Here is a 67,588-nt window from a genome sequence, read left to right as displayed (position 1 = left end):
AAGAAGATTTAACAATATAAGCACAAGAAAGTTGTTAATATTAGGCTTGAACATGCCCTCATAAATGGTCTTTCCCAATAGAGATTTCACCCTTGCATAGAATAAATTTATCTGCCTCAAATACTAATTTGAAGCCAAAGTTATTAAGAAGATTACCAGACATAAGAGTTTTCCTAAATTTTGGTACATAATATACATCATTAAGAGCAAGTATTTTTTTTTCAAAAGCCAATTTAAGTTCTATGGTTTCTTTTCTATTGACTTGTGTAATGGACTAGTTTTCCATATAAAGAATAGTTTCATCTTCTAGTGGTTCATACTTTTTGAATAGATTTTTGTCCTTGCGTGTGTTTGGTTGCACCAGAGTGAGTCTACCAAGCTCCATCATCTTTAAGATCATCAATGTCTTTTATTATTGCAACAGAGTTTTTTTTGGCTACTGGGGCACCCGTCTTTCTGTTAAGATGACATTCTACCTTGTGATGTCCAGGTTTTCTACAATGAAAGCATGCACTTTTCTTCTCCATTTTGTTATTGTAAGTAGCGGCAGATTGATAGGCTCTCTTATTTGTGGATTTGAGAGGCTTTCTTTTTGTTCTTTTTTGCTTATTGTCATGAAAGAATTAGTATGGTCAAAGGCGAAGTTTGCAATCAAAGAAATGAAGCACATCAGCAGATTATGGTACATTATAATATTCTTTTCTATGAAATGTGAAACTTTAGATTGGTTTTATGGTGCATGAGCACATGGTAGCAACTATAATCTTCATCTCATCTTGGATCTGCTTCCTAAAACTATAAGAACCATCAAAGTGTCGTTATAAAACAAAGAAGGTCAATTATAGCAAGTCAATTGGAGGCCAACATCAACTAAATGGATGATGCATAAGAACCATCAAAATTACAATCTTTTGTTTTTTGTTTTTGGACTTTTAGAGGTTTTATTTCGAAAAATTAACTAACACACAGTCTAACTTCCTCGACAAAAGTGAAAACGAATTAAATGATATAATGATTTTGGATTCTTAGAAATATAATCACATTAAGGTTTAAGGCCTCTAAAAGGAAAAAAAGAAAAATTGTAAATTGAATCTAAAGCATACTAATGATTAACGAGGAGGGGCACATGAGAGGGAGGGAGGGCAAGATACCTAAAACGGGCGGAAGTGGAGCTGGATTGGGAGATTGGGATCGGTCGGCGTCGAAGAGGAGAGAGAAGGAGATAGATACCTCGAGCGGAGGCGGAGCTCGATTGGGAGTTGCGGTCGGTCGGTCGGTACTGAAGAGGAGGGAGACGGAGAAAGATACTTCGGGCGAAGGTGGAGGTCGATCGGGGGTTGGGGTTGGTCGGTCGATGCCGGAGAGGAAGGAGAAGGAGAAAGATACTTCGGGCGGAGGAAAAGAGGGCTAGGGCTGATGGGAAATGAGGGATGGTCGGTTGGACGCTGGAGTTTTATTTTAGGGGGTGTTGGTCTCCGACGATGCTTATGAGCGTCGTCTTAGTTCTAGGCTTCCGACGACGTTTATAAGCATTGTCTTAGTTCTAGGCCTCTGACGACGCTTGTAAGCATCATCTTAGGAGACTCCGACGACGCTTGTAAGCGTCGTTCTAGGTTCTGGCTTTTGCGACCTCCGACGATGCTAGTAAGCGTCGTGTTTTTTATGATGCTAGTTAGCATCATCGTATTTTCATGCCTATCAACACTATTTAAAAGCGTCGGAGCCAAAATTACCGACACTTCTATCTAGCGCTGGTATGTATATATTGGCATTGTGTACTTTTTCTGTAGGGCGTGTACGATGGATTTGGTGCGGGCGTATGCATGGTTTAGTAGTAAAGGCACGGCGACGGAGGAGGAGTTGGCTTGCGCGGTGGCTTGGTCCGAACCGTTTCTTGCTTCCGTCCTGGAGCTGCCGGGTGGAATATCCATAATAAGCCCAAAAAATAATACTAAAATGTCTTGTTTGTGGGGTTTCCAACTCTCTCTAATGCACGTAGCGAAGCGGTATTTAGTAATAAATGGGCGGCAAGGACGGATGTTGGAGGAAGTCGAAGGAGATAGTGATACACTGGAGACGGTGCATGTAATCCGTCTTGTGAAGCTGTTATAAAGGAGTGGGAAAGGATCGCACCCGTTGCGGCTATGTTTTACATGAATCATATGACTAGATTCTGATGCGTTCTATGCGATTCAATAGGCATTTCACCATCTAACTGCACTTTGATGACTCGAAAGTTCCTCCAAAATTCAAGGACTTGAATTTATTTTTTTTTATAGCAACTATTGTGGTTCAAATCTGGCTCGAGGGTGACCATGCTGGAGGGAAGTCGAGGGAGCTGCCGGAGTGTGGAGAAAGAGAAAATGAGCCACCTCCTGAGGACGGCAATGTACCTGCACAAAGCCTCACCGGTATTCCGGTGAGGGCCCTCCGACGATCAAGTTAGAGTGGAATTTTGTTTGGTGTAGCTAAAAGTCCCTTAGGCGTTACCCGTTGGGGTTCTTTATAGTTCTGATATGAGCACTTAGGTGACGGTGATATGGCATGTTCCTATCATGAGTAGGAGTGGCGCGCAGCCAGAACTTGATTGTGGCCCGTGGTGAAGTCCGTTCTTGAAAACGGTAAGGCGTTGACAGCCGTGGCAGGGTATGGCCTATTTCCATCATGAGTGGGAGTGGCGCGCAGCCAGGGCATGTTTGTGGCGCGCGGTGGAGTTCGTCTTTGGGAATAGTAAGGCGTTGACAATCGTGGCAGGGTATGGCTGGAGTAGCATGGTGTGATGGCATCGCAATGTACGATCATGTAGGAGGGTGTAGGCATGCACAAGGGTGCGACGCCATTGGCGAGGCCGAGCTCGTCAAAAGATCGCATCAGGCATTTGGCCAGGTCGGCTAGACGGGTGCTGAGGCCAGCCTAGCATTTTGGGTTCCGAGGTGTGCTCAGTGGAGCGCCCCGAGCTCAAGGGTCGGCGCTATTACTAGAGAGGGCGCTCCGAGCTCGATCGGTGCTAGTCGGTAAATACAGAAGGTGCCCTGAACTTGGTCGGACGAGTCGGCGAATATCTGAGGTTGAAGGAGTTTTCGGTGGAGTCCAAGGTCGAGCTGATTTTGGACCGGACCGAGAATATGTCTGGTCGATGTTGGTGTCTATTGGGCCGAAATTGGGTGGCCCTTTTGTTGTGGGCTGGACGATCCATTGTGCCCCCCATCAGCAACAATTATATGAACACCGGAAGTTCCATGGCCTAACATCGTGGACTTACGTTTTAATATATCAAAGTACAATAGGTTTAATATAATTCATTAGTAAAATATTATGATAATTATTATTTAGTACATATTATGATATTATAACATGCATACAATAATTAACAATATAATAAATCATTTAGTATATATTATATTATTTTCTGTCATGTATCAATTATTTTTAGATACTTAGTAAATCTTGGTATTATGCAATGTAAGTATAACAAGTATAAAAATTGTTGCACTAGAGGTAATAGGATACATATTTATATTGATGGGATATGGTAAACATTATAGCCATATTATGTTATCCAATCATTACCCTGGGGACGCGTCGAGCTTAGGCCGACATTCACCAGAGCCTCCTCGCTCAGGAGGTCGCTCAGAAGAATATCTCCCTCGAGGCTGCGGAGAGCGTCGAAAATCTTCTGCTCACTCACCGAAAGCTTGGGGGGCTTGTTGATGGCCTTGAACCGGGGCTGCCCCCACCTCGGGTCAAATTCCCACGTGCACTCAGAGGAGAGGAAGAAAAATTTCTCCTTTCACCCATGAATGGAGGAAGGAGCACCTCGGAAGAACGGCCCTACCGCCTCGAAGGGCGAGGTAGAGCCATTCCCCGTCCGCCGGGTTGGACTTCAACATGAAGCACCCACGAAAGACGTTCACCGAGGCCGGTATCCCGTGTGCGAGGCAAAGGGATAAAAAACCAATGATGGTCCTCCACGAGTTCGGAGCGAGCTGTACTGGGACGAGCTGATACGCCGCCAGGAGCTCGTTCACGAACCCGTGTAGGAAAAATCGCAGGCCGGCCCAAAGTGTCTCTATGTACACCCCGATCCGACCTGGAGGAGGTCTCGTCACCCGGTCTTCCGGCCTCGCGGGCTCAAGGCAAAACCCGCGCTGAGGGAAAAACCGGGCGCGGATCAACTCCAACTCCTCGGTCAAGCTGGACCCAACTCCGTCTGGGCCATGATCCGTCTCCGACGCGACCTCCCTCCTGCAAGATAGGTCCCTACCGGAGGACGAGGCACCGCTTGGCATTGCTGTGCTCACCAAATAGAGGAAGACAAAGAAGGAGGAAGGAAAGAAAGAAACAGAAAGACCAAAAGCCTCCGAGTAAACGAGGGTGAGAGACCTACTGTGGGTTTCACTGGAAATGCCGCCGACCAAAGGTGAGGGATCAAGACAATCATCAGAAAACGCCTTGGGGCACCGCCGGAAAAAAACTGAGCAACGACTGGAAGAAAAAGGGAAAGAAAATGGAAGAAGAAGAAGGCAACGGCTGCAGCGGCCAAATGAGAACTTTTAGGGTCAGGCCGGGGTTTATATAGACCCCCTTACGGCCCAGATCAACAGAGCCAGATCCCGCCTTCCGTCTAGATCGTGCCACATGTCGGCCCCGAAAACCTAAGCGGCGTATTAACTTGGATCGACGCTTTAAAAGCAGAATCGAAACGGCGTCTTGTCGGATCCCGGAGCCTTATCATGAGCCCGCGGCTCGAAACTGCCTCGAAAGGCAAAAGGGCGTCGCCTCTCATTAAAAATGCCTCGAAGCGCGCGGAACGGCCCCACCAGCATGATAAAGACGATTACTTCCTTCGCCCGAGCTCGTAAGCGGCTCGAACTCGGAAGTCGGGGGTAGTGTTGGGGGGAAAATGGATTGCCCAAAACACGTGGATACACCAGCACGTGACGACGAGCGCAACGACAGCAACCCTCAAGACGCCCGACCTCAGGGGGCCCAACCTGAAGGCGCCCGACCTCAGCATGCCCGACCTCAGAGCTCGCGGCCTTGATCTCGGCCAAGCCGAACCCGATCGACCTCAAGTCCAAAGAAGATCCGGTCAAAGGACGAAGCAGACTTCTCCACTCCACCGGAAATCAAGCCCCTCTCCTCCTCATCCGGGATCCAATCCCGCAATCTCCGCTTGAGCGACTGTCAACAATTAAATGTGCACAATCTCCACGGACCTCCAGCCAGCCCGAAATCTCAAGCCATCCACGGCAACTCATTGACTGACTCAATCACGTTCAATCATCCACAACAACTCATTAATTCACACGATCACGCCCAATTATGACGGTAACTTATTAATTCGCATAGTTACATCACAGGTAATCACGAACCCCTCCTATAAAAAGGAGACTCCCTATTCTTAGAGGGAGGGACTTTTGATTTTTGATTTCTACATACAATCTCTCTCTTTCTCCACAAAAGCCCCTCTGACTTAAGCATCGCGGTTCCGGCCCCTTCTTTGCTCGCGGGAGAAGGGGTGAAAGAGAGGAGAAGAGAGGAGGAGAGAGGGGAAGAAAGGAGAGGAAGAGAGTTCGGGAAGGAGGAAGAAGAAGGGAAAGAAAAAAAAAGGAAAGAAAAAAAGGGCGTCCGCGCGCGGGGCAGCTTGCCCACGCGCGGCCTCCGCACGATTCCACACGCAAGGAACCGCGCGGGGCAGCGAGCCCACGCAGCACCGCGCACGAGCGCGAGCCGCATGGGCATTTAATGTTACAGAAATGCCACTCTGTGGCTAAAACGTGTCCGTGCGCGTGTCGCGGATTGTTTTTTTTTTTTTGGTTGGCCGGTTCGGTACTTGTTCCAACCGGTACCAGTCCCCACCGATACATCGGTTCGGTCGGTTCTGCGTATCTTGATTATTTTGCATAATTTATGTCTAGGCTATTAAAAATCATTGCGAGGAAAGCATCTAGCATGCCTGGCACAGTTATTTTGGGGTTTAAGTTGTTTCTGAAACTTTAGAAATTATTTTGAGATTTATGGGTTTTCCCTCCTATGATACTTAACTGATGTTGAAATAATTATGTCAGAGGTAGCTATGGGACTTAAGGATTGATGATACAAAATGTTGCTCTGATGATTACACAAATTGCTACACTGTGACTCGTTATGATAGTAGAATTTGCTAACTCTCGCTTTAAGTCACCTATATATGCTAGTTCTGTAGCTAAAACTCTCTAACTGCTAGGATGTCTTCCATAATTAAAAATGCCAAATGATACTGCATTAGCAGATAAGTTTGCCAGCTTTTGAATAGATAAGAATGACTCTAGAACTCCAGAGTTTGCCGCCCCACCCCCCCCCCCCCCCCCCCCCCCCCCCCCCCCCCCCCCCACACACACACACCTCTCTTCCGATCATCTCCTTTATTTGAAGGTAGCGATATTGTTCTTTTTTAGCTTTCTTAATGCAGTTTGCAAAGGAGAATCCACTTGAAATAAACCTCCCCAACATCAAGCTAGAAGACCATGAAGATGTTACAGAAGAAGTTGTATTGACCTCTTTAAGAAGGGCTATTAGCTGTTATTCTACTCTCCAAGCACATGATGGACACTGGCCTGGGGACTATGCATGGCGGCCCAATGTTCCTTATGCCTGGCTTGGTATTTCCTCCCATCTGGAACATATTGAATCGTAATACTGTACAGTTGGTGTATGTTGACAGACAGCATTGATACTTAATACTGCAGAATGAAGATTTTTAGATCATTTCTGTCTCTAACTTGAACATGCTGTTTCTGCATTATTCCTGAGTTACAGGCTGATGCCCTTCTGTCAACTTGTCTTAGGAAAAAGAAATATGAGAATATGCATTTCATTCATCTTGCTGAATTAGTTGGTGGGACGTAAAGGCATCATATTCCTACTTTTTTGTTGTATGATAACAATTGTTTTATGTGCTTGATTTATGGGGTTGCAGATTATAGTTTTATCTGTTACTGGGGCATTAAATGCTGTATTATCACCAGAGCACCAGCGGGAGATTCGCCGTTACCTCTACAATCATCAGGCATCCGCAATTAAAAACCTCCTCAGTTTCGTATAGCAGTCCTTTGTTACATAGAGGTTCTGAAGCTTCAATATATTGAAGACTTAATGAATTATATTGCAGAACAAAGAACTTTGCCAAACAATGCAATAATAGGTGCTTGCTACTATTGAAGTTGCATGCATTATGTTTCTTCCAAATTGCACAACGTACAATTGAGTCCCATTTCCAAAGAAGTGATCTCCCTTCAGAAGGTTGTATGTAAATAACCTACAGGATGAGGTGACATTTGAAAATTGTGTCCATGTAGGTCAGACTTGACATATCGTACCAACACTCAATATGAAATAGCATGCTATGTTACATGGCTCAAAGTTTGATTTGCATGCAAGCTGTTTTTAGTTATTTTTAATGAGAAATTGACAAGTTAAGAGCACTCAATTTGTTTTTAATATCTCAACCCCCAGTAACTTTGCATCCTAAATTAATCTAAAGGTGTGAGTTGTTGCTTATAAAAGTTCTTCAATATTTCCATATCACTACCGAATGAAATCTAGCTCACAAGCTACTATGAATTAACATGACTTCGGATCAAAGAAAAAACAAGAAAGAAAAAGCTTATTAGTGCAAAACTTCAAGAAACCATGTTGTTACTTAAGGATATTAAAATGCAATATGTGAGAATAATCCACATGGATGAATGATATAGTGAGGGATTTGAATTAACCTCGTCTACAAGTTTTAGACTCCTAGTTCATATGCCCTACTTTTTCTGTCCTTTGGTATGAGTAGCTCAGGTACAAAATTTCTAATGCCATCTATGATGAATGTCTTGGCTGGGGACCTGGAGTTGCATGTTTGCCATGATGTTCTCATTCAGATTTAATGTTTGAAACTAATAGTGTGCCTTGAGTCAATGGTAGACTATGGTAGATCTGCACAACCCCAACACCAACACAAAAACCAACCAATAGAAGATGCATTACAAGGAGCACCTCAGGCATATCAAAGATAGAAAATTCGGCATTTCTTGACTGTACGTGTGGTATGAGGAGCCGGTGTACCAAAAGAAAGAAATTAAGAAAGAAAAAAAGAAAGAAAGAAAGAAAGAAAGAAAGAAAACGCAGCATGAGAAATCCAAGTTGCAAGCACCAGCATGAGAAAATGCGCTGACGGAAAATGTAATGTAGGAGATGCAAATCTGTGAAGCAAAACTCACATAGTTGAGGGAAGCATTTGTGGTTTCCTCGACTACTAATTTGTGGTTTCCTGCCAGCTTGGTATATGGTTTCCTGAATTATTAGTTCATGAAAGAATTTGTTGTTATAGAAAGTCCATCCGAAGCAATAACAAAGCAAAAATCCACTTCAACAGGTGCACAAGGAAATAAAGGCCGGGTAACTTTCTGACCAAAATGTAACCCTTTCAATTCAATTTATATAGATGCCAGCAGAATGTATTCCATTTGTTGGATATGTTGAATAGCCCGAGTGATCTCGCAACATCTCCACATAACCAATCCTAACACTCACTTTTATTAAAGTGGAGTCATTGAGGAACAAAACTTTAATGCTCCAGGATATGATAATTTCTTAAGTTAAAACTTTTACAAAAAGTTATCTGCATCAAGTTTCAAAATAATATCATTACTCAAAAAAAAAAAAAATTCTTGCATATCATCACAATTAAGTTCAGTAGTTGCATGCCCATGAACTTGGACTGGAAATTTGCTATTCAATCCATTTAATTCAAAGGTAATGGGCAATTCATGTAAATAATCAATCCTTGTTTATTTAGCAACCATCTTCAATCTTCAGCCAACAACTGCTGCCAATACCCAAGGATAATTACTCAACAAACTTATGTCCTATTTCAATCTATATCTAACTTCAATTTCGCATTTAGTTCTCGTATCCAAGCATAAAATTAATTAAAAGAAATTGTGCTTGTGCTATCCTGAGTATTTAATAGGTCGTTGGTGCCCATTAACTGGGTAAGACGTAGTAGATACGATTTTTTTATTTAATAGGTCGTTGGTGCCCATTAACTAGGCCATTCTATATATTTATAATTATTCATCGTCGATCAAACCTTAACATAGAATTATTTTTTATGTAATAGAAAGTTGAAATTATTGAAAACTGGCTAAAGTATATATTTATATATTACAGTTCTTAAACCACAAAATGAATTTTAACATGGCAAAACTAGCAATGATTATCTAGACAATGGTGAGGGACCGCAAAGCCTTTCAGGTCAAGTATGTTTTCCATGAAGCCAATGGAGCTGTGGATTGGGTGACTGCTTATGCAGCCAATCACTCCGGTAGCGCCTTGTGAGCTGGTGATGGGAAGCTGCTCCTGGCACTCCGAGGTATTCTATTTTTTAATTTTATTAGGTGCATCTGTACTCGTCAAGTACAATCCACCCACCTTAGTAAGAAAAAAAAAATCATGCACCAAATCAAAAAATAAAATAATGCAGTACCTACCTATAAATAACGATGCATCAATGGAAAGAATAAATAGATCAAAAAGGTGCATAATTTGGATGATATTTTGTAAATTTAAAAACAGAGTATCGCATGAATTAGATAGCATATATCAATAAAGCAGCATTCTACTTTAGTCTACGCTAATGAGAAAAAAAATAAATAAAAAAACTAAAAATAAGAATAATTTATATACACATATTTTGAAATTAAATTTTTTAAATTTAATTAGAAAAATAGAGACGAGATACATTCGTTTAGGAGAAGATTTGTCCGATTAATATAAGGTACAATTAAATAGGTAGCAAGTGCTCGCGCTGCAAAATTAATTAAAAGAAGTTGTGCTTGTGCAATCCTGAGTATTTAATAGATCGTTGGTGCCCATGCATGACATAGTACATACGACGTGTCAGCTTTAAACGATGTAATAAGTACGATTTTCTTAATAAAAAAAGTACGATTTTTAATGCGCCTAACAATTTAGTTGATAAAGTACGATTTGGGCATCTTAGCTTTTTACTGGATGTAATGTCACGTCTATCAATTTATTAGATACTGGATGTAATGTCACGTCTATCAATTTATTAGATACACTTCATTTATTTTCGCTCAGATGACCGGGTAAGTCCCTCAAACCGCTCGATTTCAGTTGGACCGCCCGGATGCGAGATAAAAAAATCGTGGGCACAGACCGATGTTTCCTCCCACCCGACTTCGCTCTCCCCTCGGGCCTTGGATGATGACTCCGCTCCTCTCAGTCCTTCCCCACACCCTCGCTCTTCCTTGCTCCGTCTGCCACCGCAAACGCCGCCCTGCGATCACGTCCGCTGCCCGGGTCCGGATGCCACCCTTCTTTTTTTTTTCCCTTCCCTCCTGCGGGCGGTCGAGCCGACCCCATCGGTTTGGAGCTCCCACGGCGCCCAGCCCAGGGGTTGAACACGAGGCGTTGCGTTGGGAGGGGCCACGTACCCCAACGGCAACAGAGATGGGAGCGAGCGAACTAAATGCCCTTCCTTTTTCAGTCAGCCCTTTAGGTTAGAACTAAATGCCCCTCTTACTCTGTGAGCGAAAGACGGGAACAGAGATGGGAGGAGAAAGACTGATGGAAGCTCCTACTACGCCGCCACCTCCGTGGGCCAGAGGGAGCTTCCAAGATAAATTCAAGAACGGAAGACCCCTAATCTGCAATTTTCCAATCTTTCCATCTCATCACCATCAAAGTATCTCGATCTTGAAGGTGGTACTGTGCTCGCGCATATCTTCTCCTTGATTTTCCCCTTGAATTCGAACTGGAAATTTTTACTCGGTCCCCGCTCTCTCTATTTCATGATTTTACTTGTTTCTTGAAAGGATTTTATGCGTTTTATATGCCTGCATGCATTCCTTTTCTTTCTCCTTGCAGTGCGATGGATTTATATATGGTTTTTGCACTAATCTTGAACCTTTTTCCCCCGTTGGATTTTGTTTTGATTGCTTTAAGATGATGGATTCCCGCAGTTCTTCCTCCTGATCCGGCAATGTGGAGGCTTAAGATTGCGCAGGGCGGCAGCCCGTGGCTGAAGACGACAAACAACCATGTAGGGAGGCAGGTGTGGGAATTTGATCCGAATATGGGCACGGCTGAAGAGATTGCTGCAGTCGAGAAGGCCCGTGAGCTGTTTCTGCATTATTCCTAAGTTACAGGCTGATGCCCTTCTGTCAACTTGTCTTAGGAAAAAGAAATATGAGAATACGCATTTCATTCATCTTGCTGAATTAGTTGGTGGGGCGCAAAGGCATCATATTCCTACTTTTTTGTTGGATGATAACAATTGTTTTATGTGTTTGATTTATTGTGGTGCAGATTATACTTTTATCTGTTACTGGGGCATTAAATACTGTTTTATCACCAGAGCACCAGCGGGAGATTCGCCGTTACCTCTACAATCATCAGGCATCCGCAATTAAAAACGTCCTCAGTTTCGTATAGCAGTTCTTTGTTACATAGAGGTTCTGAAGCTTCAATATATTGAAGCCTTAATGAATTATATTGCAGAACAAAGATGGTGGCTGGGGTTTGCATATAGAAGGCCGCAGCACCATGTTTGGTTCAGCCTTGTCATATGTTTCGTTGAGGTTGCTGGGTGAAGGACCCGATGATGGAGACGGGGCAATGCAAAAAGCACGAACTTGGATTCTAGACCATGGTGGTGCGACCGCCGTAACATCATGGGGAAAATTTTCGCTCTCTGCAATAAATTTGATCCTTTCATCCATCTAAATGACAAAGCTTGTGGTTGACACTTGTAAGGAGCAACTTTTGATGTCCTTGTGCTGAAATAATTGCAGGTGCTTGGAGTGTTTGAATGGTCTGGCAACAACCCACTACCCCCACAGATGTGGTTACTCCCATATTTTCTGCCTGTTCATCCAGGTACTCTCTCTCTCTCTCTCTCTAATTTCCCCCCCATCTGTTCTTAGTAGTTTTTTTTTGTCTTTTTCATTTCTCCCGGAAGGGGTTATTGTTGACAGTTTTGGATTAGTATTAGATTAGTATTATATGTATAGGAATGTAAAATAAGTAGAACATCTTGGCTTCGTTTTATCAACAAGAGAAGCCAAATTTCAGAAAAATTTTGTAGGCACAATATCCCTTTTAGTGGCTATGAACTCGTTGATTGTACTTATTTTTGAACTTTGGGTGTTGAAGCCATTGCTCACCCACGTAGTAATATTTTAAGAGTTCTGATGCACTCCCAGAGAGAATGGGCACCTCTTCAAGTGTTCACTGTCTCGGTGAAGTGTAATTAGATTCACAAGTTTATTTCCTTTATGCACAATGAAGGTTGCTATGATACTATGCCATCTTTTACAGCCGACAATCTTAAGATCATGCATTTTGTTTCAATGTTTGTGAGGCAGCTTATTAATTATCAAATTTACAAATATTCCTTCATACAAATCGAGGACCAAAGGTGTTGATATTTACAACATGTTCCTTTGCTCTTTTGTCTACTTATATCTTCTGTTTGTTCTGATAGCTTATAGATCCGAATGAACTTTTTCTTAAGTATGTTCCATAGGTCACTGGCCATAGATCTAACAAAGTGGTTGGTGTGATAGCTGATATCTTGTTCAAAAGATCAAGTAAATTAAAAAGAACTCACTTGAGTAAATATAGAAACCATGAACATTAATTAATTTTGATATATAAAGATATATCACAATTATTCTATAATTTCATGGACCTTCAATGAATTTTCCATTCTTCGTAACTCTTCTTTGATCTAATATATAACATTTAATATCTGTACTTGAAGAAATTGATAGACACATCCTTCTTTTTTTAAACAAAAAGTTAGTAAATTTGTTTTCCTTTTCTTTGCATTCATAGTAAAGAATGCTGACTTGATATCCCTGCATCTTTTAGAAAGTGTGGCCCCAAAAAGAGCCGAATGGAGGATAAAGATTCTTGTAGCCGATCCCAATTAGTTTGGCATTAAGGCTCGGTTGAGTTGAGCTGAGTTTGCATTCATAGTGTTGTCTTCTCTAGTTAATACAAAAAATGAGGTCTGCTACCTTAGATAATGCAGGCAAGAGTATTCATAATGGAAGGCATGCCTCTTGTTATATCTGTCCAAGGATTTTACTGTTATCCATGCATTGGGACCATTCCTTAGTGCAATATTAAATGCTGACGTGTTTAATTTTTGAATGCTTCAAGGTTTGCCATGTTAACTTCTCTTGCTTCACAGGACGAATGTGGTGCCACTGCCGGATGGTTTATTTGCCCATGTCCTATATATATGGAAAGAGGTTTGTGGGTCCAATTACACCTACAGTTTTATCACTCAGGAAGGAGCTATATTCTTGTCCCTATCAGCAAATAGATTGGAATCGGGCTCGAAATGAGTGCAAAGGTTGGTAAGATGTGTTTAATAACATGTTTTCCTTGTGAATTTAGATTTCTTATGTGTAGGTCGTGCCTCGTAGAATTCTGAATATACTCAAGTAATTTAGTTGTATATGTGAAGGTAAAATTTTGAAGAATTTGGCAGTTACATGTTTGTTTGTGGGCATTCCTCTTTTATCTATTTCAATATGTTCTAGTGGAAAATTAAGAAAATTGTGAAACTTTTAGACAGTCTACTTGAAAAAAGATAAGGGGATATAAGGAAATTTTGAAAAAAATCAAGAAGAGCTGTGTTAAGATTTGGAAACATGCATGCTGCAATGATCTTATTTTTCCTTTTCCGTATGGGTATATATTACTCAATTACCTTTGCTTAGCTTATCATAATAGGATGAATGAACCTGTCTCTTTTATATATATTACTCAATAAATGTGATAGATGTCTGGAGATGAGACACAATTTCTTTTACAACATAATTGCCGCGCTCTGAGCCCGAAGCGCGACAGACGCCGCACGCCTGCACAGCGGACCGTATAGAAATGCAAGGCAGCTGACCGTATCAAAATAATTACAAATGCTTAAAATTTGCTTAAACATTAATTTATTCAAAGCAATCTTACAAAGTTTCAAAATAGCATATGTCAACATAAATCAAATGTTCTAGATAATCTAACTAAAATTTTAATAATCGAGCAAAATCTTCTAAATCTAGTGCACTCTCCAATCCCGTGCGATCAAGTCTCTGGTTCTAAAAAACAGACAAAATATGGTCATGAGCTACATTAGCATAGTAAGCAACATAATACTCAAAGTGGGGTCAAAACGAATTAGATATTTAATCAAAACACAAAATAATAACTAAAAATTAAATCACAAATAAGCATATTTTTCTTTTGAAATTTATTAAGTATTTTAATAAAAATTCTGATATCAGAATCCCAACATCAATAGGCTACGACCATGTAACTTAGTGGCATGGGTCGCACAAAGTGCCAAAAACCACAATGACGTCTCGGGCCCGAGCTCGGGCCGCCCTGTAGGATCGACCAAGAGCCGAAGAGGCCCCGTCAACCACAGGTAACATAATGACATCCCGGGCCCGAGCTCGGGGCGCCTTGCAACGTCGACCAAGAGCCGAAGAGACCCGTCGACCGCAGGTAACATAATGACGTCCTGAGCCCAATCTCGGGGCGCCCTACAAGATCAACCAAGAGCTCAAAAGGCCATGTCGACCGCATGTAACATAATGACGTCCCGGGCCCGAGCTCGGGGTGCTTGGCAGGATCGACCAAGAGCGAAGAGGCCCCGTCAACCGCAGGTAACATAATGACGTTCCGAGCCCGAGCTCGGGGAGCCCTGCAACGTCGACCAAGAGCCAAAGAGGCTCCATCGATTGCAGGTAACATAATGACGTCCTGTTTCCGAGCTCGGGGCGCCCTGCAGCGTCGACCAAGAGCCGAAGATGCCCCGTGGACCACAGGCAATGACGCCTCGGCCGAGGCTTGGGGACCGAACAGATCTTGGAGCCGAGAAGGCTAGGCCGACCTCAGAGTCCGCCGAGCTGACCTTACCAAACATGTCGCGACCCCCAAGTCGGCCCGACCTCAGTGCTCACCGAGCTGATTTCGCCAAATATATGCTACGGCTTCAAAGCGAGTCTGACTCGCCAACGGCCGCATCCACGCGCGCACCCACGCACACGCCTACGCCCGCACACGTAGCCATACATTACAACTGTTAATCCTAAAGGATGGATTTTGATGATCACAAAAATAATTGAGTTAAATATATACTTTAATGATGTTGGCTTTAATGTGAAGGGTTAGATCTCTAGACAAAAGGTGCACTTGCAACCTCGCAGAATCAAGAAGAATAAAATCAAAGATTTCTGAAAAATCTGTGAAAAACTTAATGCGTCGACCCATACAAAAACTGAGTCGACCCCTGTATAGTTCAAGAAAAATAGAGAAGAATCACCACCTGAGACCAACTACATGAGCCGACTCTTGTGTTTAAGGAGGCAACTCAATATCTACATGAGCCGACCCCCGACATTAATGAGTCGACCCTTGGGGGAGCGCAGGAAACTTCTGTGCACTAAACAAATGAGCTGACTCTTGTGTTTAAGGAGGCGACTCAATATCTACATGAGCCAACCCCCGATATTGATGAGTCGACCCTTGGGGGAGTGCATGAAACTTATGTGCACTAAAGAAATAAGGCAACTTTTGTGTTTGAAGAGCCGACCCAATATCAACACGAGTCGACTCCCGACATTGACGAGTCAACTTAAGAGGCAAATGCAGAAACTTTGTATGGATTGAAGGAAAGAGCCGACTCCTATGCTTAGTGAGCCGTCTCCCTTAGTGCATGGAACGACCTCCGAACCTGGTGAGTCAACCCCTGGCATCTTGACAACTCCAACGGCTACTTTCAACAGTACTTCTTCTAGGTGACAATGGATAGTTTCTTGGTGTGATGGTTATCTGGTACTTCATGAAAAGCTTACAGTCTATAAATTTAAAGGAACACCAAGGAAAAAAGAAGACAAGGGAGAGGATCAAGTGAGAAAATCATATCTCCCAAAATCCAAGCTTCAAAAGATAAAATCCTCACAAAAGAGCCTTCTAGGAAAAATCATATTGTGAGGAAATCAGTTGAAATATTCAACAGAGGAATTGCTACTGTGCTATCAAGATCTTCGAATGCAGCCAATAACCATCTTCAAAGCTTCTGATCCATATTTATTATTTCGTTTACCTTGAAGTTTTGTTTATATAGTTACAACATTTATTACATATTCCTTAAACTCTGCTGTAGCAGTTTTATCTACTCCAAAATTGATAAGGGTTCTTCCAAACCTTAATTAGAAGTTGTTGAATCAGGGGATTCAACAAGGTTAAGGTTTTGGTTGGTGAGCTTGTGAAAACCGACTGGGTTGTTTGTAAACCTGAAAAACAATCGTGTAAGATTTTGATTGGTGAGCCTGTGAAAACCGACTGGGTTCATTGTGATTCCGGAAAAACAGCGAGTTGGGTTGTGAGCTCGAAAAACAACCACACTGTAATCTGGATGATTATAGTAAAAATTTCAAAAGTCTTGGAGAGTGGATGTAGGTGTGGGTTCACTGAACCACTATAAATTCTCTGTGTCTATGTGTGTGCTTTTCTCTTTACACTATTGCACTTTAATCTCTACTATTATTCATTCATTGCTTAAAGCACATTATATCTTTCATATTAAAATTATTGTTTATCCGCTGCATTCTAGTTAAAGATTTTTTTAAAATCCAATTTATCCTCCTCTTGGGCTGCATATCTGGGCAACAAGTGGTATCAGAGCTCGGTACTCAACTTCTTTTGATCTAGCCATCAAGAGTTAAACATCATGGCAGCTCAATTAAGAACCTCTATTGCCGAAGGACAATCCACAGATAGACCACCACTCTTTAATGGCACCAACTACTGATATTGGAAAGCACACATGCACATATTCATCCAAGCACTCGACTATGATTTATGAAACATCATAGTTAATGGGCCGTACACATCTACAAAAATTATTGATAGCATCTCACTACCCAAACCTGAAGAGAAATGGGATGATCATGATAAGAAAATGGCTCAGCTGAATGCAAAGGCCATGAATGTTTTATATTGTTCATTAGAAGCTAGTGAATTTAATCGCATATCCATCTGCATGTCTGCAAAAGAAATCTGGGATAGGCTGAAAGTTACGCACGAAGGTACTAACCAGATTAAAGAATCTAAAATTAGTGCACAAATATGAACTATTTAAGATGGAACCCAGTGAGTCTATATCTGAAATGTTTACTAGATTCACTGATATTATTAACGGTCTGAAAAGTCTTGGCAGATCTTATACTAATAGTGATCTAGTCCGAAAAGTTCTTAGGTCACTTTCAAGAACTTGGAAAGTAAAAGTCACTGTCATCCAAGAAGCCAAGGATCTCAACACACTCTCACTGGAAGAACTCTTGGGCTCACTGATGACACATGAACTTTCCATGAAACAGAGCCTAAAAGAGGACGATTTAAAAAGCGCAGAACTATTGCTCTAAAGTCAACTCAAACTGAAGATGAGAGCAACAGTTCTGACTCTGAAAACAGTGAGGAGATGGTCTTGATCACAAGGAGGTTTAGGAAATTCTTCAGAAAGAAGAAATCTGGGTTTAGAAAAGCACAGTGATCAAGGGGGAGTCAAGTAAGGAAAAAGAAAAGGAGCAGCAAGTGACCTGTTATGAAGGCAAGAAACCGAGTCACTTCAGAACCGAATGTCCTTTGCTTAAGAAGGCTCTTAGAAGGTATAAGAAGAAGGCCATGATGGCTACTTGGAGTGACAGTAATGAAATAAGCTCTGAAGAAGAAGAGCAACAACAAAAAACTGCACATCTATGCTTTATGGCACATGAAGATGAGGTATGTGCTGAAACTCAAATTGACTTTTCATTTGAAGAACTTCTTGATGCCTTTTTTGATCTTCTTTTAGAATACAAAAAGCTTGTTCTAAGATAAATAATTAAAATAGAAAAATCAATTTCTTACTGAAAGCAATGTTAAACTTCAGAAAAATAATGAGCTTCTTTCAAAAATTAATGAAAAGTTAACCAAAGAAGTTAATACGTTAAAACCTTTTGTTGAAAGATTTATCCTAAGCTTTGAAAAACTGAACTTAATTCTAGATAATCAAAGAGCTATGTTTGACAAGGCTGGATTGGGATCCCATCCTTGGAACAAGCAAAAAACTTTTAGGAACTTGACTATTAAATCCTCTTTTGTTTATTCTGAAACAGTTCACTACAAATCTGATGAGCAGAAATAGAAATATGTTTAAAAAAATCCCTGAAAATCTGTCATCTGCGTATGCTATAGGTTCAACAAGAACACACTACAATATACACCTTGTAATCTGAAAACCTGCAATCTTGTAAGCAACATATCTTTTAAGAAAATCTGGATTCCAAAAGGAGCCATTATTGCTAACTTGCAAGGACCCAAGAGAGCTTTGGTACCTAGGATAAAAATTTGATTGATGTTTTGCAGGTGTGTCTAGTTACTTAAGGATCCAACAGAAAATGGTACTTGGACAGTGGGTGTTCTAGACACATAACAGGTAGGGGTGGCAAAATATGACCCGACCCGCCAATCCGACCCGTGTTCGACCCGCCATAAACAGGTTTGGGTTTGGCCTAAACAAGTTCGGGTCATAAACAGGTTGACCTGTTTAACCCGTTTATTAATTGGGTCAGATACAGGTTTAAGATATCTAACCCGTTTAACCTGTATAACCCGTTTAATAACCTGTTTAATATATGAGTCAGGTTGGATAAGGGCCACAACCCACAGCCCACAAAGACAGGTTAGGCCGTCACTCGTTTAAAACTTTCTCTCCAAGTTCACCTGGGCACCGCTGCCCTTTTTTTTTGGTTTGACCTCTCCGGCTCTCCCTCTAGTCCACCTTCTCCCCCACGGCCGCACCCTCGAGCCCGCCGCCGCCGACCCCTCCAACGGCGCCGACGACCCCTCCTGCCTCCCCGACCTCCTCTTCCGCCCCCGCAAGCCGGCCGCCTCCCTCCTCTCCCGCCGATTCGTTGCCGAGCCGGTTGCCGCCCAGTCCTGCTCCTTCGTCGGCACCCACGAGTATGTCGCCCACGAGGTTGCCGCCGGCCGCTCCCATAGTCCCATGGCAATGCCGCGTCCTCCTCTACGAGCTTCTCTACGGCCGGACCTCCTTCGCCGGGATCCTAACTCTAGATCTCCTCCAAGGATTCGGATCTTTGCGAGGTATGGATCCCTTGGTCCGTGATCTTTGCGAAGCCATAGCGTCTGGGTTCTCGGGGCGCGATCTCCACGGGGGCTTCGGGTTCGAAGCCGGAGCCGTGATCCAGATGCCATCGTTGCCAAACTGATCGAAGCCTGCCGGCGACGAAGGAGGATCCGCGGCGGCCGGAGGTCTACTGAAGCGATGAAGCAGAGGACCCATCTCGCCTCTCCCATCTCCTCCTCCGACGAGCCATCCTCCGAGACTCTGATCTAGATGCCGCCATTGCCGAACCGATCGGAGCCCGGCGGCGGCGAAGGAGGAGCCGTGGCGGCCGAAGGTCTACTGAAGCGGTGAAGCAGAGGACCCATCTCCTCCGATCGGTGAAGCATAGGACCCATCTCGCCTCTCCCATCTCCTCCGACAACGGGCCGTCCTCCGAGACTCCTCTGTTGAAATTTTTCAAGCTGCCGAGGTCCCGAGCACAATTGTTAAACGGGTCGGGTCGGATCGGATTGGTGGGGATGGGTTGGGCAATTTGTTAAACAGGTTAAACGGGTCGGATCGGGTTACTTGTTTAATAAACAGGTCGGGTTCAGATTGTAATTCCTGACCTGTTTAATAAATATGTTGGGTTCAGGTTTATAATTTTCTGACCCGACCTACATCTGACCCGATCCGTTTATGTCTGACCCGACCCGATTGCCACCTCTAATGACAGGGGATAAAACTCAGTTCATCGTCCTTAAAAAGAAAAATGGGGGAATGGTTACTTTTGGTGATAATGGCAAAGGTAAAATAATTGGTATAGATAACATTCGAATCACTCCATCCTCTTACATTGAAAATGTCTTATTATTCGATGGACTAAAACATAATCTGCTAAGCATTAGTCAATTTTGTGATAAAGGCTATAAAGTAACCTTTGAATCTTCTATGTGCTTAATCTCTAAACCCATAATAGTGGCATTGTTTTTACTGGACATAGGCATGGGAATGTGTACATGGTAGATTTAGATCAAATATTCATGAAAGATATACAATGTCTAGTGGCTATGAAAACCAAGGAAACTAGCTGGTTATGGCACCAAAAATTTGCTCATGCTAGTATGGACTTAATTTCAAAGATCATTCGAAAAGACCTTATTATTGAATTACCTAAATTAAGTTTTGAAATGAACAGAGTGTGCAATGCATGTCAGCTAGGAAAATAAACTAGAACCTTTTTTAAATCTAAAAATATTATTTCGATTACTAGGCCTTTGGAAATTCTCCACATGGATTTATTTGAACCTACTAGGACTGCAAGCCTAGGAGGCAAACATTATGCTTTTGTGATTGTGAATGATTTTTCAAGATTTACATGAGTTTTGTTCTTGGCACATAAAAATGAAGCATTTTCTATATTTGCAAAACTTTGTAAAAGAATCTCAAATGAAAAAAGTTTACAAACTATAAAAATCAGAAGTGATCATGGTACAGAATTTGAAAATCAAGACTTTGAAAAGTTTTGCACAGAAAATAGAATTGAACATAATTTTTCTACACCAAGAATACCACAGCAAAATGCTGTTGTAGAAAGAAAAACCAGAACCCTTGAAGAAATGGCAAGGACAATACTTTGTGACAGTAATTTGCCTAAATATTTCTGGGCTGAAGCTATTAACACAGCTTGTTATATTATTAATAAGGTTACTATTAGATCTATATTAAAGAAAACTCCTTATGAACTCATGAAAAACAGAAAACCAAATATTGCATATTTTCATGTTTTCGGTTGACATGCTATGTTCTAAACAATGGAAAAGATAACTTAGAAAAATTTGATGCCAAATCTGATGAAGGTATTTAATACTCATCATCCAGCAAAGCATATAGAGTATTCAATAAAAGAACATTAGTTGTAGAAGAATCAATTCATGTTATTTTTGATGAGACTAATGACCCCAATCAAAAAAGGATGTAGATGCTGATGATGATGCAGAAGAGCTTGATCAAGGAATTAGGGACTTAACCCTGAAGGATGGTTCTACATTAGAAAATAAAAATCAGGGTAATGAAGGATAGAAAAATGATCAAGAAGAAGATCAAATTCAGTAAGGTAAGCATGACCCGCCAAAAGAATGGAGGTATGCAACCCATCACCCTAAAGATTTAATTATTGGTGATCCTACTCAAGGTATTAAAACTAGATCTTCTGTTAGGGATATCATTAATCATATTGTCTTTGTCTCACAAACTGAACCAAAAGATATTAGAGAAGCTGAACAAGACAATAATTGGATAATGGCAATGCAAGATGAACTTAATCAATTTAAAAGAAATAATGTTTAGGATTTAGTTGAAAGACCTGAAAACTCCTCTATAATTGGAACTAAATGTGTTTTTCAGAAACAAACTTAATGAAGAAGGATTAGTGATAAGAAACAAAGCTAGGTTGGTTGCTGAAGGATATAATCAGGAAGAGAGAATAGATTTTGATGAAATCTTTGCACCTGTAGCAAGATTAGAAGCTATAAGATTGCTATTATCATTTGCTTGCTACATGAACTTCAGACTCTTTCAAATAGATGTCAAGAGTGCTTTTCTAAATGGTTATATTGCTAAAAAAATATATGTAGAACAACCACCTAGATTTGAAAGCCATATTTCCAAATCATATTTACAAACTCAACATAGCACTATATGATTTAAAACAAGCACCAAGAGCATGGTATGAAAGACTAAGTAATTTTTTGATAACAAGTAATTTTTAAAGAGAAAATATTGATAAAACTCTCTTTATCAAAAAAGAAATTGATATCTTGATTGTTCAAATATATGTTGATATTATTTCTGGTGCTACTGATGAAGCTTTGAGTGACGATTTTGCTAAGCTTATGCAGGGTGAGTTTGAGATGAGTATGATGGGTGAGCTAACTTTTTTTTTCAGACTCCAAATTAAGCAAACAAGAGAAGGTATCTTCATTAGCCAAAGTAAGTATACAAGAGAAATTTTAAAAAAGTTTGGCATGGAGGATACAGAGTCAATAGGTACACCTATGACCTCATCTTGTTAGATCGACAAAGATAAGCTAAGTAAATCTATTAATTTTAAGCTGTATAGAAGCATGATAGGATCTCTACTTTATCTTACAGCTGGTAGGCCAGATACAATGTTCAGTGTTTGCTTATGTGCAAGATATCAATCAAATTCTAAAGAATCACACTTAATTGTTGTTAAAAGAATCATGAGATATTTATTAGGTACACAAAATCTAGGCCTATGGTACTCTAAGGACTCTACAATTGACTTAATTGGCTATTCAAATGCTGATTTTGCTGGTTGTAGATTAGACAGAAAAAGTACAAGTGGAACTTGTCAATTTCTTGGAGCTAATATAATTTCTTGGTTTAGCAAGAAACAAAATTCAGTTGCTTTGTCAATAGTCGAGACTGAATACATTGCAGTTGGGAGTTGTTGTGCTCAAATCTTATGGATCAAACAACAACTTGAGAATTATGGCATTAAACTAAATAAAATTCCCATAATATGTGATAATACAAGTGCCATAAATTTAACCAAGAATCCAATTCAGTACTTAAGATCTAAACACATAGAAATAAGACATTATTTCATAAGGAATCATGTTCAAAACGAAAATATCATAATTGAATTTGTTAACACTGAAAAACAAATTGCTGACATTTTCACCAAACCTCTAAATGAAGAGAGATTTAATGAAATAAGAGGAGAACTATGTATTTGTGACCCATTTTGATTAAAATTTTAGTACAAACATTGTTTGATTGAATGCTTACATGATTAATTCCTATTATTCCCATTGATTAAGTCATTTTCGGAGGATCTTAATTTGAAAATTTTAGTTCTTGACTGATGAGGAGATGACTCATGGTAATGAGGAGTTGACTCATGAAGTGAGGGGGAGAGTTTGAATCATCCAGAGATCTGATACAACTCCATCTCAGGTAGAAAGGATGACTCACCCAAGTCGAAAGTCGACCCCTGCTTTACTTGAGTCGACTCATGGAACAAATGAGTTGACCCCCGCTGTTCCAAAATAGTTTTCTTCCGAAACGTTATTCACTTAGGCGAGAGTCGACCCCCGTTCCACATAACGTTTCAGACATTCCAAAATTTCTGTTTCCATCTTCTTCCTTTCCAACAACCAAAAACCCTAAAACCCTAGTGTAGTCCTGGCCGGTCCCTCATGGCTCCTAGGAAGTAGATCACATTTGGTCCCAAAAGAAAATAATCAATCGTGAACAAGAAAGAAGATCTAAAGCACGGTCGGATAAAACCGTGGAATCCACAATACATCACCATCCCAACCAAGAGCCGTTCCGTCTTCGCCTATTCCGTCACCATCTTCCCCTATTCCAAGACTGGTTCCATTTGCATCACTTTCAAACCGAACAGTGTCTACTGGAAGAAAGGTTGATTTCTTATTCTTAGAAAGGGAAGGATTGCATATAGGAACAAATTTGAAGGAAATGGGCTGGAAGTATGTGTGTTCACTTGACCTACCTACCTATCCCGATCTAGTAAGAGAGTTCTACGGAAATGCTACATATGGCATTGGTCAGATTTTGTCAAAGGTCAGGGACGTTCCCTTCTTAATCATGGATGAAATCTTAGGGAATGTGATTAAGGCACCCATTGATGGAGAAAGTTTAGAAGAGCTGGAAGATAGAGATGAAGGAATAAAGCTGATTTTATCTAAGGATGAGGTCAGTAAAGAAGAAGAAGTTAAGGCCTATAAGCTAAATGCAGAGATGAGGCTACTTCACCACATTATCAGTCGGATACTATTTTCTAAAATAGGCCGATTTGATCATGTATCTGAGAGGGATATTCTGGTGATGCATCATCTACTTAGAGGCCAACCACTGAACCTTCCTACCATGATGATGAAGCATATGGCGGATCTTGGACAAAGAAAGGGAGCATCACTCCCTTATGGTATGGTGTTATCTCTTATTTTCATTAGATATGATGTCAGCATTCTAGGTGAAGTAAAAATGGAGCTCAAGCACACTGACATCTATAGTGAAAAGTCTTTGATAAGAATGAAATTTGTTAAAGCAAATAACAAGTGGTTCATAGAGGAGAAGAAAAGGAAGAAGGAATAAGAGAAGAAGCACGGAGGCCTATTAAAACAAGGCAAACTAGTGCAGGACCTTCACAGAGGACACTTAGCACTAGTGTACATGAAGAAGGGGCACCTATTTAGCCATTTAGACTTGAGAGAGACCAGCTGAAGTTTATTGAAGATTACATAACGCAAGGACTCTTTTGATCATGCCTTTGTTGGAATTCAGTTTATGACTTGATTATAATGGTAAAAAAAAAATCAAGACTGAGTTAGAAGGCCTAAGGACACTTGCTGCTGCCCAACAAAGAAGACTTGGAGCTATTGAAGAACATACAAGGCACCAAGAAAATGAACTCCAAGGATCATTGTAGCAATTTAAGGAACAAGGCTCTTAGTTGACTGCTTCCCTCTCCATTCTAGAATCCAAAGTTAGTCAACTTCTAGGAGACAAGAAGGCAATTGTTATGTTTTGATTGTCTCCAACTGCTCTAATATATTCTTAAGACAAAAGGCTCTTATTTATTCTGAAATTAACTAGCTCTGATTTTTAAGTTAAAATCATCTGAAACTCTAACATTATAATATGCTCTGATACAATTATAAATATCAAAAGCTCTGATACATTAATAAGGTAAAAAGCTCTAATACATTAGCTCTGATACATTCACAAATTGCTTTTGGTATGGTGATAAGCTATATTGGATCAGCATGTATTAAAAAGCTATGATACGTTTAAAAATACTGCTATATTTATAAGTCAAAACGCTCTGATACATAATCAACAAGGATGATCAACACTGTACAAATAATGCTTTAAAATCTTGGCACTGAAACTCCCACTGAAACTCTAATTCTATAATAAATTATTATCAATCTGTACCTCCTATTCAATTATTCTCCTTAACTCTTGATGCTTAAATCATGATCTACAAGTAGAAAACTTTCCTACCCCTCACCCTTTTGTTGATGACAAAAAGGGGGAGAAGTAAAAGAATTTCAAAAGAGGAGGAGAAGTAACATAACTTCAAAAAAAGGGAAGAAGAAAACAGACACTATGAAGAAAATCGATAAATGACAAAAGATAGGGAAAGAAGCATAATTTGTTTAATCATAATATAAAGGGGGAGATTTTTCTCATAAACATACAGAATTCACATATTGGAAGTCTTAAACTCAATAATGCATATATTCTGAATATTTTCTTGCTCTGAATCTTATTGCAAAAAGTGCTCTTATACTAAATTTTATTGAATAATCTGAACTTTCTAAATATCCTTTTTGCTCTGAACTATATTACAAGAATACTCTGAAAATTATTGCAAAATTCTTTTGGACTCAGTAGTTTTGTCATCATTAAAAAGAAGAGATTGTTAATCTTAAAGGATGGATTTTGATGATCACAAAAATAATTGAGTTAAATATGTACTTTAATAATGTTGGCTTAAATGTGAAGGGTTAGACCTCTAGACAAAAGTTGCCCTTACAACCTCCAAGAATCAAGAAGAATAAAATCAAAGATCTCTGAAAAATCTGTGAAAAACTTAATGAGTCGACCTATACAGAAACTGAGTCGACCCCTATATAGTTCAAGAAAAATAGAGAAGAATCACCACCTGAGACTAAATACATGAGCTGACTCTTGTGTTTAAGGAGGCGACTCAATATCTACATGAGCCAACCCCCGACATTAATGAGTCGACCCTTGGGGGAGCGCAGGAAACTTCTGTGCAGTAAAGAAAATGAGCCGATTCTTGTGTTTAAGGAGGCGACTCAATATCTACATGAGCCGACCCCCGACATTGATGAGTCGACCCTTGGGGGAGTGGAGGAAATTTATGTGCACTAAAGGAATGAGGCGACTCTTGTGTTTGAAGAGCCGATCCAATATCTACACGAGTCGACTTCCGACATTGACGGGTCGACCCAAGAGGCAAACACAAAAACTTTGTATGGATTGAAGGAACGAGCCGACTCCTATGCTTACTGAGCCATCTCCCTTGGTACATGGGACGACCCCCGAACCTGATGAGTCGACCCCTGGCATCTTGATAGCTCCAACGGCTACTTTCAACAGTACTTCTTCTGGGTGACAATGGATAGTTTTTTGGTGTGATGGTTATCTGGTACTTTCTGAAAAGCTTATAGTCTATAAATTTAAAGGAACGCCAAGAAAAAAAGAAGATAAGAGAGAGGATCAAGTGAGAAAATCATATCACCCAAAATCCAAGCTTCAAAAGATAATCCTCACAAAAGAGCCTTTCAGGAAAAATCATATTGTGAGGAATCAGTTGAAATATTCAACAGAGGAATTACTGCTGTGCTATCAAGATCTTCGACTGCAGCCAACAACCATCTTCAAAGCTTCTGATCCATATTTATTATTTCGTTTACCTTGAAGCTTTGTTTATATAGTTACAACATTTATTACATATTCCTTAAACTCTGCTGTAACAGTTTTATCTACTCCAAAACTGATAAGGGTTCTTCCAAATCTTAACTGGAAGTTGTTGAATCAGAGGATTCAACAAGGTTAAGATTTTGGTTGGTGAGCCTATAAAAATTGACTGGGTTGTTTGTGAACCCAGAAAACAATCGTGTAAGGTTTTGGTTGGTGAGCCTGTGAAAACCGATTGGGTTGTTTGTGAACCCGAAAAGCAAATGGATTAAAGTTGTGGTTGGTGATCCTGTAAAAACTGACTGAATTCGTTGTGATCCCGAAAAAACAGCGAGTTGGGTTGTGAGCTCGAAAAACAACCATACTATAATTTGGGTGGTTATAGTGAAATTTTCAAGAGTTTTGGAGAGTGGATATAGGTGTGGGTTACACCGAACTACTATAAATTTTTCATGTCTGTGTGTGCTCTTTTTTCTTTACACTATTGCACTTTAATCTTTGCTATTATTCATTCATTGCTTAAAGCACATTATATCTTTCATATTAAAATTATTGTTTATCCGCCGCATTCTAGTTAAAGATTTTTTAAAAATCCAATTCACCCCCCTCTTGGGTTGCATATCTGGGCAACAACAACCTCATCGCGCCATGCTTTACTTGCTGGCCACTCTACGACCTGTCAACCAGAGGCCACGCCTTGCTGCCAAGGGCCATACCCTATCACCTCTATCAACGCCATGCCGTTCACAAGAACGGCCCATACCGTGCGCCTCAAGCAAGCCCTGGCTGCACGCCACCTGGCCAAGACCATCTCCTTCCATGATGAGGATAGGCCATACCTCCACCATCTGGGTACCTTTGCTGGGACTATAAATAGCCCACATCAGATAATACATGAGAACTTTTTGGACCAATTAACATCCACTCTAACTTAAGCATCGGAGGGCCCTCATCGGAATCCACCGATGAGGCTTTGTGTAGGTAGCCGACACATGGGAGATGGTGTTCTTTCTCGGGCCCGGCCAGCGGCTCCTCCGACTCCTCCAGTGTGGTCACCCTCAGGCCAGATTTCGACCACAACACTACTATTTCAAGGTAAGAATATAATAAGCATATTCCTCATTTTTTGTGGGATATAAGCATAACCTTCATTTCAAGATAAGATGATAATAATATAATTCCGAAGCCTACGTAAAATGCATCTTAAACAATTTCTTTTTTTTGAATGTTTTAGTTAAATTTCATTTCAATTCAACCATTTTAGCTTCAGCAAGGGATCCTCTATGGTGTACATTTTTCACATAAAAACTAAAGCGCTGGCGCCTTCTTTTGAAGGTGAAAAACGAACTCCTTATTTGTGCTCTGATCTCTGACTGTTGTCACCATGCATGCAGCTTTCTTTTGGTTTCGTATACCTTGACATACATGCTTTTAACCTGACAGCTGACTACCAGCACCGCCAGCTTTTCTGTCTGACCGCTTCTCATTTCCATAATTCTTTTAGTTTCCTTGATAGGTGCAATTACTATGGCTCGTCAATAATAAATACTTAGAATTTAATTCTAAGATTTATAAATGGGAGCAGCCTAAACCGTGAAAACGGGGCGGTGGGTGGGTCAAGCCTGGACAAGTACGCTACTAAATTACCTGTAAGCAAACAAAAAATCCATGGGTATTTGAACCCGAGTATCCAGGAAAAAGCAGAATATTTGATGGAAGAACAGGGGATAAGCGTTAAAATACGAAAAGTGAAATGGCACTACTCGCTCTGGCTTGTACAACACTTGATAGCTGTCATTAACAGATGGATAGCTGCCAAACTAGATGTTATTATGTGCCATACAGAACGCATCGCTGTTAACAGTCGTTCATCTTCTAATAATAGTTATCGAGCATGTGATGCAAATCGCACACCATAGAAGATTCTATAGAAATAATAGAAATTCTAATTGATGAGGTTTAAATAAGTCTGGATCCTCTCTAGTTACGAGCCGTGCAATAACATGAAGTTATAGGACAGGAGAGAAGTCGATTCAAACACAAACTAGCGAAGATTGAACTCTCTTTAGCTGATTAGGTGCGGTTGCATCGTTTTGCATGAAATTTTGAACTAAGGATTTGCTGCGCATTGGTGTGTGAGGATATATATTTTAAAAATGCCTGGTACCATATTAATTGGCAATTGGATGGTGGATAGAGAATTTGCTAGCATAGAGGCAAGGAGAAGGTGGGGTGGTTGGCTAAACATTTAATTTGTGATTAGAGCCCCAATTCCATCATCACCATTTGCTATCTCAAAGTACAATATGTTTAATAGAATCATTAGTAAAATATTACGATAATTATTATTTAGTACATATTCTGATATTATAACATGCATACAATAATTAACAATGTAATAAATCATTTAGTATATATTATATTATTTCTTGTCATGTATCAAATATTTTTAGATAATTAGTAAAATTTGGTATTATGCCATGTAAATATAACAAGTATAAAAATTGTTGCACTAGAGGTAATAGGATGCATATTTATATTGATTGGATATAGTAGACGTTATAGCCATACTATGTTATCCAATCATTTATCTATTCTGTTGTATATTATATAAAATATTTTTTACAAATATTCAAAACATTTGCCGTTCTATATATTTATAATTATTCATCGTAGATCTCATCTCTATATTGGATAATTTATCTAATAGAAAGATGATATTATTGAAAAATGGCTAAAGCATATATATATTACGGTTCTTAAACCATAAAATGAATCTTAAAGTGGCAAAGCTAGCAATGAAAAAAACAGCCATACATCAAAATTAATACAAGGTACGATTAGATAGGAAGCAGATGCTCGTGCTGCAAAATTAATTAAAAGGATTTGTGCTCATGCTATCCCGAGTATTTAATAGGTAGCATGTGCCCATTAAGTAGGCAAGACGTAATGGATACCATTTTTTATTTTAAAGATGATACAGCTACGGGCCGACTCGTCTATCAATCTATTCGATACAGTTGGAGGAGTCCATCAATCTACGAGGCGCTTCTCGATAGAACTCAGCGGGCGATGTCCCTCAAACCGCCCGATTTCAGTTGGACCGCCCGGGTGCGAGATAAAAAATCCAGGGCACAGCCCGACGGTTCCTTCCACCCGACTTCGCTCTCCCCTTGGATGACTCCGCTTATCTCACTCCTTCTCCATCCCCGCTCTTCTTTGCTCCGTCTGCCACCGCGAACTAAATGCCCTTCCTTTTTCAGTCAGCCCTTTAGGTTAGAACTAAATGCCCTTCTCTGTGAGCGAGCGGCGGTGACAGAGATGGCAGGAGAAAGACTGATGGAAGCTCCTACGCCGCCGCCACCTCCGTGGACCAGAGGGAGCTTCCAAGATAAATTCAAGAACGGAAGACCCCTATTCTGGAAAATAACAGAGATGGGAGCGAGCGCCCTTCCTTTTTCAGTCAGCCCTTTAGGTTAGAACTAAATGCCCTTCTCTGTGAGCGAGCGGCGGTGACAGAGATGGCAGGAGAAAGACTGATGGAAGCTCCTACGCCGCCGCCACCTCCGTGGACCAGAGGGAGCTTCCAAGATAAATTCAAGAACGGAAGACCCCTATTCTGGAAAATAACAGAGATGGGAGCGAGCGCCCTTCCTTTTTCAGTCAGCCCTTTAGGTTAAATGCCCCTCTTACTCTGTGAGCGAGCGACGGTGACAGAGATGGGAGGAGAAAGACTGATGGAAGCTCCTACAACCCAACCACCTCCGTGGGCCAGAGAGAGCTTCCAAGATGCATTCAAGAACGGAAGACCCCTAATCTGGAAAATAACAGAGATGGGAGCGAGGCAGCGAGCGCCCTTCCTTTTTCGGTCAGTCCTTTAGGTTAGAAATAAATGCCCCTCTTACTCTGTGAGCGAGCGACGGTAACAGAGATGGGAGGAGAAGGACTGATGGAAGCTCCTACGCCCCTACCACCTCCGTGGGCCAGAGGGAGCTTCCAAGATAAATTCAAGAACGGAAAAGACCCCTAATCTGCAATTTTCCAATCTTTCCATCTCATCACCATCAAAATATCTCGATCTTGAAGGTGGTACTGTCCTCGCGCATGTCTTCTCCTTGATTTTCCCCTTGAATTCGAACTGGAAATTTTTACTCGGTCCCCGCTCTCTCTATTTCTTGATTTTACTTGTTTCTTGAAAGGATTTTATGCGTTTTATATGCTTGCATGCATTCCTTTTCTTTCTCCTTGCAGTGCGATGGATTTATATATGGCTTTTGCACTAATCTTGAACCTTTTTCCCTCGTTGGATTTTGTTTTGATTGTTTTAATGGATGGATTCCCGCAGTTCTTCCTCCTGATCCGGCAATGTGGAGGCTTAAGATTGCGCAGGGCGGCAGCCCGTGGCTGAAGACGACAAACAACCATGTAGGGAGGCAGGTGTGGGAATTTGATCCGAATATGGGCACGGCTGAAGAGATTGCTGCAGTCCAGAAGGTCCGTGAGCTGTTTCGGGAGCATCGTTTTGAGATGAAGCACAGTGCTGATCTCCTCATGCGATTGCAGGTATATAAACAGAAAGAAATATAAACAGATGAAGCCTGTGAGCTTTTTTTTTTTTAATGTTTATCTTACTGGGGCAGGTAGAAATATGTGCTAGTTGTCTATGATTGTTGACAGAAGTAGTAAAGAGATCCAAATATGCTGTAATTCTTATTCAATATTTTTGAATTTAGAATTCATCAATGAATGGCTTGAGAATATCCCTCACAAGCTAGTTATAATTCATGGAAGAATATTCAAGACTAAGAAATAATGGAACGAGAAGACCTACATATACGTGTCGGGATCCATTGCACGCTGCAGAAAAAAGCAGAACGCAGCGGAAGGGGCATGCGCGAGATTCCGTTCATCGCATGAACGTATTTTAAAACCGTCGTTCGTAGATAGATTAGGATTAAAAACTTTTTACATGATTAGGAAGATCAGATCTTCACCTTGTGCGGATAGATGATCACCGCAAACTGATGATCATGGTATTTGTTAAAGGTTCGCTTAAAGCCACACACGCGTCCGGCCTCTATAGGTATCCATACGAGGCAGAGGACCGATCAAAGCTCTCGAATCTTTCCGGGGTGCTAGCTCCCTTGCAGAGATGTCTTTTGATGGCTGAAAACCTCCTTTTGAATCAACTCTTGATTGCTTTGGGGAGGAGGAAGAATAAAAGCCTTGCAGCCTTTTCTTTTTCCTTTGTCTTGGAACCAAAAAGTGGAAGAAGGAAAGGATGCACACCTCCCTATATATTTTTTTTTCTTTGTCTCACGGCTGAAACCAAGTGGGGAGAGGTGCTGTTCACGGCTCAAAGGGAGAGGAGAGAATTTAAAGGGACCTGCATGCCCTCCCCTTTTGAATTATCTCTAAGCGTGAGCTCCTAATTTTTAGGAGCTCATGTTTATCTTTTTCTTTCCTTTGTGGCTGAAAAACCCAAAAGAGGGAGAGCCCTTGGCTGCCGTGATGCACTTGGGAATTATCTCAAGGAGGGCCGCAAGCCCTCCTTTTAAATTAATTCCTAGACTTGAGCTCCTAAATTTTAGGAGCTCAAGTTTATCTCCAAGAGAGGAGGGGCGTAGCCCCTCCTTTCTTTCATCACGCAAAGCCAAGGAGGGGCGTACGCCCCTCCCTCTTATCATCTCTTTCTCACGCCCCCACTTAATCAAATTAAGTGGGGGGGTTGGGTCACTTACAAGGCGGGTCTAATCCTCTTCCAAAGAGAATTGAGTGCACTAATTTTCTTTCCCTTCAAATTCTAATTTAATTAGGATTCAATTGAACCATGACTTAATTGAATTCTTCAATCCTAATCCAATTAGGAGTCATCTTAATTTATTAGATTAAAATTAATTAGGACTTAAGAAATCCGAATCCAATTAGGACTTTAATTTAATTTGATGTCCTAATCTAATTAGGACTCTAGGAATCCTACTCCAAGTAGGACTCGTATTTAATATGATCAAGTCCAATTAATTAAATCCAATTGATTCAATTAAATTGCAATCCAATTGCAATTATTCCTTTTTCAACTTCCTAATTCTTAGTAGGTTACACCAATTATCAATCAAATTGATAATTATGAATTATTTGTGATTCCAAATCACAATTAAACTATCGGATCGGTCAATACCTCTAATGTGTGTGACCCCATAGGTTCTATTCTGTCTGGTAGTGAGATATATTATGATCTCTATCACAATATCATTGAAAACTTCTTTTAATGAGTTGAAATAATTTCAACTCAACTCACCAGGAATCATCGATCATCAAGATAGTCCCTATGAGTCTCACCATCCACCAGTGACACCTAGCAGCATGTAGTGGCAACCCAGCAGAATGGAATGATGAACCTCTAGGTGCAGTTATCGTATGATACAGTCCTTCTATCATGAATACCTACATGACGAAGGTAATGGATAACTCGTCAAACTCCATCGTCTGTCATATGTCTAGATTTATTCGATTTAAGTTCGAGAGTGAAAAACTCCTTTCCCACTGTTCATACTGCTCCGGCCGAGGTCTTACGAACTCTGTCTTATAAATCACATAGGATCACTCCTTATCTACTAAGGTTGATAGATTCCTTGTAGGTGCATATCCTACTCTTATAGTGAACCTACTGTAGCCAATCTACACCACAAGGATCTATATGGCTAAAAACCATGTATACGTGCAGTCAAACTACAACAACCTCACTGTAAATAGCCGAAGCACCGTAGGTCAAAGGATCAGTCACACTACTGCAACATCAAGTAAGTCATTGACGAGTGGATAGACATCCAAGTGACTTCTTGTCTTGGTCATGCTCAGTACCCTTGTTCTCTAACAAACACCTGCACTATCACTTCAGTGTCCCTACACTGTGGACTCGAGACTCGTCCATCTATAAGGAAAGTGATATGTGCACTGATCTCATCGGATCGATCATCGTCCTCGTGATGATCCATCGATCAGGAGCATTTAGAAATTAATCATCAATGACACATGGCTCAAATTCTCAACTCTTGAGAATATGCATCATCATCGTATTAATTTCTTGGACGATTCATAGACACATACACAATATGAATGAAAAAGATGCCCATTTATTAATCAATAATAATAAAGTCAAGTATAAAACTATGTCCCAGAATTAATAATGTGTCAGCCAGATTGGCTTCTAGGGCATAAATCTAACAATTTGAAGGTTGAAAATTATTTGGTTATGTAAGCTAACGCTTGTAATTACATGACTGGATTTGGTTGTCTTGCATAATTTATGTCTAGGCCATTAAAAATCATTGCGAGGAAAGCATCTAGCATGCCCAGTACAGTTATTTTGGGAATCAAGTTGTTTCTGAAACTTTAGAAATTATTTTGAGATTTATGGGTTTTTCCCTACTATGATGCTTAACTGATGTTGAAATAATTATGTCAGAGATAGCTTTGGGACTTAAGGATTGATGATACGCAATCTTGCTCTGATGATTACACAAATTGCTACATTGTGACTCATTATGATAGTAGAATTTGCTAATACTCGCTTCAAGTCATCTATATATGCTAGTTCTGGAGCTAAAACTCTCTAACTGCTAGGATGTCTTCCATAATTAAAAATGCCAAATGATACTGCATTAGCATATAAGTTTGCCAGCTTTTGAATAGATAAGAATGACTCTGGAACTGCAGAGTTTGGACAGCAAAGTGTGTTCTGATGGAAAATGCCCCTCCACCTCTCTTCCGATCATCTCCTTTATTTGAAGGTAGTGATACTGTTCTTTTCTAACTTTCTTAATGCAGTTTGCAAAGGATAATCCACTTGAAATAAACCTCCCCAACATCAAGCTAGAAGACCATGACGATGTTACAGAAGAAGTTGTATTGACATCTGTAAGAAGGGCCATTAGCTGTTATTCTACTCTCCAAGCACATGATGGTCACTGGCCTGGGGACTTTGGCGGCCCAATGTTCCTTATGCCTGGCTTGGTATTTGCTCCCATCTGGAACATATTCAATCGTAATACTGTACAGTTGGTGTATGTTGATAGGCAGCATTGATACTTAATACTGCAGAATGAAGATTTTTGGATCATTTCTGTCTCTAACTTGAACATGCTGTTTCTGCATTATTCCTAAGTTACAGGCTGATGCCCTTCTGTCAACTTGTTTTAGGAAAAAGTAATACGAGAATATGCATTTCATTCATCTTGCTGAATTAGTTGATGGGGCGTAAAGGCATCATATTCCTACTTTTTTGTTGTATGATAACAATTGTTTTATGTGTTTGATTCATTGTGGTGCAGATTATAGTTTTATCCGTTACTGGGGCATTAAATACTGTTTTATCACCAGAGCACCAGCGGGAGATTCGCCGTTACCTCTACAATCATCAGGCATCCACAATTAGAAACCTCCTCAGTTTCGTCTAGCAGTTCTTTGTTACATAGAGGTTCTGAAGCTTCAATATATTGAAGACTTAATGAATTATATTGCAGAACAAAGATGGTGGCTGGGGTTTGCATATAGAAGGCCACAGCACCATGTTTGGTTCAGCCTTGACATATGTTTCATTGAGGTTGCTGGGTGAAGGACCTGATGATGGAGACGGGGCAATGCAAACAGCACGAACTTGGATTCTAGACCATGGTGGTGCGACGGCCATAACATCATGGGGAAAATTTTGGCTCTCTGTAATAAATCTGATCCTTTCATCCATCTAAATGACAAAGTTTGTGGTTGTCAGTTGTAAGGAGCAATTTTTGATGTCCTTGTGCTGAAATAATTGCAGGTACTTGGAGTGTTTGAATGGTATGGAAACAACCCACTACCCCCAGAGATGTGGTTACTCCCATATTTTCTGCCTGTTCATCCTGGTATTCTCTCTATCTCTCTAATTTCGCCCCCATCTGTTGGTAGTAGTTTTTTTTGTCTTTTTCATTTCTCCCGGAAGGGGTTATTGGTGATAATTTTGGATTAGTATTAGATTAGTATTATATGTATAGGAATCCAAAATAAGTAGTACATCTTGGCTTCTTTTTATCAACAAGAGAAGCCAGATTTCAGAAGAATTTTGTAGGCACAATCTCTCTTTTAGTGGCTATGAACTCGTTGATTGTACTTATTTTTGAACTTTGGCTGTTGAAGCCATTGCTTACCAATGTTGTAATATTTTAAGAGTTCTGATGCACTCCCAGAGAGAATGGGCACCTCTTCAAGTGTTCACTGTCTCAGTGAAGTGTAATTAGATTCACAAGTTTATTTCCTTTATGCACAATGAAGGTTGCTATGATACTATGTCATCTTTTAGAGCCGACAATCTTAAGATCATGCATTTTGTTTCAATGTTTGTGAGGCAGCTTATTAATTATCGAATTTACAAATATTCCATCATACAAATTGAGGACCAAAGGTGTTGATATTTACAACATGTTCCTTTGCTCTTTTGTCTACTTATATCTTCTGTTTGTTCTGATAGCTTATAGATCAGAACGAACTTTTTCTTAAGTATGTTCCATAGGACACTGGCCATAGATCTAACAAAGTGGTTGGCGTGATATCTTGTCCAAAAGATCAAGTAAATTCAATAGAATTCACTTGAGTAAATATAGAAACCAGGAACATGTCATTAATTTTGATATATAAAGATATATCACAATTATTCTATAATTTTATGGGCCTTTAATGAATTTTCCATTCTTTGTAACTATTCTTTGATCAAATATATAACATTTAATATCTGTTTTTGAAGAAAGTGATTGACGAATCATTCTTTTTTTTTAACAAAAAGTCAGTAAATTTGTTTTCCTTTCCTTTGCATTCATAGTAAAGAATGCTGATTTGATATCCCTACATCTTTCAGAAAGTGTGGCCCCAAAAATAGCGGAATGGAGGATAAAGATTCATGTAGCCGATCCCAACTAGTTTGGGGTTAAGGCTTGGTTGAGTTGAGTTGAGTTTGCATTCATAGTGTTGTCTTCCCTAGTTAATACAAAAATGAGGCCTGCTACCTTAGATAATGCAGGCAAGAGTATTCATAATGGAAGGCATGCCTCTTGTTATATCTGTCCAAGGATTTTACTGTTATCCATGCATTGGGACCATTCCTTAGTGCAATATTAAATGCTGACTTGTTTAATTTTTGAATGCTTCAAGGTTTGCCATGTTAACTTCTCTTGCTTCACAGGACGAATGTGGTGTCACTGCCGGATGGTTTATTTGCCCATGTCCTATATATATGGAAAGAGGTTTGTGGGTCCAATTACACCTACAGTTTTATCACTGAGGAAGGAGCTATATGCTTGTCCCTATCAGCAAATAGATTGGAATCGGGCTCGAAATGAGTGTGCAAAGGTTGGTAGGATATGTGTTTAATAACATGTTTTCCTTGTGAAGTTAGATTTCTTATGTGTAGGCCGTGCCTTGTAGAATTCTGAATTCACTCAAGAAATTTAGTTGTATATGTGAAGGTAAAATTTTGAAGAGTTTAGCAGTTACATGTTTGTTTGTGGGCATTCCTCTTTCATCTATTTCAATATGTTCTAGTGGAAATTTAAGAAGATTGTGAAACTTTTAGACAGTCTACTTGAAAAAATATAAAGGGATATAAGGAAATTTTGAAAAAAATTAAGAAGGGCTGTGTTAAGATTTGGAAACATGCATACTGCAATGATCTCTTTTTTTTTCTTTTTTGGAAACATGCGTGCTGCAATGATCTTTGTTTTTTCCTTTTGTGTATGGGTGTATATTACTCAATTACCTTTGCTTAGCTTGTCATAATAGGATAAATGAACCTGTCCCTTTTATATATTTTACTCAATAAATGTGATAGATGTATGGAGATCAGACACTATTTCTTTTACAACATAATACTTGAACTTGATATAGTTGTTGAGTAATGCCTCAAACAGCTTCGTGCCCATCCTACATATAGGAGCTCTCTCGTGTTCTTCATCATCTATTTAGCCACAAACTTTTATGTATGTTGCAGCCAATTGATGTCCTCATTTGTTAGGATAAGTTTGAAGTGGCATGCAAGAAAGAACTTATGCTCATAACCAAGGTCTGCTGGAGTGTTCTTGAATTAGGACAAATATGCCCAGAATTTGATTGTTTTAGCTGGTCTTCAGGATACTTCTTCAGTGGATACTCCACTGGAAGTGAATGTTAAGTATTACTGAGAGGAGGGTGATCTCCTTTCTGATCCTACGCTTTATCGTCATTTAGTTGGGAGCTTAGTCTACCTGACTATCACTCGACCTGATATTTCCTTTGCAGTTCGGTAGGTCAGTCAGTTTATGCAATCTCCACGGCATCTTCACCTGGCTGATGTCCGTCGCATCATTAGGTATATTCAGGGATCTCCTAACTGTGGTTTGTTCTTTCCCATCGGTTCGCCTATTCATCTTGTTGCCTATAGTGATGCTGATTGGGCGGGTTGTTCTGATACATGTCGTTCCATTACTGGTTGGTGTATATTTCTTGGGGATGCATTAATCTCTTGGAAGAGTAAGAAACAAGATCAGGTTTCTAAGTCTTTAACTGAGTTTGAATACCGTGCCATGTCTGCTGCCTGCTCGAAAATCATTTGGCTTCGCAGGCTGCTGGCTGAACTTGGATTTTCTCAACATCATCCTACTCTTCATGCTGACAATACTAGTGCCATTCAGATTGCTGCTAATCCTGTCTATCATGAGCGCACCAAGCATGTCGAAGTGGATTGTCATTCTATTAGAGAGGCGGTTGACACTCGTGTTATATCTCTTCCTCATTTCCCTACAGATCTTTAGGTGGCTCATGTGTTTACCAAGGCCATGACCCGACAGCGTCATCAATTTTTTGTTGGCAAATTGATGCTTATTGATTGCCCAACATCAATTTGAGGGGGGATGTCAGTCAGATAGGTGTGAGCTGGGTTTCTATATTTAGATAGATTCTGTAGCTATCTGATTGCTAACAATCAGGCGCATATTACGTTATAATAGCTCCTGTACATATTGTGTATTGGTTTCCATATTTAGATAGATTTTGTAGCTGTCTGATTGCTAACAATCAGGCGCATATTATTCCATATTTAGACAAATTCTGTAGCTATCTAATTGCTAACAATCAGGCGTGTATTGATAGATATTTTTCTATTAATGAGAAACGACTCTCACAAGTGGGGGATTCGATGCAATCTTGACAGGTTGTATGTAAATAACCTACAGGATGAGGTGACCGTTGAAATTTGTGCCCATGTAGGTCAGGCTTGACATATCCTACCAACACTCAATATGAAATAACATGCCATGCTATATTGGCTCTCAATTTTATTTGCATGCAAGCTGTTTTTAGTTATTTTTAATGAGAAATTTACAAGTTAAGAGCACTCAATTTGTTTTTAATATCTCAACATCCAATAATCTTGCATCCTAAATTAATCTAAAGGTGTGAGTTGTTGCTTATAAAAGGTCTTCAATATTTCCATAGCACTATCAAATGAAATCTAGCTCACAAGCTAATATGAATTAACATGATTTCGGATCAAAGAAAAAAACAAGAAAGAAAAATCTCATTAGAGCAAAACTTAAGAAACCATGTTGTTACTTAAGGATATTAAAATGCAATATGTGAGAATAATTCACATGGATGAATGATGCAGTGAAGGATTTGAATTAACCTCGTCTACAAGTTTTAGATTCCTAGATCATATACACAACTTTTTCTGTCCTTGGTATGAGTAGTTCAGGTAGAAAATTTCTAATGCCATCTATGATGAATGTCTTGGCTGGGGACCCGGAGTTGCATGTTTACCAAGATGTTGTCATTTAGGCTTAATGTTTGAAACTAATAGTGTGCCTTGAGTCAATGTTGTTTAGATAGAACGCAATTATTTTTATGTTGCAATTTGTAATTCCATCAATAGGACTATGTAACACTTGCAGTTTGGCCTTGTTGTGTCACTTTGCCAAGGAGGCTTTGCTTGAAACACTTCACCAGTTCATAGATTTCACATCAGATTGAGAGTTGGTTGGCAAAATTCTTAAAGTTGATGAAACATATCTTGACCTTTGAAAGCTCGTAAACATGGGCTAATGCTTATTTTTTGAGGTATTTACTTTTTTCTTATTTTAGGAAGATTTGTACTATCCCCACCCGCTGATACAGGACATAATTTGGGCTTCACTTCATAAAGTTGTAGAACCTGTTCTAATGCATTCGCCTGGGAGCATGTTGAGAGAGAAGGCTTTGCATATTGTGATGCAACATATTCATTATGAAGATGAGAGTACTCGATATATTTGTATTGGTCCTGTTAACAAGGTAAGCATGAAAGTTTCTGCTTGCATCTTTAACTTGTAGATTTAAGAGTTGATTGTTGTGTTCTATTTATAGGTGGTGGCGTATGAGACTTGAAATTCATTATCGGGTTATTAAGAAAATAATTATATGCTAATTTTTGTCATCGTATATGAAATGATTCTTTTATGCATGCTGATAAATTTAGGATTTAACACAAACACATATGTGACCAGATCTTGGTATAGTGCAGGGGGCTTTCTATTACGAGCAAGGTTCATCGTCTCGGTACCGGACCCTATACCGGTGCCACACTGGCGCCGTATCGGTACAATACGGTATGGGGTCTTTTCGGTGTATCGAGTGTCAAGACCCCTCTCGTATCAGTACCAGTACCAAACCGGTATGGTGCGGCGCGAGGTGTACCGTTCGGTTCGGCCCGGTACGGCGAACTTTGATCACAATTACCTTCGTACTGTCAGCTTGACTCAGCTATATATGTGGATTTTAAGTTGAACTGTCTTATTCTTCTACTGCTCTATGACCTCAAATTCTTCCGTGTTGGTGTTTTTTCCTTTATTATCAACTCATTAACTGAGGTATCGGAAGACAATCAACTCCTGCATCCTTAATGACAAGAACTCATTCAACTGTGCTAATATATAATGAACCATGATAATGTTCTTTGCTAGTTCAATTATATAGTGGATCCTTACCTAAACTTTTCCCTTTCATATACTTATTTTACATTCCATACTTGTTCATTTAAACTGTTGTAACCATGGGACTCATAAAATTTATAATATTCTCTTGGATTTTAGATGTTCTCTTGTGAACTTTAAATTTTCTATACTCTCAGAATATTCATTATTCATTCCTTTTTTTCGTAGTTGAGCCCAAATAGGTCTAGATATGAGGCCTTCAGGCCATTACTCCATCCATCAAATGCATAAATTGACTGTCCACTAGACCAGGCCATGTTATCCGGACATTACAAGTCTAATCAGCACTTGACGCTCTATCTGCTGATGATATGTCTGACCATGAAATTGTGCCACCACCAACTTCTTATGCTTCATCATGCCATCCTTTGCTATCATTCTATGCCTATCCTGCACTAATATTTTGCCCCATTGTCATCTGAGACCATCCCACGTGCATCACACAATGATCCCGTGCTCTGTCTTGCCCATCTTGTGTCTTTTTGTATGGGCATTCTAAAATTTCAAAACCATCTTCAACTTCACAAACACTATCTAAGGAGTTGCACCTGCCTCCAACTTCTCTTAGTGCTCTTATGCAAGTACATTCATCAATCTGATCTAAAATTTTATGGAAGGAAAAATCTGAAATATGATTGTATAATTTTTATGCCTTTTTGGCTTTTGATAGTAAATTTCATAATCAACTCATGGCCTTTGAGTTGAATTCACAGCCCATAGCATAGTTGAGTTACAGGGTTACCTGCAACCTCATGGTCATGGAGTAGATGCCAGCTAATGCATCATGACAAAGAGTTAATTTAATTCCTATAGATGCAAATAACTTGGGCATGTCTGAGTCAGGCTTGTTTTTGACTTGACATGTGGTTAAACTATAAAGTTTTGACTTACATCCTAGTAAGTTATTATTCGCTCCGAGAATCTTGGAGCTGTGTGCCTCACATCCTAGAAACAGTTATCAGTTGTATGTTGATGCTTCATTATCAGGCTTTTGATCATATGGCATCCTAGAATTGTTCCTGAGTTTGCTAAAGACTCTGTGTTTAATATAAATCATTAGCTATATCAGTGGGAAATTACAATCTATTTAGTGTTTTTCATGTTGTGTTTTCTTTTATCCATATCATGTGGTTATTGTAGCTCCAAGTTCTCGTTGCCTGAACTTTAATATATGCAGGTACTAAATATGCTTTCCTGCTGGATTGAAGATCCAAATTCAGAAGCATTCAAGTTGCACCTTCCAAGAGTCTATGATTATTTGTGGATTGCAGAAGATGGCATGAAAATGCAGGTTTTAAGATACTATCAAGTGCATTCTCCTTCTATTTGTGCTCATTGGCATCCTTCTTGGTGTCTGCAAGATTTGACTGTACATTGTATCTCCAAGAGCATTGTCTAAGCAGTCAATATTTGTTAAATCTCGTTTGCAAAATGCAGGGTTATAATGGCAGCCAATTGTGGGATACAGCTTTCACAGTTCAAGCAATTATCTCAACTGACCTTTCTGAAGAATATGGTCCTACTCTTAAGCGGGCACATGACTACATAAAAGACTCACAGGTTTATACTCTTTAGCAGAATGCCTCTTTTTGATGTGCCTGTTACACTTTCACCAATAATTTTGTATTTGTATTATTCCACATTTTTGAAGGTTCTTGAAGATTGCCCTGGTGATCTTAGTTTCTGGCATCGCCACATCTCTAAAGGTGGATGGACCTTTTGTACAGCAGATCATGGATGGCCCGTATCAGATTGCACAGCAGAAGGATTGATGGTACATCTGACATGTATTGCTTCTGTTGATGCTATTCTTGTTTATACCTTTCCTTCTTCTGCAGGCTTCAGTATTGTTGTCGAAGATCTCTCCAGAAATCGTTGGTGAACCATTATGTGCAGGGCGGATTTATGATGCTGTTAATGTCATTCTTTCCCTTATGGTAACTTGGCCATGAATTGGATATAAATATACTGTAGTATGTTGCATTTCCACCTGCAGAAGCATTGTTCAAGAATTGTAATGTATATATATGTCGATGGCGCACCAAACTGTGCAAGATTTCTCCACTCCAGACCTTGATATATTCATAAAATTAAATAATCTTCAAAGTTACATGTATAATGCAAAAAGTCAAAACCACGTAAATAAGAATTTTATTTTAATATTAGGTTTAGTTGTAAACTGTCTGTACCATAATTCAAAGAGCATTTAAATAATAGTTTTGCTGAATATGGTGTCGTTGGCTTATATATATGCCTAATTCTTAAGACCAAACCTATATAATTTACGAACTCATAGAATATGAGTGGATTGTGCCAACAAATTGGCATGAAATTCCAAGCGTGAAATGTATAGGCTTGGGCTGAGAAGTTAGGCTTGTTGACACAGCTTGAATTAATCAACTTGGCCTGAACTATATTCAAGATGGATTCAGGCTTTGTCATGGAAATGTGTGCATCTATACATTTATAGACTCCGCATCTTCAAAAGTTATCTTAAACATGTGCTTCTGCATATCCTTGCTCACTGATGGGGGGCAAAATGGATCGTCCTACCCTAGACTATCCCATTCCAGCCAAACAGACCTCAGCGCCGAGCAGGCCAGACCTCGGTCACGTTGAGAGCCAGTCCGATCTCGGACCTCGCCAAAGGCTAAGCCAACCTCGGCCAAATCTCTTCACTGCCATACCCTGCAGGACCGACCAAGAGCCGAAGAGGCTCCGTCGACCGCAAGTAACATAATGATGTCCCGAGCCCTAGCTCGGGGCGCTCTGCAGGTTCGACCAAGAGCCAAAGAGGCCCTGTCGACTGCAGGTAACATAATGACGTCCCGGGCCCGAGCTCAGGGCGCCCTGCAGGACTGACCAAGAGCCGAAGAGGCCCTGTCGACCGCAGATAACATAATAACGTCCTGGGCTCAAGCTCGGGGCGCCCTGCAGGATCGACCAAGAGCTGAAGAGGCCCCGTCAACCGCAGGTATGTACAATGACGCCCCTCGGGCTCGGGACGCCCTGCAGGATCGACCAAGAGCCGAAGAGGCCCCGTCGACCGCAGGTAACATAATGACGTCCCGGGCCTGAGCTCGGGGCGCCTTACAGGACCGACCAGGAGCCGAAGAGGCCCCATCGACCGCAGGTAACATAATGACATCCCGGGCCCAAGCTCGAGGCATCCTACCGAGCAGACCTTAGAGTCCGTTGAGCCGACCTCATCAAACATGCTGCAGCCCCCAAGTTGGCCCGACCTCAGTGCTCACCGAACTGACTTCACCAAATATATGCTGCGGCCTCCAAGCGAGTCCGACCTTGCCTACGGCCGCATCCACGCGCGGACCCATACGTACGCCTACGCGCGCACACGTGGCCGTACATTACAACCTCATCGCGCCATGCTTTACTTACTGGCCACTCTACGACCTATCGACCAAGGGCCATACCTTGCCACCTTTGTCAATGCAATGCCATTCACAAGAACGGCCCACACTGTGTGTCTCAAGCGAGCCCTGGCTGCACGCCACCTGCTAAGACCATCTCCTCCCATGATGAGGATGGGCCATACCTCCACCACCTGGGCACCTTTGCTGGAACTATAAATAGCCCACATCAGGTAACGCTTGAGGACTTTTGGACCAATTAAGATCCACTCTAACTTAAGCATCGGAGGGCCCTCACCGGAATCCACAGATGAGGCTTTGTGCAGGTAAGCCGGCGCACGGGAGGTGATATCCTTTCTCTGTCTCGACCGACAGCTCCTCCGACTCCTCCGGCGTGGTCACCCTCAGGCCAGATTTCAACCACAACATCTGGCGCTAGAATGAGGGCCTGAGTCGTGATCATGAGGTTGAGAAGCCACGGAGCTTCAAATGCATCGAGGCGCCGGGTACCAACTCCTGGCAACTCGCTTCAAAGTCCACCCCCTAGCCGGCGTCAGCACCGGACCTCAAACTCCCTCTTCGCCATCAAGCAGGAGGGAGAATCCTTAAAAGATTATATTGATCGCTTTACCTTGGCTACATGGGAGGTTCACGATCTTGACCAGTTCATTGCCATATCGGCATTGAAGACTGGAGCTCGGTCCTACAAGCTTCTCTTCTCCATCGAGAAAAATTTTTCTGCCAACTTTGTGGAGATGTTGGCCCGACTTGGAAGTATGCCAAGGCTGAGGAAGCCATGACCTCGCGGCGGAAAGCGATCGAGCAGCCTTCCAAGATGCAGAAGAAATGCCACGAGGAGCGCTCCCGACCAAGGAGCAGATCCCCCGGCACGAGAAAAACCCTCTCCGGCTAAAGAGCCCGGCTCGCCCAAGGTCTCCCCTCCAAAAGCAAGGTAAATACACTTCCCTTCGGAAGTTTGGAAAGTACACTCCCCTTACATCCACCCGAGCAGAGATCCTCATGGAGATCGAGGATTGGGGCTACCTCCAGCCCCCACCAAGGATGCGATCGTCAGAGTCGCAGAAGTGCTCGAACAAGTACTGCTGCTTCCACAAAGATGATGGCCATGATACAGAGGACTGCTACCAGCTTCGTGATGAGATTGAGGCACTCATCTGTCGAGGTCGGTTTGTCCAGAACCGACCTAAAAGGAAGGTGCCCAAGGAACAGGATCTCGAGCCGTCCGAGGAGTAGAATAACAACCGACCTGTTGCTGGCATTATCCATACCATTGGAGGAGGGCAACAAGAGGCGCCTGAGGTGTCAAGCTGGAGAGGATCTCAAAGCGTCTCGGGCCCGAGCTCGGGGCGCCCTGCAGAGTTGACCAAGAGCCGAAGAGGCCCTATCGACCGTTCACAGGACATGACGTCCTGAGCCCGAGCTCGGGGCGCTCTGCAGAGTTGACCAAGAGCCGAAGAGGCTCCGTCGACCGTTTGCAGGACATAACATCCCGGGCCCGAGCTCGGGGTGCCCTGCAGAGTCGGCCAAGAGCCGAAGAGGCCCCGCTGACCGTTCGTAGGACATGATGTCCCGGCTCGAGCTCGGGGCGCCGTGCAGAGTCAGCCAAGAGCCAAAGAGGCCCCGCCGACCGTTCGCAGGATATGACGTCCCGGGCCCGAGCTTGGGGTGCCTTGCAGAATCGGCCAAGAGCCAGAGGCCATGCCGACCGTTTGCAGAACATGACGTCTCGGGCCCAAGCTCGAGGTGCCCTGCAGAGTCGGCCAAAAGCCCGTCGATCGTTCGCAGGCATCCACAATGACGCCCTCGATCCGAGCTTGGGGCATCCTGATGTGACGACCGCGAGCCAACGAGACTACCTCGACCTCGGAAAAAATCTGAGGGCGACCCAACCTTAGATTGAGCGCCCCAATTAAAGCCTACAAAAATCTAGAAGGCAAGAAGGCATCAAAGCCCATGACGATCTCCCATCCAAGAGGCACCCTGACAGACTACAGTGTGAAAGTCACAAGGGGCCCCGAGCTCAGTTCTCGCGAAAAGGTCCGAAGCAAACCTGATGCCTGACCTGGACGCCTAAAGTGCGCCAGCGGACGGGCTCGGGAGCAGTGAGCTCTCCACCAACTTTACAAGGCTGTCTAAGTTGGGAATGAACTCCGAGCACGGTGACGGCCAAAGTTATCTGGTTATGTGAAAGTCAGGCCAGCATCTAAGTTACGCTGTTCGGATTTTATTAGCCGAACATAAAGATCCAACACAAGACACATAGCAAGACGAGCTCAAATACTTCGTCAGATTTCAAAATGCAAAGTGTTGGAGAAAATGTACTTCATTAATATTGAAAGGCCAAAGGTCGAGTACAATAAGAGCCGACCTTGAGGTCAGACTGAATACAGAATGGTCAACTATAGAAAGGCCTAAATGGCCGATCTTACAAGAATAAAAAAGAAGAAAATACAAGCAGAAGGGAGAGGGCTTAGTCAGCTTGGGCGGCAACTTCAGCCTCAGTCCCGGCCTCGGCAGCGACCTCAGTACTGTCCGCGTTGGCGACGAGTTCGCACGCCTTAGCGAGCTCGCTTACTTCAGCTGCGATCGTTGCTTCGGTGGCCCTGGACAAGCATGGGTGAAGACTACTGAAGTCGACCTCGGGGCAAAGCCTCTGAGCCAGATCACGGTAGTTTTAAAAATTCCGGATCAGGGCATCAGTCACCCCCTCCGCCAACTCGTCTATGTATTCTTCGGACTGGCGAAAATTCTAGACGGCCTCCCGGACTTGCTCCTCAGCGAGCCTTTCGAACCGCTCGGCCCTCAGCCTCAGAACTTCGGCTTCGTGCCTCGGGCTGCCCAGTGCAGTTTCTAGCTCGGAGATGCGGCCTTCGGCGGTCAAACTAGCTCGGGCGTGCTCGACCTCCATTTTTTGGATTTGGGCCAGTCTGGTTTCGATCAGAGCTTTGGCCACCCTTGCCTTCTTCTCGGCCTTTTGTTGCCGCTGCTCGGCAGCCGCCGCCCTCTGCTCAGCCTCCTGCTGCCGCTGCTCGGCAGCCGTCGCCCGTTCCTCGGCCCCTTGCCGTTGTTGCTTGGCAGCCATCGCCCGGGCCACGGCCTCCTGTCTCAGCCGCTCTGCGAACTCCAACCTCGCCTGAAGCGACCTTATCTCTCCCCGAAAGTTGGATGCGCCAGATGCCAGCATGTCGACTATGTAAAGAAACTAGCACAAGAGACAATATGTTAGCCGGGGTCGAGCACTTAGAGAAAATATAAAAAGCAAAAGTGGGACATCACTTACTATGATGCTGGCGAAATAGGCCTCACCGACGAACTCGTTGAAACCCAGCTCGTCCAGCCGAGCTTGGTCGCCCGGAAGCGTGGAGCAGCGGACGAGCTCGCGAGCCACATCGCTAGACTCGAGGGCCATATCGTCCTCGAATAGATGACACTCAGGCCGGAATCGCCTTCTTTCGGGCTCGGAGGGAGCGAGGTCGACCCCCGAAAAGGTCAGGACCCCAGCAGAGTCGGGACCCGATTCGCGCAGTCGGATGGCCTTGCGGGCCCTCCGAGCTCTGCCGCCAAGCACTGCCGCCGCTAGCTCTATTGTGCCCCCTTCTGCAGTCGGTGGGGGCAACTCGGCCTTAGCTAGTAGGCCCTGCTCGGGCCCAGGCCGAGCAAGTTCAGCAACAACAACTTGAGCGGGCTCGCCCCGTGCGGCATCGGATGATGATGCTGCCCTCGGTTTCTTCGACTTCCGCTCAACCGAGCTCCATCCGAGGCGGCTGGCCTCTTGTGGTATATGGCCTTTAGAGTCTCGTCGCTGAAGATCATCCCTACAATTTCTGACAAGAAGAGCCTTAACGAGAATCAAATATGAAAAAAGAAAAAAAAAGGGGGAAGGAAAATGATTGCATCGCCCTTACCCTCGGGATGAGCCGAGCTCAGGTCGACATTCAGTAAAGCTTCCTCGTTGAGCAAGTCGGAAAGCTTCAGGGCCCCTCCGAGTTCGAGCAGCTTGTCTAAAATCTCTTGCTCGGACCGCGATAACTTGGACAATTTATTATTTATTGTGGCCTGCGGCGAGCCCTAGGCCGGGTCAAACCCCCACGACCGCTCAGAGGAGAGAAAGAAGAATTTGTCATTCCACCCACGAATGGAGGAAGGAGCACCTCGGAAGAGGGTATGGCCTCTCCGAAAAGAGAAGTACCACCACCCTTTGTCTGCAGAGTAAGCTTTCAACACAAAGCAGCCCCGAAATACATCTACCGAGGTCGCAAGACCGTGGGCAAGGTAGAGGGCGAGGAAGCCGATAATCATTCTCCAAGAGTTTGGAGCGAGCTACGCAGGGACAAGGCGATAAGTCGCCAGCAGCTCGTTCACGAATCCGTGAAGAGGGAACCTCAACCCCGCTCGGAGTGTCTCTACATACACCCCGATCCAACCTCTGAGAGGGTCGGTCACCGGAGCTCCGGGCATCGGGAGCTCAAGAGTAAACTCGCATGGGAAGAAGAACCAAGCCCGAATCAGGCCCAGCTCTTCGGTCATGCTCGAGCCAACTCCGCTTGGACCATATTCCACCTCGAGCTTGACCTCCTCTGCATCCGAAGAAGCCCGAGCTCGGGATGGACCCGTGCTAAGCACGAGGGCTCTTCCAGGCGATCTCATTGCCTTACAGAATATCAAAGAAAAAGGAAAAAAGAGGACAACTCTCCGAGTGACCGAGAAGGAAAAGAGCATATAACCGAGACTCCGCCGGAGAAGACAACCGGAGAAAGAAGGGAATCTGCCGCGAAATACTTCGGAAAGCTCCCAGAAAGCTCGAGGACAACAGAGATGGCGGCCGGGAAGAAGAAGGATGGAGGCGAGAGAGATCAAATAAGAGCCCTAGGGTCTCTCCAAGGCCTTATATGGCCTATCCCAACGGCTTCGATCGGCTAACTCGAGCAGCCAAGCAGCCGGATCTCGCCATGTGGCAGGCCTAGAAGTTTCCTCAGCAAATCTTTCCGAATCACAGTACTAAAAACCGATCATTATGGTGGCCGCCTCGGAGGATGGGGTATTAATGATTAGCTCCTCGCATTTCATCAGGTGACACCGACGAATCATTAATGATTGGCCCTTCGCGTTCTACAAGGCAACGCCTCGAAAGGAAGCGCGCACGCAACACATTAAAGAGCTCCCGTGGCCGTTTTCGCTTCGAATGATGACATGGCAGCTTAAGCCACTCAAGCTTGGCTCAGAAAGCCCGGCTTGAAGCCATCAGCTCCAATAATAGACCAAGTGTACCTTGCTCGGCGCGTACATCTTCACAAGCGTCTGGCTACAGTGCAGGACGATCAACAGCTCGACTATTTTCTTCGCCCGAGCCAAAAGACGACTCAGACTCGAAAGTTGAGCGGCAAATGATGGGGGGCAAAATGGATCGTCGTACCCCAGACCACCCCATTCCAGCCAAACAGACCTCAGCGCCGAGCAGGCCAGACCTCGGTCATGCTGAGAGCCAGTCCGACCTCAAACCTCGCCGAAGGCCAAGCCGATCTCGGCCAGATCTCTTCGCTGCCATGCCCTGCAAGACCGACCAAGAGTCGAAAAGGCGCCGTCGACCGCAGGTAACATAATGACGTCTTGGGCCCGAGCTTGAGGCGCCCTGTTGGACTGACCAAGAGCCGAAGAGGCTCCGTCGACCGAAGGTAACATAATAACATTTCGGGCTCGAGCTCGAGGCACCCTGCTGGACTGACCAAGAGTCGAAGAGGCTTCGTTGACCGAATGTAACATAATGACATTCCGGGCCCGAGCTCGGGGCGCCTTGCAGGATCGACCAAGAGCCGAAGAGGCTCCGTCGACCGCATGTAACATAATGACGTCCCGGGCCCGAGCTCGGGGCGCCCTGCAAGATCGACCAAGAGCCGAAGAGGCCCCGTCGACCGCAGGTAACATAATGACGTCTCGGGCCTGAGCTCGGGGCGCCCTGCAGGACCGACCAAAAGCCGAAGAGGCCCCATCGACCGCGAGTAACATAATAATGTTCTGGAACCGAGCTCGGGGCACCATACCGAGCAAACCTCAGAATCGAGGAGGCTAGGCCGACTTTAGAGTCCGCCGAGTCGACCTCACCAAACATGTCGCGGCCCCCAAGTCGGCCCGACCTCAGTGCTCACCGAGCTGACTTCACCAAGTATATGCTGCGGCCTCCAAGCGAGTCTGACCTCGCCTACGGCCGCATCCACTCGCGCGCCTACGCCCACCCACGTGGCCATACATTACAACCTCACGCGCCATGCTTTGCTTGCTGGCTACTTCACGACCTGTCGACCAGGGGCCATGCCTTGCTGCCAAGGGCCATACCCTGCCATCTCTGTCAGCGCCATGCCATTCATAAGAATGGCCCACACCGTATGCCTCAAGCGAGCTCTGGCTGCACGCCACCTGGCCAAGACCATCTCCTCTCATGATTAGGATGGGCCATGCCTCCGCCACCTGGGCATCTTTGCTGGGACTATAAATAGCCCACATCAGGTAACGCCTGAGGACTTTTGGACCAACTAAGATCCACTCTCTAACTTAAGCATCGGAGGGCCCTCACCGGAATCCACCGGTGAGGTTTTGTGCAGGTACGCCGGCGCACGGGAGGTGACATTCTTTCTCCGTCTCGACTGGCAGCTTCTCCGACTCCTCCGGCATGGTCACCCTCGGGCCAGATTTCAACCACAACACTCGCATACATGCATGTCTGTGCATTTGTGTTGCTTGCGGATGCATGCAAGTTGGGTTAGGCCAAATCCTGGCCTGAATAAGACTTGGGAACCTCTTGAGCTGAAGCACCATCAAACTCAATAGTATATGAACTGTGACCGCCTTATTAAGCATGCGTTTTTGGCCCTGGGCTGGGAATGAGCCAAGGCATGCCTTCTCTGAGGCCCTTTTTAGCCTATCAATGCTTGTTCTCATAAACATTGTTCTTTTTACTAGTATTTTCTACTTGAGGCTTTCGTTAATATTTGTGCATATCTGCTAGTCTTTTACTATATGCAACAAATCCCTGGTTTTTTGTGTTATCCTTTGTTGGTCTCTTTGTAGAACAGAGATGGTGGTTTTGCAGCTTATGAGCTTACAAGATCCTATGCTTGGTTGGAGGTGAGTACTTGTAAATGTATATTTCCTTGTTTACAGTTTCTCCATGGCATTTTTATCTTTACTTATTTTTGAACTGAGAAGATGTATTTGTGTATAATCCCCTAATTCCTTTTCAGCTTCTTGGAAATTTATTCAGATAAAAGTATTTGCCTTGCGCATTTGCATGGCTTCCTCTTGTATCTATGCAACCGGTGAATAAGAAAGCACCCTTAATTTTATAGTCAAGTTTGTGAGGTCTTTTCCTTTTTCAGGGTATCTTTTTGAAGCTAGTACTTTTGATACTCTAGATTGCATCTCCAGATAAAGGCAGACCATACTTATGAATGTTACTTTTTAGAGAATATATTAGAAAGCTTCATGTTTTTATTAAGATTATCGAATGAATTTGTAAATTTCATAGTTTGTTCCACTACTGCTGCAAATCCAAAATCTCTTTGAGTCTTTGACAATGTCTTAAAACAGTAGGCATGTTGATCCTCAAGCTACACTGCAGTTCCAGATTGAGCTCGGTTCTATTGATAACAAATGCAGTTTCTTGCTGAACCCAGACTTGTTGTATGAGATTGATTAATAACCTAGAAACATTTTCCCGATGTTTTTTTGACCAGTTTCTTGTGCAGAGGCTGTCAATCAGTTTTGTTTTAAATACACTCTTGGTGGGTCAGTCTATGAATATGTTTGAGTCTTCAATTATGCTTATTTGTCTATCTAGATATTGAAGGTGAACTATTAAAATTTTGTTATCCCGGCGATTTCATGAATTCCCTATGAACCATAAACTCGTGGTTTGAACAAAATCACATGAAGTCCTCCTTGCAAAAAGTACAGAAAAAGTGAGCTTCAAGAATTTATGAAGGATAGATGATGTAGTTAATTATAAAAGCATAGAGGTGCCAAGGGTGGTGTTACATCCAACAAGAAGACCAGCAATATTTATCCAAATGAGATGGTGCAAATCCAGGACACCCTTAATGGAGATGAATTGTGAAAGTGATTTGGACAACCATGATTTAGTTATGAAAGTGGCATTCTGTTTTTGTGTAAGTTGTGTTGTTTGTTATCAGTTAAGGTAGAGATTGTTGATTACACATACGTGGTGCTTTCTGCACCAAGTTTCCGTTATTATTGGCTTGACTACTAGAATGATAAACATTTGGTGGCATAGGGTAAGATTTTTTTTTTTTTAATCATTTTTCAAATTGTTAGTAAAATGCAATATAGAAGTGTGATAAATTGTATTTAAAACATTATGTAGGTTTGTCAAAACCCTCATGGTGCCATTACGATATTGTAACAGCTGTTAGGAAAACATATTATTTGGAAAAATAAAGAATCATATTAAATAAGAGGCCTACTTATAAGCCGAGCCTCATTGAGTATCAATACAGAATTACAGATTATTATCATTGTGCTAATATTGAGTATATATTAAGCTTATTTAGCATATCACAAAATCTATATCATAATATAGATAGGACTATGACAAATAAATATGTTTTTTTCTTTTATTTTAGTAAGTTTTTCTTACCAATAATACTAATACTAATATGATTAATATTGTTGCTAAGCTTTGATCTTGTTTCATGCTATTTAAAATAATTTTTTGATATTAATATTATGATATACTATCACTATAAATTTTTTTAATAATATGTGTATATCTATCGTTATAGTAAAATAATATATTGTTGCTGGTGGTCCAAACCGAGAACGATTGGCACAGCGGTGTGAACGGGGTTCCGTCTGAGTCGCCTTGGTTGGTGTTGATTACGCTCCACTTTCCACCAGAAAACCTGCAAGCAAGCCTCGCACCACCACTGGGGTAGTGGGGGCCCTCCGACGATCAAGTCAGAGGAGATTGGAGGAGAAGGAGAGATAATTGCAGGTAGTAGGAGAATGCACTGGAAGTTCTTGCTTACCTCCCCCCTTCTCCCCCCAGCCGCATATATACCAGGCTGGGGGGTCCTTCTGGGGGGTTGATCATCGTGTGGCACGATGGAGTTGCCACTGACATGGCCGTTACTGGGCGTCGTGGGGTAGCGCTGGGTACGGCCATGACAGGGCGTAGTGGAGCTCCGCTTTGTACGGCTGTTACAGGAGATCGTGGAGCAGCGCCGGATACGACCGTTGTAGGGAGTAGTGGAGCAGAGGGTCGCGGCGTGCTTTAGGGGAACAGCCTGTCGTTGTCGAGAGATTGCCGACTCGGGGTCGGATTGCTGGATCCAGGGGGCAGCCGACTCGGGGTCGGGCTGCGGAACCGAAGATATCCGACTCGGAGTCGGGTTATTGGATCAAAGGGCAGCCGACTCGGGGTCGGGCTGCGAGGCCGAAGATATCCGACTCGGGGTCGGGTTACTGGATCAAAGGGCAGCCGACTCGGGGTCGGGCTGCGAGGCCGAAGATATCCGACTCGGGGTCGGGTTACTGGATCAAGGGGCAGCTGTAATCTTCTAGGGCGCGCGTGCCGGTCACGTGGGGCATGGTGGCTGAGTTCCCCCGTAACAGTAGCCCCCCACTTCCGAGCCTGGAGCCAGAAGGGGAACAGGTGAAGGGAGTGATGCTTCGAGATTGTCGCCATCCCTCGGAGAGGCGCGCGCGCTTCGAGCTCCCCGCCTTCTTTATGGCGTATGGCGGTTGTTGCTGACCTGGCAGTCTGAGGATTTCGGCGGACATCCTTCCTTAATGGCGTCGATTCGCCTTTGGGGCGCGAGCGACCCTTTGGCGGCCAGGCGTCCTCTGGCGTCACCGAGGCGTCACCCACCTTTCCGCCTATTTAACCGGGGGTCCTCCTCCGTCCGCCTTTCTCTTTACAGACATCTTCGAGTTTCTCCTTTGCGCTGCCGTCATCGCCGTCGGACTGTTCGCTTGCTCCTCCTTTGACGCTCTCGGAGCCGTTCTTCCTTCTCTTCCGGTGAGTTGCTCCATTGTTTAATTTAGGGCTCTCCATACTCTCCTTTTGTATTAGTGTACTCCAGTCGTTCCGGTCTTTTCCCCCTTCTCGACCCTGTCCTGACCGTAGATTCACTGGCCATTAGGGATGGGCGAAGTGAGAGCAGACCGCATTAAGTCGGAGTTGGCCGCCGAAGACCTAGATAGGTTCGTGGCTCGATACCATCTTCCCGAGGCCTGCAATGTTACGCTCCCGGGGCCTGAGGAGAGGATGTCCCACCCTCCTCCGGGGAAGGTTGCCATCAATGAGGGCATTCTTCAGGCCGGGTTCCGCTTTCCCCCCTCGGACTTAGTCGTTCAGGTGCTTCGGGGTTTAAGAGTGGCGCCGACGCAGCTGGTGCCGAACTCATGGCGCGCCCTGACAGCCTTTCAGGTTCTCTGCCGCATGCACGAGGTTCCCGCCACCCTGAATGTCTTTTGGGAATGCTACGGCCTGAGTGGCCACCCCCAGGATAAAGGGTGGTGGTGCTTTGCGGCGCGGCGAGGGTGCGGCCTCGTCAAGGAGGCTCCCACCTCCATTCACGGCTGGAAGGAGCGTTTCTTTTTCGTTGACGCAGATCCCTCTTGGGGAATCAGGGCAACCTGGGAGACGCCGATGAAGTCCCCGATTGGCCTATCGAGGTTGTCGAGGGAGGAATCCGACGGCGTCGCCGTCTTGAAGGAGTTGGTTGCCGAGGGTCGGCTCCCCCCGGTGTGTCGCCTTATTTCCGAGGATACCTTGGTGAACGTCGGTCTGAGCTCGGTCCCCACTGACCGTGAGCCCGCCACCATTTCTTTTTTAGCTCTTTTCTCCTCTTTCGTTTCGTTCTTTCCTTCAGTTTCTCAACCTCCGACCACCTCGTCCTTTTTGCAGAGATCGACGACGTCATGCGGTCGGACAAGGCAACGGCTGTTGGTAGGACGTCCCTACTGGAAGCAGTCCGGAGGAAGAAACGAGCTCCTCCGAGCGGGGCTCCACCGGCGAAGAAGTCCCGCCGGCAGGCGACTCCGACGCCGACAGACGGGTCCGGACCCACCGATCAGGGGGACGCCGCGGGCGCGGACCGGGAGTTGACGCTGTATCAGCCCTCCGATGCCGAGACTACCGTTTCTCCGGAGGCATCACCCGGGCGCGCCCAAGATGGACGGGTCGGACGTGATCGGTCCCCAGCCCAGCCTTCGACTCGGTCGGCTCCGGATGATACGAGGAGGGACGCGCCGAGGCTCCGGCCGAGCGGGACCCTGTCAATTCCAGGGGCGGTCCCCGCCCCGAGCGTGGTCAGCATGACTCTTCCCCAAGCGATGGGTAAGGGTAAGGCTGCGGAACCACCGTCCGACTCCGGGAAGAAGTCGGGGTCGGCCTTCACTTTCGCCGGGGCCCGAAACCTCATCGAGACGGTACTGCTGGAGAAGGACCGCAGGCAGGTCCGGGAGATGAGGGTCCCTGACGTTGGGGCTGCCAGCTGCGTCTGTCTCATGTCGGTGAGTGTTCTTTCGGTCGCTTTCATCATTTATAGGCTCTGTTGATCCCCGCCTGACGCCCTCGTTTTTCCTATCTCTTAGCTTGCCCAGTACATGATCCGCCTGGAGGAGTGCTACGAGGAGCAAGCGAGGCTTCTGGCGAGGGCCGAGAGCCAACTGAAGGCAATAGAAGAGGGAGGTCAGGCTGCGGCGGGGAGGACGACCAGGGACCTCGAGACGAGGCTCCAGGTGGCCGAAGAGCGGGCACTCGGCTTCGCCACCCTCGAGAAGCAACTGTTGGAGGCTCGGGAGCAACTCAAGGTTGCCTCAGGTCTCGAGGGCGAGATCAAGAAGGCGGAGGAGCGGGCCGAGAAGCAGTCCCGGAAGGCTGCCGACTACCGGGAGAGGTGGGAGAAGGCCCAGCGGTCAGCCGACAACGCCCGCAACCGAACCCGGTCTCTTGAAGCCAAGCTGGGCGAATTGGAGTCGGCCTTGGAGAAGTTCCGCGCGAGCGACCAGGAGCTTCATTCGCGCCTGGAGGAGGCTGAGGCTGCTCGCATTGCTGCCGAGGCGAAGCACAAGGAGGCTCAGGCTGATCTGCTGAGGGTCTCCTCCGAGGCGGATGACCGGATTGTGGCGAAGGTCTTGGAGGCGAAGGCTCAGATTATGGAGCGGGCAGAGGCGACGCTGGCCGAGAAGAGTGCGGAGATCGGGCGTCAGGCGGTACAGGCTTATCGTCAGTCCGCCGAGTTCACCCGTGATATGTCGGAGGCGGTACAGGCCTATCGTCAGTCCGACGAGTTCGTCCGTGATATGTCGGACGCGGGGTCCGACTCCTTTGTCTTAGGCTTCGAGGAAGGCCTGGCATGGGTGTCGGTTAAGTACCCCGAAATTGACCTGAGTGGGATCTCCCTTCTCGACTCCCCTCCGGCGCCATTGCCTGCTGCTTCTCCAACCGTCTCCCTACCCCCTACGGACGTGCCCGACGTTCTCGACCCGGGGGTTCCTCCAAGCTGACCTTCTGTATTTTGTTCTTTTCTTTGTGTGTTGGCGTTTTGCCAAGTTGTATGGGTCTCAGCCCTGAAACAATGAAAGTTAATGCAAATAGAGTTTCTTCATTTCACTTTCGTCCTTCTTCTTTTTAACTCTTGGTAGCATCTCGCTGACTCCCGACTCTTGAAATTCTTCTGGCGCTAGGCCAGGCATCCGAGGGTTAGGCCTCAGGAAATTCCTCCGGCGCTAAGCCAGGCATCCGAGGGTCAGGCCTCAGGAAATTCCTCCGGCGCTAAGCCAGGCATCCGAGGGTCAGGCCTCGGGAAATTCCTCCGGCGCTAAGCCAGGCATCCGAGGGTCAGGCCTCGGGAAATTCTTCCGGCGCTAAGCCAGGCATCCGAGGGTCAGGCCTCAGGAAATTCTTCCGGCGCTAAGCCAGGCATCCGAGGGTCAGGCCTCAGGAAATTCTTCCGGCGCTAAGCCAGGCATCCGAGGGTCAGGCCTCAGGAAATTCTTCCGGCGCTAAGGCCAGGCATCCGAGGTTAGGCCTCAGAAAATTCTTCCGGCGCTAAGCCAGGCATCCGAGGGTTAGGCCTCAGGAAATTCCGCTCGTTGGTCGGCCAAGGCTGGCGCAAGCCGAGGCGACCGGTCGGGGCTTCAGGCTAGTCTGCTCCCGGAATGATCATCGGGTTAGCCTGGCATCCGAGGGCCGAGCCTCGGGAGATTCCGCTCGTTGGTCGGCCAAGGCTGGCGCAAGCCGAGGCGACCGGTCGGGGCTTCAGGCTAGTCTGCTCCCGGGATGATCATCGGGTTAGCCTGGCATCCAAGGGCCGAGCCTCGAGAAATTCCGCTCGTTGGTCGGCCAAGGCTGGCGCAAGCCGAGGCGACCGGTCGGGGCTTCAGGCTAGTCTGCTCCCGGGATGATCATCGGGTTAGCCTGGCATCCGAGGGCCGAGCCTCGGGAAATTCCGCTCGTTGGTCGGCCAAGGCTGGCGCAAGCCGAGGCGACCGGTCGGGGCTTCAGGCTAGTCTGCTCTCGGGATGATCATCGGGTTAGCCTGGCATCCAAGGGCCGAGCCTCGGGAAATTCCGCTCGTTGGTCGGCCAAGGCTGGCGCAAGCCGAGGCGACCGGTCGGGGCTTCAGGCTAGTCTGCTCCCGGGATGATCATCGGGTTAGCCTGGCATCCAAGGGCCGAGCCTCGGGAAATTCCGCTCGTTGGTCGGCCATGGCTGGCGCAAGCCGAGGCGACCGGTCGGGGCTTCAGGCTAGTCTGCTCCCGGGATGATCATCGGGTTAGCCTGGCATCCAAGGGCCGAGCCTCGGGAAATTCCGCTCGTTGGTCGGCCAAGGCTGGCGCAAGCCGAGGCGACCGGTCGGGGCTTCAGGCTAGTCTGCTCCCGGGATGATCATCGGGTTAGCCTGGCATCCAAGGGCCGAGCCTCGGAAAATTCCGCTCGTTGGTCGGCCAAGGCTGGCGCAAGCCGAGGCGACCGGTCGGGGCTTCAGGCTAGTCTGCTCCCGGGATGATCATCGGGTTAGCCTGGCATCCAAGGGCCGAGCCTCGGGAAATTCCGCTCGTTGGTCGGCCAAGGCTGGCGCAAGCCGAGGCGACCGGTCGGGGCTTCAGGCTAGTCTGCTCCCGGGATGATCATCGGGTTAGCCTGGCATCCAAGGGCCGAGCCTCGGGAAATTCCGCTCGTTGGTCGGCCAAGGCTGGCGCAAGCCGAGGCGACCGGTCGGGGCTTCAGGCTAGTCTGCTCCCGGGATGATCATCGGGTTAGCCTGGCATCCGAGGGCCGAGCCTCGGGAAATTCCGCTCGCTGGTCGTGCGCCTGTCGCTTGCCGCCCGACGGGATTTCTCCATGGCCAGCTGCGATTGTATTTCTCCTCCTCTCCAAGCGTCGCCTGGGGAACACCAGATGGGCATTAAGTGCTAATTAAGGGGTTACCTGGGAAATCGGATCGCCAGTTGCTGCTTGCGAGGAGTGTCAGTTAAGCGGCCGCGATACGCGCGTTCTTCGAGGCGGATGCGGCCTGGGGCGCGAGCGGAGATACGTGGACCTAGGGGTACAGGCCACCCGGAGTGTCCTGCACAAAAAATGCGATTAAGGAGAATGACGCTTAGGAAATCGCGGGAAGATACGCCTTGAGAGCCGGATCGGCTCCGGATTCAATGCGCCCGCATTTATTGGAGCCACCCGTATCGGAACGACCGGGGGGCCGCAGTTTGGCTATAAATATAGGTGCAGGTGCGACGGAGCCTGCCAAGCCGGAGCTGTTCAGGTTGCCATGGATCGTGGGCCTCCTCTCCGGCGCATGGTTGAGAGACCCCTGCCGAAGGAACGGGAGGCGCGCCCTTCGCGACTTCCGCCAACTAGCCGTTTCATCTGGGATCAACAAGGAGGTTCTCCCCGGCGGAACTCCGCTCTAGGCGTTTCATCCGGGATCACGTCTCCCCTCCTTGAAGTTCGGCCTCCCGATTGAGCTCCGCACCAGGTGCTTGATCCGGGACCGCGCCTCCATATGCTCTTCCCCCTTGTATTCCTTCTCTCCCCTAACACTGGGGAGGACCGGAATATCCCTTGGAGGTGGCGTTCCCCTGGAGGCAGCGGGAGCTTCGTCTGCGGCGGCTCCTCGTCCTCTTCGTGGGGCGTGGATGGCGCCTCCGGTTGGAGGCAGTGTGGACTTCTCCTTCGTCCACTTCTTCTTCATCCGCGCCGGCTCTTCGTCTCTTTCGTGAGACGCCGATGGCGCCTCCGGTTGGAAGCACCCACTTCCGGCGGGATTGCAACCGCTTCAGATGGAGGTTTCGGGATCCCAGATCTTCAGCTCCTCGGAGTCTCCACCTCTTCTTTACTTTCTTTACACCCTAATTCCCCTCTGGGAATTCCTTGTAATCACACGAGCACGCCGTTGTAACCAGAAATTATTGAAATGCAAAGTGTTATACATTTTTGAACTGTCTTTCTGGCATCGTCGTTCTACTGGTAATACATCCGCAGGTTAGCGGAATTCCAGCTCCTTAGAATTTCTCGACCATCTAGGGCCTCCAACTGGTAGGAGCCAGGTCGGTTTACCCAGCGAACCTTATACGGGCCTTCCCAATTTGGCGCTAGCTTCCCACCTTCCGCAGGTTGAGATGCTTTAGCTCGCCTTAGCACCAGATCTCCGATTCTGAAAAGCTTCGGTCGGACCTTGGAGTTGTAATATCGGGCCACCCTCCGCTGATACATCGCCATCCGAACCTGCGCCATTTCCCTCGCTTCTTCCAAGAGATCCAGGTTCCCTCGGAGTTGCTCCGAATTGGCCTCGGGTCGGTGCGCGACCACCCGGGGTGAGGGGAGTCCGAGCTCCACGGGGACAACGGCTTCCGTGCCATAGGTTAGGCTGAAAGGCGTCTCCCCGGTAGGGGTCCGATGCGTGGTCCGATACGCCCAAAGGACATTCTCGAGTTCTTCGACCCAAGCTTGCCCCGTCCGACCGATTCGCGCTTTGATTCCTTGGAGGATTGTCCGATTTGTGACCTCGGCCTCGCCGTTGGTTTGGGGATGCGACACAGATGTGAACCGATGCTCGATCCCGAACTCCTCGCAGAAGTCACGGAAATGCTTGTTGTCGAACTGTCGGCCATTATCCGAGATGAGGACCCGAGGTACCCCAAATCGGACAATGATGTTCTTCTTCACGAACTTCCGGACTTGCACCTCCGTGATAGTGGCCAGCGGCTCTGCCTCCACCCACTTGGTGAAGTAGTCGATTGCAACAATCAAAAATTTCCGCTGAGCTGAAGCGACGGGGAATGGTCCGAGGATATCCATTCCCCACTGGGCGAAGGGCCAGGGTGCAGTGATTGGTGCCAAGGGGACAGAAGGGACTCTCTGGACGTTGGCGTGGCGCTGGCAGGCGTCGCATTTCCGTACATGATCCTTTGAGTCCTCCAACAAGGTAGGCCAATAATAGCCTTGCCTCATGATCTTGTGCGCCAAGGACCTAGCCCCCAAGTGGGATCCGCAAACGCCTTCGTGGACTTCGCCGAGGACGTAGGCCGCTTCCGAGGGGCGGAGGCACTTTAAGAGGGGGGCGGTGAACGAGGTCCGATACAGCCTCCCTTCATTGAGTACGTAGTGGGCGGACTTCATAACAAGTCGCCGAGCTTGATCTTCGTCTTCAGGGAGGATCCCTTCGGCGAGGTAGGCGACAAGCGGGTCCATCCAAGACGGCTCCGGGTCAATCGCCATCACCGCTCCAGCCTCGCCGATGCTCGGGGCATCCAGGGTCTCCAGGTAGATCGCCCTCGACAAGTTGTGCACGTCTGCGCTCACTAAGCGGGACAGCCTGTCGGCCCTGGCATTTTCACTTCTTGGGACCTGCTGGATGTCGACACTGCCGAGGTCGGAATGAGTGCTTGCACCTTCCGGACGTAATTCTGCATGGTCGGGTTCCGGGCTTCGAACTCCCCACGGACCTGCCCGACCACCAGCTGGAGTCGGTGAAGACCTTCAGGCGCCGGATGCCGAGCTCCTTGGTGAGTTTGAGTCCCGTGACTAGGGCCTCGTACTCCGCCTCGTTGTTGGTCACTGGAAATCCGAACCTCAAGGCATACTCGGCTATCACTCCATCAGGGCTGGTGAGGACCAGCCCGGCCCCTCCACCTTCGGGGTTCGACGACCCATCGATGTGAAGCGTCCAAATCGGGAGGTCGAGGCTGGGTGTTTCCGGCGACTAGGTTCCGCTCCTGCACCGTGCACTCAGCGAGGAAATCCGCGAGCGCCTGGGCCTTGATAGCGGGTCGGGGCTGGTAGCGGATGTCGAACTCACCAAGTTCTACTGCCCACTTCACCAGCCGTCCGCATTCTCAGGATTGCTGAGGATCTGTCGCAGCGGTTGATCGGTCAAGAGGGTGACAGAATGGGCCTGGAAATAGGGGCGAAGCCTCCTGGTCGCGGTCAGCAGCGCGAAGGCGATCTTTTCAGCCTTCGTATACCGCGTCTCGGCATCCCGTAGACCCGGCCTGATGTAGTACACAGGCTTCTGGAGCTTTGCCTCTTCCCGAACCAGTACCGCACTGACTGCGGTTGGGGAGACCGCCAGATAGAGGTAGAGCATCTCCCCTTCTTGCGGCTTGGACAGCAGGGGAGGAGACGCCAAGTATTCCTTGAGCTGGTCGAATGCTGCTTGACATTCGGCCGTCCAGAGGAAGTCTTTCGGGCGTTTCAACACCTTGAAGAAAGGTTGGCAGCGTTCGGCCGATTTTGCCACAAATCGTCCGAGCGCGGCGACCCTCCCAGCGAGCTCCTGAACCTCCTTCACTTTGGTCGGAGGGGACATATCTTGGATGGCCTTGATTTTGTCCGGGTTGGCTTCGATCCCCCGCTGGTTGACAATGAAACCGAGGAACCTCCCGGCCGAAGCGCCAAAGGCGCACTTCGCTGGGTTCAGCTTCATGCGAAACTTCCGCAGGGTGGCGAAAGTCTCCTCCAGATCCGCGATGTGCTGGTCTGCATGGCGGCTCTTCACCAGCATATCGTCCACGTACACCTCCATGTTCCGGCCGATTTGCTCTTTGAAGATTTTGTTGACGAGGCGCTGGTAAGTGGCGCCAGCATTCTTCAGACCGAAGGGCATTACCTTGTAACAGTACAGCCCCCGGTCTGTTATAAAGGCAGTTTTCTCCTCGTCCTGTGGAGCCATCATTATCTGGTTGTAGCCGGAGAAGGCGTCCATGAAAGACAGCAGCTGATATCCGGAAGTCGCGTCGACCAGTTGGTCTATCCGCGGAAGCGGAAAGCTATCCTTGGGGCATGCCTTGTTCAGGTCGGTGTAGTCGACGCACATCCTCCACTTTCCGCTCGCCTTCCGGACAAGTACGACATTTGCCAGCCATTCGGGGTAGCTGACCTCCCTTATGAATCCTGCCTCCAAGAGCTTGTCTACCTCCTGGTCGACCACTCGGATCCGATCCGGGGCACAGTGTCTCTTCTTCTGCTTTACTGGTCGGTGGGTTGGGTCGACGTTGAGGGCGTGAGAAATGACCTCCGGGTCGATCCCAGGTACATCGGCCGCCGACCAGGCAAATACATCGGCGTTGGGCTCGGAGGAATTCCACCAACCGAGCCCGAGCTCCCGGGTCGAGATTGGTGCCGACCCGGACCGTCCGGTCCGGGCGACCTTCCTCGAGGGGAACTTCGATCACACCTTCGGCCGGCTCCCCGTGCCGCAAGGCCACCTCGTCTCTGGCGTCGAGGGACTCGACGCTTAAGGCTTCTACGGGCTTCTTCCCTTTGAGAGTTGCTAGGAAACATTGCCTTGCGGTCGGTTGGTCACCTCGGACCTCTCCAATCCCGGCCGCCGTGGGGAACCGCATGAGCAAGTGGTACGTAGAGACCACCGCGCGAAGGGCGTTCAGTCCGGGTCGTCCGAGGATAGCGTTGTAGGCCGAGGGAACACGGACGACCAAGAACCCGAGCCGCACCGTGGGCTTCTGCGGGTGCAACGCCCGCAGTCACAGGCAGCTCAACGACACCTTCGGCCGAGACAGTGTCTCCAGTGAATCCTATGAGGGGGGTGGATGTTTTGTGCAACCAATTGTCTGGACAAGCTCATCTTTTGGAAGGCCTCGTAAAACAAAATATCAGCTGAGCTTCCACTATCCACAAGAACACGCCTTACATCATAGTTTGCCATAGTGAGGGAGATCACCATGGCGTCGTCGTGGGGGGTCTGAACCCCCTTTACATCTTCATCACAAAAAGTGATTACATTACCGACCCTCTGCCTCTTTGCGACGGCTGCCCCTGATGGCTTCCAGTCGAGCCCCCTGCGTTCCTCTCAGACCGGGGGGCAGCCCCCAGTGATAGTATGGATCACGCCCGCGACGGGTCGATTCTGCTCCCGAGGCTCGGAGGGGCCGGGTCGGCCGGACGCGAGTCTGCGGGGGGACGTCGGTCGTTCACATATCGACCGAGACGCCCTCGGCGGATGAGAGCCTCGATCCTCGTCCCGAAGCTGGAAGCAGTCTTCGGTGTCGTGGCCGTGGTCCCGGTGGTACTCACAGTACGCCCGAGAGGGCCTCCTCCCAGGGATCTTCTTCATCTGTCTCGGGACCGGGAGGTCCTCCCGCCCCTTGATTTCCATGAGGATCTGGGGCCGGGGGAGTCAGGAGAGGAGTGTACCGGTTGAAACGTCGGGGCGGAGAACGAGGGCGTGGGCGCCGTGGTTCCTCGCCGGCGACAGGCTTCTGCGCCGACGTTGAGGCGTCGGGCTCCTCCTCTGGCGTGCCTCTTTTCGCCTTTTCTTCCCGAGCTTTGGAGGGATCTCGGCGGCCTCCTTGCTCCGGTGGGCGGCCGCCTCCTCGGCGTCCGCATACTGGTTCGCCCGGGACAACAGCTCCGGAAAGCTCCGCGGCAGGCGTTTGTCCAGGGAGAAGGTGAGTCTGCCCTTTCGGAAGCCACGCTTCAGGGCTGAAAGAGCCACCTCCTGGCTCAGGTTCCGGACTTCCAGCGTAGCCTTGTTGAAGCGGGTAAGATAATCCCGCAAGCTTTCTCCCTCGTTTGCCGGACATCGAAGAGGGAGTCGGAGACCAGTCGCCGCCGGCTACTGACGGCGAAATGGGTGATGAAGAGGCGAGTAAACTGATCGAAGGACTGGATCGAGTTAGCCTCCAAGCCGGTGAACCACGCCCTTGCCGGGCCACGGAGGGTCGCCGGGAAGGCCTTGCAGAGGAGAGGATCTGATGCTCCGTGGAGGAGCATAAGAGTCCTGAAACTCTCGACGTGATCTCGCGGGTCCGCCGCCCCGTCATAGGGGCTCGATCGCCGGCATTTTAAACCCCGGCGGATTCGGGGTCCGCAGGATCCTCGAGGCAAGCGCCGGCTGGGAGGAGATCTCCAAGTCGGCGAAGGGATCTTTGGAGTGGCCCTTCAGGACCTGGAGTTGTCGGTGGAGATCGTCCACCCGCCGGTCCAGGGAGCGCGACCGATGGGTGGGAGACAAGGAGCACCGAGAGGGGGGCCGACTGGAGCGCGGGTTCCTTGAGGACTGGGGGGTCTGGGAACGCGCCCGGGCCCGCCTCTCGTACCCGCGCAGCTCCGATGGGAAGGTCCGGCAGAATGGACCGTGCTCGAGAATCTTCTTCGCGCCGGCGCTCCTCCCCATGGGAGAGGAAGGGAGCGCGGGTTAAGGAGGACAGGTGAGCGCTCAGGGAGCAGCGGCTCCTGGGCCCGCTGCGGCGCCCGAGACATCACACCCTGCAGGTTCTGCACTGCCTCCGCGAGGGTGCGAACCTGCTGGGCTAACTGGTCGAACTGAGCGGCTTCGACCATCTGAATGGGGGTGGAACGGTGGAGTGTTGCTGAGAATGTGTTGGAGACGCAGCGGCCTCCCGGCCGGAGGCGCGAGAGCCCCGCGACCGGAGGCATTGGAAGCTCCACGACCACCTCGCCGTGCCATTACGATCGCTCTAAGATTCGGGCCCTCCTTCTAGCGCCAACTGTTGCTGGTGGTCCAAACCGAGAACGATTGGCACAGCGGTGTGAACGGGAGTTCCGTCTGAGTCGCCTTGGTTGGTGTTGATTTACGCTCCACTTTCCACCGGAAAACCTGCAAGCAAGCCTCGCACCACCACTGGGGTAGTGGGGGCCCTCCGACGATCAAGTCAGAGGAGATTGGAGGAGAAGGAGAGATAATTGCAGCCAGTAGGAGAATGCACTGGAAGTTCTTGCTTACCTCCCCCCTTCTCCCCCCGCAGCATATATACCAGGCTGGGGGGTCCTTCTGGGGGGTTGGTCATCGTGTGGCACGATGGAGTTGCCACTGACATGGCCGTTACAGGGCGTCGTGGGGCAGCGCTGGGTACGGCCGTGACAGGGCGTAGTGGAGCTCCGCTTTGTACGGCTGTTACAGGAGATCGTGGAGCAGCGCCGGATACGACCGTTGCAGGGAGTAGTGGAGCAGAGGGTCCGTGGCGTGCTTCAGGGGAACAGCCTGTCGTTGTCGAGAGATTGCCGACTCAGGGTCGGATTGCTGGATCAAGGGGCAGCCGACTCGGGGTCGGGGCTGCGAAGCCCGAAGATATCCGACTCGGGGGTCGGGTTACTGGATCAAGGGGCAGCCGGACTCGGGGTCGGGCTGCGAGCCGAAGATATCCGACTCGGGTCGGGTTACTGGATCAAGGGGCGGCTGTAGTCTTCTTGGGCGCGCGGTCGGTCACGTGGGGGCATGGGGCTGAGTTCCCCCGTAACACATCCGATTTCCCTCATTTTTTCCTTTTCTTACTTTATCCTCATGTAATAGGAACTCGAGGGACCTCTCCTCTGATGAAAGGACTTCTTTTGGTTGATGAATTTTCTGAACTTTCGCACGGAGAAGAGCCTCATCATCATCTCCCTCATGATCTTCTTCTTCACTGCTGCTACTGCAAGATTAAATCCTTGTTAGAAGAAGTAGATTTGAGAGCTATTTACCTTTTTCTTTATGAGGGATTCTTCTTCGCTGTGTTGTTTCATGTGAGCTCGTGCGTCATTTAGGGATCCAGAAGCTCCTCAAGTGGAAGCTTGTTCAAGTCCTTGGCTTCTTGGATTGCCGTAACCTTGGGCCTCCCATGACCTTGGCAAACATCGAAGAATTTTTCTGACAAGTCACTGTTAGTATAATTTTTGCCAAGGCCTTTTAGGCCATTGACAATATCAGTTAAATTTAGTAAACATGCAAGTGATAGTTTCATTAGAATCCATCTTAAATAATTCATACTTATGAAACTAGTATATTTATTTTTAGATCTGTTTACTTGATTCGTGCCCTCGTGGGTCACTTCAAGTCTATCCCATATCTCTTTTGCAGAATTGCAAGTAGAGACTCTATTGAATTCATTTCGGGTCTAAAGCACAATAAAAGCACATTCATTGCTTTGGCATTTAGTTGTGCCTTTCTAATATCATTGTCATCCCAATCTTTTTCAAGTTTGGGTATAGTAACACCTTCTACAAAAATTGATGGGATGTATGGTCCATTAAGTATGGGTGGTCCACATCTCATAGTCTTGTGCTTGGATAAATATCCTCATCCTAGCCTTCCAATATGAGTAGTCGGTTCCATTGAAGAATGGAGGTCTATGGGTGGACTGCCCCTCAATATGAGAAAATCCAAATGGGGTTTGTCATTTTGATCTTTTACTCTTTTGATAGAAGAGTTCCTGCTCTGATACCACTTGTTGCCCAAAAAGACAACCCAAGAGGGGGGGGTGAATTGGGTTTTAAGTAATTATTGCAATTAAAAACTTTGTGAGTAACTAATCAAAACTTATTGCAAGTGGATTAATTAGTTACTATATGCAGTGAATGAAAGGAATGAAAGAGACAATGAAACAATCACAAAACACAAGAGATTTTATAGTGGTTCAGAGCTAACCCTTGCTTCTACATCCACTCCCCAAGCTTCACTTGGGAGTTCACTATAATCCCTCGGATTACAGCCGGTTGTTTTACAAGCTCACAACCCAACTTGTTGTTTACGAGATCACAACCGAACTCGGTCGATTTTCACAGGCTCACCAACTAGAACCATCCGATTGTTTTTCCGGGATCACAATCAAACCCTTACACCGTTGGTTTTAACCTCGGCTCACCAACCAACCTTAACACCCTTGATTCAATCCCCTGATTGAATCAAGTAAGAAAAAAACAGTTTGATACAAGTAAAAAGTTAGCTTCTCAAAAAGCGTATTTAAACAATATAAACAAAGAAGAGTTAGAAGCACTCAAACAGATTTTTGGAGGTGGAGAAAGGGGCTTCTCAATCTCTTCGACTCCTCTTGAATGTGCTGAAGATTTGCTGTCAGAAGAGGAGCTTTGAATGCAAAGGAGAACGTTTTGTTGGATGGAGTTAAATGAGCTTTTTCCTTCTTTCTCTTGTATTTACTCTTGAGAGCCTTTTAGTTGGTGGAAATCTCTTTTGCTTTGAATGGAGTCTCTCTTCCTTGCTCTA

At 45.6% G+C, this 67,588-nt stretch overlaps 1 protein-coding gene across 13 annotated transcripts; it reads left to right on the top strand.

The window, feature by feature from the left end:
• Window positions 1-10,266: 10,266 nt before the first annotated feature.
• On the top strand, window positions 10,267-52,865 carry LOC103720906 (cycloartenol synthase-like). Of its 13 annotated transcripts, none has more exons than XM_039129776.1 (19): window positions 10,267-10,758; window positions 11,019-11,283; window positions 11,365-11,479; window positions 11,557-11,710; window positions 11,850-11,934; window positions 13,256-13,420; window positions 31,032-31,249; window positions 34,514-34,699; window positions 35,017-35,106; window positions 35,209-35,403; window positions 35,502-35,586; window positions 36,897-37,063; window positions 39,827-40,015; window positions 40,245-40,433; window positions 41,891-41,998; window positions 42,145-42,273; window positions 42,365-42,487; window positions 42,552-42,650; window positions 51,168-52,865. In XM_039129776.1, exons 4-19 carry the CDS (start codon window positions 11,705-11,707, stop codon window positions 51,294-51,296), a joined length of 2,163 nt encoding a protein of 720 aa, XP_038985704.1. In that variant the 5' UTR covers window positions 10,267-10,758; window positions 11,019-11,283; window positions 11,365-11,479; window positions 11,557-11,704; the 3' UTR covers window positions 51,297-52,865. The 13 variants fall into 13 exon arrangements, with proteins under 13 accessions (XP_038985704.1, XP_038985701.1, XP_038985700.1 ...); XM_039129773.1 differs by having other exon boundaries at window positions 11,019-11,197; window positions 41,891-42,004; window positions 42,151-42,273; window positions 51,168-52,862; XM_039129772.1 differs by having other exon boundaries at window positions 41,891-42,004; window positions 42,151-42,273; window positions 51,168-52,862.
• The last annotated feature ends 14,723 nt before the right edge of the window (window positions 52,866-67,588 follow it).

The sequence above is a fragment of the Phoenix dactylifera genome, chromosome 9, assembly GCF_009389715.1.
Source record: "Phoenix dactylifera cultivar Barhee BC4 chromosome 9, palm_55x_up_171113_PBpolish2nd_filt_p, whole genome shotgun sequence".
Classification (NCBI taxonomy): Eukaryota; Viridiplantae; Streptophyta; class Magnoliopsida; order Arecales; family Arecaceae; genus Phoenix; species Phoenix dactylifera.
Note: the sequence above shows the minus strand (reverse complement) of the source record. Positions and strands in the feature narration are given on the sequence as shown.

Bases quoted from the DNA above. Each gene is read 5' to 3' on its own strand.
- LOC103720906 (XM_039129776.1), top strand. The intron at 31,250-34,513 runs GTATATAAACAG...TTCTTAATGCAG, and splicing joins ATCTCCTCATGCGATTGCAG to TTTGCAAAGGATAATCCACT. The intron at 35,107-35,208 runs GCATCCACAATT...ATTATATTGCAG, and splicing joins GTTACCTCTACAATCATCAG to AACAAAGATGGTGGCTGGGG.